A 60,948-nucleotide genomic window follows, 5' to 3' on the forward strand; every position below is an offset into this window, starting at 1 on the left:
CAAACTCACATTCACACATGCACAAAGAAACTCACACATAGTTACTCACACACATACATGAACACACAGACACGCACACATATTCTCACACACATATACACACATGCACATGTACACACATGATGTGGGAAGTCCTTTCTATGTGTTGCTTTCATTGGTTAATGAATAAAGAAGTGCTTTTGGCTAATGCCTTAATAGAACATTACCAGGCTGGAAGAGATACATATAGAGAGAGTAGGTGGAGTCAGAAAGACACCATGGAGCCGCCAGAGGGGAAAGACATGAGCTGCCAGCTGGAATCTTGCCAGTAGGCCACAAGCCTTGTGGTAAAATACAAAATAATGGAAATAGGTTAATTCTAGCTGTAAGAGCTAGCTAGCAATATGCTTCAGTGCCAAGCAGCAATTTAAAGAATACAGTTTCTAAATGATTACTTTGAGTCAGGGCAGTTGGGAAATGAATGAGTAGCCCCCTACAACACACACAAGTGCATATATGTACACACATATACATACACAGAGATATTCACACATTAAAACACTCATATACACATATACAGTCACATACCCACTCATATGCACACATATTCACATAGACACAGACACACACATACATAATCTTTGATGGAGATTCTGATGGATAGAGAATGAGGGGTTTAGAGAGACTAGTGAAGACATAATCACGAAAAGCATTCTAAATTGGACTAAATGCCCAAAACTCAAAATAGGCTATGTATAATATTACTGAAGCCCAAATTACAATTAAATGTCCAAAATCTGAATGGAGAATCTTAAAAGCAGCGAGAAAGAAAAAACTCATCGTCACACAAAGGAAGAGTCTCTCAGATTACCATCTATTTTTATGTGAGAAACAATGAAGACCACAGCTGAGGAAAAGCACTGAATGACAGAATGGAGTCCAGGAACGTGGCAATATGAATAGTGCTCCCATTTCAAAGTGCACTTGGAATTCTGGGAAACTTCTCTCTTCTTTTCTACTATCTATTCCCTTACTACAATGAAGGCACATTAAAGACCATAGATTTGATTCTTACACATGTATTTACAGTCAACTGCTTGATCATTCTCTCCAAAGGAATGCTGCAGATAACAGCAGCTTTTGAGTGGACTCAGTTCATCAGTGATGTTAGGTGTAAAGTTATTTTATATATTCTCAGACCTGGCAGGAGCATGTCCATCAGTACTACCTGTCTCTTGAGTGTCTCCCAGGCTATCACCATCAGTCCAAGGAACGCCTGTTAGAAGGATCTGATGGAGGAAGGTCATTGGTTAAGTAATAAAGAAACTGCTTGGCCTCATAGGTTAAAACATAGGTGGGAGGAGTAAAAAGAACAGAATGCTGGGAGGAAGAGGAAGTGAGCTCAGACTCGACAGCTCTGCTCTCTGGAGCATAGACGCCATGCTCTGCTCTCTGAGACACACACAATGAAGCTCCGACCCAGGATGGACGTGGGCTAGAATCTTTCCCGGTAAGACCGGAGCTACACAGTTTATTAGAGATGGGTTGATTGGGATATCAGAATTAGCCAGTAAGGACTAGAGCTAATGGGCCAAGCAGAATGGGCCAAGCAGTTTTTAAAAGAATACAATTTGTGTGTTGTTATTTCGGGGCATAAGCTAGCCAGGCAGCCGGGGTGCTGGGGACGCAGCCCCGCTGCTCCCATTACTACAAGGATCTCATGGTCTAAACTCTAAGGTTCATGGGCTTCTCTCATTGCTGGATACCACGCATGTTGATGAATATGATTTTCCCTGTGTATCTATCCACCAAGAAGTCCAGCAAAAATGTAACAAAAAAAGAAGTTTTGAATTCTGTTCCTCCTCTCCAGGACATGATACTATAGTAGAATCACTATATGGTATTTTTGATGTTGTCTGTGCTTCTGGTCAGTTCCAGCAGTTTCATGATTGTCGTATTGTATGGACACAAGTAGCGGGTTCAATATATCCACAGTTCTCATCTTTCCCCAGAACTTCCCCTGATTCCAGAGCCACCCAGAACAACCTAGTCCTGGCGATTTCTCAGGAAATTGGGAATCAACCTATCTCAGGATCCAGCAATTCCACACTTGGGAACATACCCAAGAGATGCCCAATCATACTACAAATGCATTTGTTCAACTATGTTCATAGCAGCGCTATTTGCAATAGATAGAACCTAGAAACAACCTAGATGCCCCTCAATGGAAGAATGGATAAAGAAAGTGTGGCACATCTACACATTAGAGTACTACTCAACAGGAAAAAAAATGACATCTTGAATTTTGCATGCAAATGGATGGAAACAGAAAACACTATCCTGAGATAACCCAGATCCAAAAATATGAATATGTACTCACTCATTAATGGATTCTAGCCATAAACAAAGGACATTGAGCCTATAGTTCTTTAAAGGTAATTTACTGAAGAATCTGAACCTTTGATTGACAGCACTCAGACTGCTTTGAGTCCCCTTGATTTGAGAAACTCGAGACCAAAAAGTCCTCTGGTATATAGAAGGGAAAGTCATCAAATCATCCTGGATCCTTTCAGCATTTCACAAGAACTTTACAAATCTTAATGTCCTACTTAAAAAGACACTGTCACAATAGCTGCTGGTGAAGCCACAGGCTTCCCTTTCAGGGAACTTTGTTGTAATCACTGCTAGTCTAAGGTGAAGACTAAAGATCTCAGTGACCCTGGTGCATATACACAAATAAACTATCTCTTGGCTGCATTAATCTCAGCATAACTGTCCCCTACATGTTGTGAGACGCAGAGTAGCATCTCAGTTTGTCATTCGTGCCAGAACTCTTGATGACAAAAAGACTGTACCCACTGAAGGTTTGAGATTGCTTTCTATGTGAAGTTTATGACCGAGTTACAAAGATTTGGGAACCATGCAAAACCCTGGCAATTACTAGTGTAAATACAATCTCTATATTGAAGGTAATATTTTTTGTGGAAATGCAAACATGTTCTTCACTTTGTTCTTTTATGAATATGAAAGGTTACCATTCTGTTTATTCATTCATCTTGTTTTGTAGCATTAGTCTCAATGAATTTTACCCACCAATGATGTCTTCTTACTCCTGCTTTTCCTTCTGGGAATGATAGGCTAAATATGTTGCCTGTGTAGGATGCAATAAGGTGGAGATTCCAACTACAAGGGTGGCCACACGTTTGAGAGAGTTATTAGAGTCACACAGCAAAGACGGGAAAAGACAGCAAAAACCAAAGTCAAAATCCCAGAACATTGTAAGAGCTCAATATAGCTTCCAAGTGTTAGGAGGTAAAGTTCTTAGTACACAGTCCTTCCTAGGAATAACCTGCTTCTCCCAGGTAGATCCTAGCTCCCAAAATTTCAAAAGGACTTCCTTAAATGGCACAATCAGTTTGGAACCATGGATTCAAACATGGATTGCATGGGAAAACTTTTATTCAAACCATATCAGTAAAAGTAACTGGGCTAAACTGAGTTAAGGGGAGAAACAATGAACACAGAAAAATAAAGGAATTTGTGGAGAACAGCACATATCAGCATGAGGATGAGGAAGTTACTTTTTGTTGCCATGGTAACATACCATGACCAAGCTGATATGTGGAAGATATTGTTTATTCAGGCTAATGATTCCAGGGGCAGCATGTTTAAAAGAGGGAGAAGATAAAAGGGGAGAGAAGCATGAGAACAGATAACCAAAACAGGAGGACAAGCAATCTGATTCATATCCACACAGGAAGCAAAGAGGGGAAATACAAGTGGGGTGTTGATATAAACTCTCACTCCTTCCATCAAGAATCCACCATCGATATATTTCATAAGTTCTCCATAAAAATTGATATATTTCACCAGTGAAAAACCAAGTATACACGTGCTGAAGTCTATGACAGGCATTTATCACACCTTTTCCTTTTCTTCATAGCCCTGTGGATAACTATGACACAAAATTCATTCTGTACAACTTTAGAAGTCTCAACATTGTTCAAAATTTTTTCCTGAGACTCAAGGCAATTTCTTAACTACAATCCTCTATGATAGCAAAACAAAACTAAAACAGCAACAACAACCAAAAAAAACCCTTCATATTAATGCTTCAAAAATAGATTGATAGAGAATATGAATTTCAATCCCAACAGTGAGGAACAGAGGAGAGGGTGGGCATGGTGAGGAAATGTTTCAAATCAAGAAAGAAGCTTATCTCCAAACTCTGTAGTTCCAAATTTAGTTTTTTGAATTTAGGATCTAGGGACTTAGAACACTACATGATTCCTATTTTGTTTCCCATAACATACAATGTTCTTTATGGTTGCTGATAAAAGTTCCTCATTTCTTCTCAAACTTCTTGAGCCAGCCTTTAAAGGCCACTTGCTCTCAGCCCTACATTTCTCCAGGTTCCAAGTCTTGCCTTCTGCTTACAGCACTAAACTGTTTTTCTCATCCAAATTTCCAAGCTCTTCCACAAATAACAGAGTCAGAGGTTTCACAGCGACATTCCACTGTATTGTAACAATTTCCATGTTAGTAACTTTCAGTTGCTATGGTGACACCATAACTAAAAACAATTTACAGAAGGAAGAGTCTACTGCCATTTGTATGCATGGGGACTGCTACTCACAGCAGGGAGACAGAGCAACAAGCAGCAGACAAGGCAGCAGGAGCAGGAAGCAGAGTAGTCACATCCTCAAAAGCAAAGGGAAAGCCGGGCGGTGGTGGCGCACACCTTTAATCCCAGCACTCGGGAGGCAGAGGCAGGCGGATCTCTATGAGTTCGAGGCCAGCCTGGTTTACAAGAGCTAGTTCCAGGACAGGAACCAAAAGCTACGGAGAAACCCTGTCTCAAAAAATCCAAAAAAAAAAAAAAAAAAGCAAAGGGAAAACGGAAGGTGCACAAGGCTTTTAATATTAAAGTCCTCTTTAAATGAAGCATTTTTATCCCCCAAAAGTTGCACCATCCAATCCTCCCAGAATGGTATAAACAGTAGAGCACCAAGTTCAAATTCTTTTATTTTATTTTATTTTACTTAGTTATTAAAAATTTCCACCTCCTCCCATCTCCCCATTTCCCTCCCACTCCCCCCCTCACTCTCCAGTCCTAAGAGAAGTCAGGGAGCCCACCCTGTGGGAAGTCCAAGCCCCCCTCATCCAGGTCTAGGAAGGTACGCATCCAAACAGACTAGACTCCCAAAAGGCCAGTACATGCAGTAGAATCAAAATCCGGTGTCTTTATCATTGGCTTCTCAGTCCACCCTCATTGTCAGCCACATTCAGAGTCCAGTTTGATCACAAGCTCATTCAGTCCCAGTCCAGCTGGCCTTGGTGAGCTCCCATTAGATCAGTCACACCGTCTCAGCGGGTGGGTGCACCCCTCGTGGTCCCGACTTCTTTGCTCATGTTCTCCCTCCTTCTGCTTTTCATCTGGGCCTTGGGAGCTCAGTCCAGTGCTCCAATGTGGGTCTCTGTCTCTATCTCCATCCATCACAGATGAAGGTTCCATGGTGATATGCAAGATATTCATCAGTGTGGCTATGGTAGCGTGTTCAAATTCTTGAGGCAGTCAGAGACATTTTTCACTCAAACTCAATAATTTTCCATCTAATAAACCTTGATTCTTAGCAGAACAGTTTTCTAGTTTTGTACTTTTTTGAAGTAAATTACTAAAACTCAGAGAGTTCTGGGAACTGAAGGCTTACATGTTGGTCAGAAGTAATGATGCTTTCTATGTACTATATAGAATCTATGTTTATGCTGCCTTAAAACCTTCAAAGAACACTTACTGGCCAGGCAGCAAATAATAAGTCTCTACTTTTTCTGTTTCTTCCTATTCTATATAATATTCCTATTGCAAGGTTAATGGTCCACATTTTTCTCAGCAAAGTAACGATGAGTTAATCCAGTTTCCACTCAATGCATTTTTATAATTAAACCTATTTTTAATAATTTTCTTCATTTATTTTACATGCCAAGCACAGTTCCTCTCTCTTCTTGCCTCCCATATTCTCCCCCACCCACTCCCCTTTCCAACTTCACTCCCTTCTACTCCCATCCCCACCCACTACTCTTCTGTCTTCATTCAGAAAGGGACCATGCCTCCTGTGAACCGTGATATTCTCTAAATCCTGTGTCACTGGCATTTTTCAGAGACCATAAGCATGTAAGGGCCTCTCCAAACACTGTCTCTTTGGAGACACTCACAGAAAACTGACAATTGAAATTGGTGATTAGTTATCAAAACAAGTTCCAGAAAAGTTCTTGACTCCCAATGCTAAAGTTGTCATTGCCTCTGCAGAAGACTTGAAAACTACAGTTCCAAAGGGAGATGAGGTCACAGCCCAGATCTTTATCTCAGAGTTGAGACACCTCCATCATAATAGTGCTGGATTTCAGGAGGTCACAAAGCATACACTGAACAGAAGGATCTGCATTGAGAAGGAGTCAGGTGAGCAATTTGTATTGGAAGAAGAACTAGGTAAGAAGGAAAGTCTAATTACATGCCCACATCTGGAAAATTTGAAAAATTATAAACTTCAAACTTGCAGTTTAATTTCTTTTCAAAATCTTAATCTATTACTAATCATTTGACTTAATCATGGGACTAGTTAATGAAAGCATTTAAGTATGAATTAGTATTATTAGTAGTATTATTAATAATTTAATTTCTTCTCTGTGTACATGTGAATGTGTATGTGTCCATACACATGCATTTAATATCAGGCTCGGTGTGGAGGGGGTGGTCAGAGGACAAACTTAGAACTTAGCTGTTCTTCTTCAGACACATTTTACACTTACAAATTTTTATTATACCATCTTTTTAGACAGTCTCTATCAGGACTCTAATTCTCTGATGATTCTAGGCTGGGTAGTCAGCAAGTTCAGTGGATCTTAGTTGATACCTCCACTGCAGTGCTTAGATGATCGATGTATGTAACTACACACAGCTTGTTTTTAATGTCTTGTGGAGACTCAGTTTAGAACCTCCATATACAAAGGAAGGACTTTACCAACTGAGCACTTTCCCTAACCTAGTAGTAACTTTTAGGCTCCATTAGTGTATTAAACATTATTTTTCCTGTATAATATCTAAGAATCAATGTAATATCTACGACTACATCTCAGAAATCTAGAGGCTAAAGCAGGAGGATTGCAGAAATTTCCAGTCCAGTTTACATTACAAAGTGAGGCCCTTTGTGAAATCCTTCACCAAATAAATAGAAATATGAAATTACCAATTAGCTGTTTACAATCTTATATCGTGTCCCTGATAATAGTGTCCTGCTAGGGTTTTAGTGAAGGGTGGGGTTATATGGATATGTGTATAGATGTATGTTAACCTATAAGTGACTAGAAAGCTATTGATCTGTGTTGTGCTTTGCCTAAGTGGAATCATATGTATGAATCTAATTTTTCATTTCATTTGTTTTGTGCGAATACCTTGGTCTTTTACTTACATTGCCGCAGAGCACAGCATCATGAAAACATCAGTTGAGTATGTAAACTCTTAAAGAACATGTGACTAAGTCTAATGTTAAAAGGTGTATCTTACATATATATGAATTGTGAACTTTGAAGGCAAAGGCACAAGTGTTGGATGACTGACACATGGTTTTGTGTATCTTTTGTTACACATATTCTCATATCCCAAAATGATTGTTCCATTGTGATCACAATGTCTGTGTGTGAGATGCTTGCTGTATCTACATCCATACAAAGAGCTGCTGTTTTCTACAGTGCTTACTTAGCACATCTGCTACTGCGCTATGACAATAGACAATGGATCCTAAGAAAATCATTTATCATTTGTTTGTTTCTTATTAAGAGTGCTCATTTTTCAGAGACTTCTGTTGAAATGATTCACATCCCATCATTTTGTTGTCTATTTAGCAAGAGTTTTCCCTACAGAATACTTTCTGAGTGAGTTTCTGTTCTCCGCAATTCCTTCCTCATGTGAACAAGCATGCATGACTATAGCCACGTCTTTCTATGAAATTTGATGAGACCTAGTTCTTTGGGTAAAGTCTCAAATATCACTTTATGATTAGTGACTATATGATTAGGGGTTTTTGCTGTATGATAATTATATAAGAATAGATAAATATTCACATTGTTGTGGGCACATATTTTCATTTTCTTAGGTTTAAATTTCAGATGAGAAATTCATGGGTTTCATACATGCTGAAAGATTTTTTATAACTATTTATTTAAAAACAATCTTTTCTCATTTTACATACCAATCTCAGTTCCTACTCTCCCCTCTCCTCCCATTCCTTCCACTTTTCTCCCACCCCACCCACAACTCAGTCTTCAGAGAGGGTAAGACTTCCCATGAGAAGTCAACAAAGTCTGGCACATCACTTTAAAGCAGGACCAAAGCCCTCCCCATTATATCTAGGCTGAGCAAGGTATCCCTCCAAAGAGAATGGGTTTCAATAAGCCAGTTCAAGCAGTGGGGATAAATCCTGGTCTCACTGCCAGTGACCCCCACAGATAGCCCCAGACATACAACTGTCACCCACATTCAGAGGGCCTAGTTTGGTCCTATGCTAGTTTCCTAACTGTCATTCACAGTCAGTTAGCTCCCCTTAGCTCACATAAGCTGTTTCAGTAGATATCCCCATCATGGGCTTGACCCCTTTGTTCGTATTGTTGCTCCTCCATCTGTTTGACTGGGGTTTGGGAGCTTAGCCCAGTGCTTCACTGTGGATCTCTGCATTTGCTTCCATTGGTTGCTGGATGAAGGTTCTATGATGACAATTAAGGTAGTCATCACTCTGATTATAGAAAAAGCCAGTTCAGGAACCCTCTCTACTATTGCTTAGAGTCCTAGCTGGGGTCATCCTTGTGGCTTCCTGGGAATTTCCCTTGTGCCAGGTTTCTTGCTAGTCCCACAATGGCTCCCTGGATCAATATATCTTTTTTCTTTCTCTCCCTCTCTGTTCTTCCCTAATCTCGACCATCACTTCTTTCCTCCTTTTTCCCTTCCACCCTCTCTTCTTCCCCCACCCCTACTCTCCCAATTTACTCAGGAGATCTTATCTATCTATTTCAATCCATGTATGTTTCTCTTAGGGTTCCTCCTTGTTACCTAGCTACTCTGGGATTGTAGATTACAGTCTGGTTATCCTTTACTTTATGTCTAATATCCATCTCTGAGTGAATCCATACCATGTTTGTCATTCTGGGTATAGAGTACCTCACTCAGGATGTTTTTTTTTTTCTAGTTCCATCCATTTGCATGCAAATTTCAAAATCTCTCTTCTTCTTCTTCTTCTTCTTCTTCTTCTTCTTCTTCTTCTTTGCTGTAGTACTGCACTGTATAAATGTAACACATTCTCTTTTTCTATTATTCAGTTGAGATGCATCTAGATTGTTTCCAGGTTCTGGCTATTACAAATAATGCTGCTATGAATATAGTTGAGCAAATATCCTTGTAGAATGGTTGAGCATCCTTTGGGTATATACCCAAGAGTGGTATTACTGGGTCTTGAGGTGGGTTGAGCCCAAATTTTCCGAGGAACTGCTATACTGATTTCCAAAGTGGCTGTATATGTTTTTACCCTCACCAACAATGGAGGAGAGTTCCCCTTCCTGTGCATTTTCTCCTATGCTGAGGAGTTGTATTAAAGTTTCTTTATGCCCTGATATGACTTGTAAATAGCAAGTCATTGTGGGATTTAGAAGTGAGCCTCCTTTCCTTTTCTATTCACTGCTCATTGGTTCTCAAAGGCAATTTGGTCTTACTCGATCATTATTATTATTATCTCATAGATTACATCATGATCGCAGTTTCTCCTCCCTCTCCTCCTCCAGGTCTCTCCAGCCCATCTCTTCTCTCCCCCAGATCCATGCCCCCACCATCTTCTTTCAGAAAAGAGCAGGCCTCCCAGGGACAACAACCAAACATGGCATAATATGTATGATACAAGAAGACTAGATACACACAATCATATCAAGTCTGGGTGAGGCAATCCAGTAGGTGAAAAACGGTACCACAAGTAGGCAGAAAAGTCATCAACCACCTCCATTGCCATTGCTAGGAATCACACAAGAACACCAAGCTATTCAACCATAACATATATGCTGAGGAACTAGGTCAAACCCTTACCCTGATATTCTTAATCCTGACATTTTGAATAAAAGTTTCTGAAAGACTTCAGTAGTAACAGTAACAAAGTATTTTTGAGGTGGGGTCTTGTTATGTTGTCCACAATAGCCTTGCAATCTTGAACATATGTAATTCTTTCACACCAGCAAAAAATTTTTTTTAAAAAAAAAGCTACAAAAGTTCAAGTCACCATTTTGATCAGAGAATGTATTGTTTGCCATAATGTAGGTGGGAAAGTACTAAATGACAGAATGGACCTCAAGGATTTGGCAATAGGAATAGTATTCTTACTTCAGAGCACAGTTGGAATTCTGGGAAATCTTTCTCTTCTTTCCTGCTACTTCATCCATTACCACATTGAACAGACATTAAAGACCACAGATGTGATTCTCACACACCTCTTCACAGCAAACTTCTTGATTATTCTTTCTAAAGGAATGCTAGAGACAATGAAAGCTTTGGGGATGAAAGGGTTCTTTAATGATTTCAGCTGCAAACTTCTTTTGTATATTCAAAGACTTGGCAGGAGCATGTCCATGGGCACCACCTGTCTCTTGAGTGTCTTCCAAGCCATCACCATCAGTTCGGGTGACTCCTGTTGGAACGGTCTTAAAGTCAAAGCTCCAAAGCATATTGGCCTCTTCACTTCTCTCTGCTGGATTCTCTACATATCAGTAAACACGATTTTCCCTGTGTATTTGTATACCAAGGGGAAGAGCAATAACCTGACACATAAGAATGATATGAAATACTGCTCCACTGTAGGTCATGATGAATTCACAGGCTCATTATATACAGCTTTCTTTGTTTTTCCTGAAATTTTGCTTTCTGTTCTCATTATCTGGTCCAGCAGTTCCATGGTTTTAATTCTGTACAGGCACAAGCAGCAGGTTCAATATATGCGCTGTATCCGTGTTTCCTCTAAAACATCCCCCGAGTCCAAAGCCACCCAGAGCATCCTGGTTCTGGTGTTCACCTTTCTAGGTTTTTATGCCCTCTCCTCCATCTTACAAGGTTGTGTTGCTCTCATATATAATCCTAGCTGGTGGCTGCTGAACATCACAGCCATAATTTCGCTGTGTTTTCCTACATTGGGCCCCTTTGTTATGAGCCATTATGCTACTGTGCCAAGACTGTGCTATTCATGAGTATGGAATTCAAAATTCCATAACTGTATCATAGGTATGAAGATTTTATGGTCTCTTATTCATAGTATCTAAAATTTTATGTTCGCGTGTCTTTCAAAACATCAACATACAACTAATTCCGTAGTCACTGGTCTTCCTACGGGACTCTATACTATGCATGTGGATTTTCATCTTGTTGAAATTAGTACCTGAGATAACATAGCAGAGGTAAATGCAGCAAGTCACTCTAATGCGAGTTAATAGTTGGTGGAAATCTTAAATACTTTTGCTTAAGGCAAATAAATGGGTTGAGCTTCAATTTTTTTAGCATCAATTTCCAGAGAGTAGGTGACCAAGAAGAATACATGTATTGGAAAACTTTTCCAGAAGCAAGCACAGCAAAGAATATTAGTGGATGTTGTTGGGAGATAACTTTTTAAATAAATCCATCACGTATGTTTATTATTTTTACAGATTCCCCTTCCTATTGTCTTCATTATAGCTACAAAAACAAGTTTGTTAGAAGACTATTCAATGCCATTTCTGAAGTGTAAAATAAAATTCTTCTGCTGTTCAATTAAATAGGGATGACATTTCTGTCTAAGAAAATAGTTGTGATAATTTGCTAGCACTTACCTTTGTAAAATTGTTTTTTATTAGTGACCTTCAGGTGAAGTTACACTCAATTGCATGTACCCACCAACATTGGAAATAGTGAGAAAACCAAGAGTCACCAGAAGAATGTTCGTGTTGCCTGGCATTCCCTGAGTAGTAAACACTTGTGTTTCTTTCAAACACTTATGCTTACAGCCAGTGTATAATGGTGATTTTCAAAATGATCTTAAACTTTCCATTGCATTTGTAAATAAACTGTTATGCAAAATTCCCAGATTTCTATAAAATTAGAGCTAACACTCCATAAAAATGGGAGTCCATGTAGGTATTTAGGCTAGGCTGTTTTCTTTTTTTATGCCCATTTTTTAAGATTTATTTATTGATTATGTATACAGTGTTCTGCCTAAATATATGCATGAACACCAGAAAAGGACAACAATCACATCAAAGACAGTTGTGAGCTACCCTGTGGTTGCTGGGAATTGAACTCAAGACTTCTGGACATGCAGCTAGTGCTCTTAATCTCTAAGCCATGTCTCTAGCCTACAGACTGTCTTCTTTATATATCTAATTAATCTATATTACAATCCAGAATGTTTCAATTATTTAGAGAATTGGGATGCAGACAGTTAAATGACTTGGTTATTAGCATCAAATTCTGTGAAACTGAACATGTAAAAGATGTGAAGTTGGTATAGTAAAAGAAATATTTTCATTTGTTGAATATTGACAAGCCTATGCTGTTTTACATAGAGTATAGGATTTTCTTTTGAGACTTCTTTTTTATTGATTTTTTTTGTAGATTTCACGTTACGTATTCTTGATTCCATCTGTCTCCCCATCCCTTCATAGCTGCCCTCTGTCCTTGCCATCACCACCACCCCCAAATATTAAATTTAACTTTAAAAAAACCAAATAAGCAAAAAGAAAAGAAAAGAAAAATGAACTAACATTAAACAAAAATAAATAAATCTTGGTGTGGAAGCTGTACTGTGACACAGTGAGTCATACAATATACCATTTATTCCTTACATATTTACTTGCAAGTGTTTATAGAAATGCAGTGCAGAAAAAAATGTCAACCATGTTTTAAATAAATGCTGATTGGCCAGGCAAGAAGTATAGACAGGTCAACCAGACAGAAAGTAGAGGTGGGGTGATGAGAACAGGAGAATGCTAGGAAAGAGGAAACCCATTCCTTCTACTCCTGCCCAGACCACCTGGAAGCAAGATGTAACCTGCCAGGCTGAGAAAGGTTCTGAGCCATATGGCTAGCATAGATAAGAACAATGGGTTAATATAAGCTACAAGAGCTAATAAGTAGCCTGAGCTAATGGGCCAATCAGTTTTATAACTTATGGAGATCTCTGTGTGATTTTCTTTCTTTGGGGCCTGTCGGCTGTGGGGTATTGGGTGGGACAGAAACCCCCAACAAACCAGCCTCTCATGTTACAGAATGGCAGCCAACATGGATAACTGCATCTACAAAAAGCCTGAAAAAGCTTGGAAAAGAATAGAGTAAAGCATGTTTTCTTGGTAGCAGCAATTTCTCTGCTCTGCTTGCTAGAGGCAAGCAAGTGTTCTCATCTAAGAGAGGCTTCCTAACTCAGCTTTAGCTTCGCAGCTCTTTTAAGAGGTCCTGCCACAAAACACTTAAATGGTGTTGATGAAAAGATGAACACATGCTTTTCAGTTTTCAGCCATAGCAGGAAAAAAGCTGTGCTGTTTTAAAATGCTGGCTTTCTGTGCCAACCTGCCAGGGCAAACTTTCACTCTTTCAAGCAAGCAGTCTAACTGAGTGTGGTCTGTGAGCAGAATGCTGCAGCTTGCTTGCTGGTAGGGACCTTGAAATGCCATAGAGTTGTGGCAATAAACGTGGCTACAGCCGGTACCTCAGCCATAAGGCTGAAATCTTAGAAAGCTAAGAAATGGGCTGGATCTAGCCATCAAAGCCACAGCTTTAATCCTCTCCACACTGCTTAGTAAATTAAAGACTCATGTGATCACAAAAAGAGAGATATACAGTAAAAGAAAGATTCAAACTCAAAGAAAATCTCTAAATGGTTTAAAATCTCTAAATGTTAAAAATATATGCATGCTGAAAGTTAAAGTTCTTAAAGTAAGAAAGAAAGAAAGAAAGAAAGAAAGAAAGTGGTTGGGTGTGGTAGTGCACACCTTTAATCCCAACACTTGGGAGGCAGAGGTAGATTGACCTCTGTGACTTCAAGGTGTGGTAGCACATGCCTTTATAAATGCGGCCGAACTAATCCAAGATAGGTATTTTGAAAATACCTTGAATTCAAAATTGAAGTCAAAAGGTATGTTACTTTGGAGAAGAGATTTTGCTTTTGTTTCCACAGGAAATGAGAAGCTGTGGATTCATTCTGAATTAAGAAAAATCAGGTTTGATCAAGGAAGACCACCTGATAAATCTCCAGTAGGAACAGATGGCCCGGATGTCTAAGTTCTACATCCAGAACAGATTCAAGACTGCTGCCTGAGATGATCAAAACACATAGGATACTTCAGTCAGGACTTGATCATAATTCTAAATATTCTTTAGGTCCCCATAAGATTATCAGCACCCCCAACCAGCTGGTAGTAGCCTTGAATACTATGCCCACATTCCCAAAAACTGGACTATGGATATTTTCCTTTGTTTAAAAAAAAGAGAGAGAGGGAAGTGGTGTGGGAGAATTGTCTGTATTTTGTCAATCGTGTTTTAAATAAATGCTGATTGGCCAGGCAGGAAGTATAGACAGGTCAACCAGATAGGAAGTAGAGGTGGGGTGATGAGAACAAGAGAATGCTAGGAAGGAGGAAGCCCATTCCTTCTACTCCTGCCCAGACCACCTGGAAGCAAGATGTAACCTACCCAGCTGAGAAAGGTTCTGAGCCATGTGGCTGGCATAGATAAGAACAATGGGTTAATATAAGCTACAAGAGTTAATAAGTAGCCTGAGCTAATGGGCCAATCAGTTTTATAACTTATGGAGATCTCTGTGTGATTTTCTTTGGGGCTTGCCAGCTGTGGGGTATTGGGTGGGACAGAAACCCCAACAAGCTGGCCCTTCATGTTACAGAAATGAATCATTTTTCTGGTCCAAGGCCTATGACTTCTGCTACACCATTGATAATGGACCTTTGCTGGGACTCTTTTTGGATATCCTGTTGTTGCCTTGCGTCACAAAGATCCTGTAACTTTGGATCTGCAGGTCCAAAACTTTAACACGCTCCAGAAGTTCATAGATGAGGTAGATATTGGGGTATGCCAATTCACAGTCCTTGTTTTGGGTGTATAGGTGATAGCTGGATAGGTCAACTTGCCAGTTGTCCCTCATCAACAACATGAAAGCAAGCTCTCCAGAATGTCCTGGCTAGGACACCCACTGCAGCAGGCAGTATGGAGTAGGACAAGTTCTCCTGCTCTCACACCCTAAGGACCAGCTCACCTGCACCCACACCACCAGGAGCAGCTTTATTGTTTTGCTCTGATGTGGGATTCCCCTGTGTATGCTGTGGATACAGAAATAAAGAAACTGCCTTGGTCTGTTGATAAGGCAGAATGTAGATAGGTGGGGGAAACTAAACTGAATGCTGGGAGGAAGGAGGGAAAGTCGAGGAGAAGCCATATAGCTCTGCTGGAGACAGATGCTGGAACTTTACCTGGTAAGCCACTGCCATGTGGCGATACACAGATTAATGGAGATGGGTTAAATTAATATGTAAGAGCAAGCCAATAAGACACTAGAGCTAATAGAACAAGCAATAATTTAAATAATATAGTTTCTGTGTGGTTATTTTGGGTCTGAACTGCCCGGTGGCCAGGAAACGAACAAGCAGCCTTCCTCACATTGCTCAGGCAAGGTTCAGGACTAGCTCTGGTGAATGAGTTCTGTAGTTAATGAGCTACAAGGCCAGCCTTGCTGCTCTTGTGTTCCCAAAGCAAGCTGTCCCACCTGCCTCAGGTGGCAAGGGATGGAATGAAGCAGGGAAGGTATCTTTCTTTCACCCATGTCACATGGCAGATGAGGGTGGGGTGGGGTCAGCTCTCTTGCTTTCATATCCTCAGGGCCAGCTGACCTTGTCTCCCCATTCCACCCACCTCCCTACCCCCTTACCCCTCCAACCCCACCAACAGTATCAGCTCTACTCTTACCATGTTGCATGCAGGAGGTACAGGCAGAGTGCTGCAGCTGGTGAGGGGCAAGACCGTCTCTTCTACTCTCGTGAAGTCATGGTCAGCCATCCTGCCTGCTGCAGAGTTGAGGGTTGGGGGATGAGAGATAGCATCCCTCTCTCACCCACTCCACCATATGGCAGATGAAGGCTGGGGCATGTCTCTCACTCACATTCCAGGGTTCAGATCCCATCAACAGGATCAGCTCTATTGTGCTGGCCAGGCAAAGTGCAAGTACCACTCTCTGGAGTGTTACAGTAAGTGAGGGGCAGGGTAAATTATTACACTCTTTTGCCCCTGGGATAGATCTCATGCCTTCAGGGCCAGGCCCCCTGCACCTCCACTAGCAGGGTTAGCTCTACTGTGCTGCCCAGGTGAGGAACAGGATTCCCTTTCCCAAGTGCTACAAGTGCTACAACTGGTGTGGTGGGGCTGGGGTCATTTCTCTTTAGAACTAGAATCAGTGAGGGGCAGGGACAACTCCGTACAACCCTATCCTCATTGTCTTTAATGGTAACAGGAACCATGGACATCAACACAGACCGAGGCTGTGGCAGTGCTATGGACCTATACATGGTCCTTGGCAGCACCAGATGACAGCATGGCCCCAGGTGGCAGGACAAGCCCCTCAGAACTCTATAGCCCCAGCAGTGGCAAGGACCTCAGACACTAACTGGCCCTAGGTGGCAGCCTAGAATTTAGAGGCAACATAGGCCCTGCATATCAACCTAGACCCTGACTGTGGTTGAACCATACACCCAGACATGGTCCCTGGCAGAAGCCTGGGCCTGAATGTCATCATGGCCCTAGCTGGCATTCAAGTTACCCACGTAAGCATGGTCCCAGTTACAGCATGACAGTCGAGCTCCAATAGGTTGCAGCCCAACTCCCAGTCATCTGGGGCTATGGACATCAACACAGACCCTGGCTGCAGTAGGACTATGGATCCGGACATGGCCCTCAGCTGCAGCTCAAGCCCAGACATCACCATGGTCCTGAGTGGCAGCCCAGGCCACCCAGATATATATGGCCTCAGAAGCAGCATGACCCTCAAATACCAACATGACCTCAGTTGTCAGCCCGGACTAAAGTCCTCTGCAGTGCCCTCAGTGGTAGCAGGAGCTGCTGATATTTGTTGTGCTTTCCTGTCGCTTTAAGGGACAAGCCACGCCCACTCCCATTTACCTCTGACCTGCCCACCGCCATCTTGGGCCCTTCCTTTTCTGCTTCCTTGCATGCTTTTTATTATAAGGAAGACCTGGGAATGTTATGGTTTTGGTCCCTTTAAGAGACAAGCCACACCCATTCCCCTCCCCATCCGCTGAGGCAGGCTGATCTTCAGCTTCCAGCCTGAGCTCGTTCTCTTTTCCATCTTTCTCTCAGAGAGGCAGCTTTGCTTCTGCCTCTCTCCCCACTTCTCTGCTTCCCCCCTTCTCTGTCTCTTTCTCCTCCTCCTCCTCCTCCTCCTCCTCCTCCTTCTTCTCTCTCTCTCTCTCTCTCTCTCCCTCTCTCTCTGTCCCCCCCTTTACCCTTCCTCCTCCATAACCCCCTGAATAAACATCCAACCTCACCCTGCATGTCATGTCTATCCATGTTTCTGTCTTCTGTCTGTCCGCCATGTGTCTCCCTGCCTGGAACCAGCCATTGCTCAGGGACCAGCAGCAGTCTCTGCCTGGGGCCCACTGCCTGCTGCCACATGGCCACCACTGCTCTGAGACCAGCAGCCATCTCTGCCTGGGACTGGCTGCTCCCAGGGCCTGCTGCCTGCCACCACATGGCCCGCCGCCACCATTTAGGACCTACAGCATTTCTGCTGCCTACTGCCACCGGGGATCTTGCAGCATTTTTTAAAAAAGAATAACAATATTAACACAGGAACCAGCTCAGCAGGGCCACAGACCCAGATATACCCTTCAACAGTAATCTGAACCTGGATGTCACCATGGTCCTGGGTGACAGCATAGGCCCCTCAGACATATCCCTTAGACACTGACATGGTCACAGATAGTGGATCAGCCTACAGACATCTGCAGGACCATTGGTAGTCACAGGAGCTACAGACATCAACATAGACCACAAAAGCTACATCAAGGCCATGAACCCAGACATGGGCCCTGTTAGCAGATCTGCTTCTCTCTCTCTCTCTCTCTCTCTCTCTCTCTCTCTCTCTCTCTCTCTCTCTCATTTTCCCACCATTTACTCATAATGGTGCCTGATCACCCAGCTCTGCCCACCCAGGGTAAGTGTCCTGGGGTGAAGTTGTAGCTGTCCTCCATGCACTGGGTCTCATGGAACCAGGTCTAGGACTTTAATAAAAAAAATTTTCTGAGTGATAATAAAATAAGTATGAAAACCAGAAGCATATAAATAAATAAAGCAATTAAGGTAGTCCCATAGGAATAGAATCTGTGCTGTGATACTGGACAGTGGGGAGGCATTCAGCAGACTGTCTTCATCCAGGGAATGTATGACTACATCATCCAGATACATGAAACCAAGAATGCAAAGAGACCCTGTATATAATATGTTTACACCCAAGTACACATAAGTACTTATGAGACAGCTTATAGGTCAGGCCTGTAATATTAACACACACAACTGGTGAGAGGATAGAAGGATTATAATGATACACCAAAACAAAAGTTATACAAGAACAAACTATGTTAAGAATTTCTCAGTTCAGCAGAAGATAACATGGGCAACCGTACAACGGGGCTGTCATCTGAATCCTGTGCACTGGCTTATTATACCTGGAGCGAGGTTGAGGACTTGGATAGAGACCAGTGAATTTCTCCAGTTAAGAAGCCAATGGAAACCACAGTTACAAGGAGGCTTGTACCTTATCACAATCCCACCCCAATTTACATGAACTGAGGTGTCCTTGAAAGCAATCACTGCAGAAAATAATCCCCCTGTGAGGCGTGAAGTGCTGAAGAATAATTTAGAAGATGCCCAAAGCCATCCCCTGATAATCTTATCCATCTGGTAACAGATAAAAACAAATCTCATTTTCTCTGTTCTGGCCAGGACTTGCTCTGCGTAAATACTTCAAGTTCACAGATTCTCCAAATCATTGATAATAGTTCTACAGTGGGGTGTTCAGAGTAATGACACAGATTTAAAAAAAAACTGCATTAATATAATGATACAAGGAAATAAACAGACCAGTTGAAGATTGCAGGCTACATTCTTAGTTAAACATTCTGTTGCTAGAACAAAACAAGTAATGCTTACACCCTAGACCAAAACATTCTGCTGGCAAACCACTCCCTAGGTGGATTCCATTGGTATCTCCCTAAGGCAGTAGGAACTTATTTAGATCCTTAGACTTTTGTTTGAGTTAGAAACTTCTACTTAGTTAGAAGAGTTATTCTACTTCTCCATACCTGAAATACAAGGTCTGGCTATTAGCCACACCTATTGACAATAACTTTGAGAGAGCAAAACTCTCTAATCTAAATATGAGTCTCTTTGGGGGGTTTTCCATTCTGAATCTTATCAGTAAACAAATTGTCAAAACACAGGTGGTGGTTGCACTCACCTTTAATCCCAGCACCTAGGAGGTAGAAGCTGACAGGTCTCTGTGAGTTCAAGGTCATCATGGTCTACAAGAGCTAGTTCCAGAATAGCTAGGGTTGTTACAAAGAGAAACTCTGTCTCAAGACATGGGTGACAGCAAGTTGGGTGAAACAAGCAAAGGAAAGTGAAATAATCTAGGAAAGGCAGTGAGCATCAGATGGTTTAAGGGACCAGTACAAAAGGGCAGTGATTATAGAGTCATGCGATGTGGCTCAGCTGTCCGAACTTAAGGGACCAGGTCATTCCTTATTTTCACAAGTTCTTGAAGTAAGTGAAAGTTAAGAATCAAGGTTTCAAGGCTGCTTGTTATAAAGGACACATGGGCCTACTATGAGTTGAGATGTTTGAATTAAAGGCAGATAGAGGGCAAGCAGGAGACAGGAACAACGTTTCCTGGACTTTGTGAGAGAGAATAAAGGTCAAGACTGAAGTCTTTGTGATAGATAAAATGAAGAAGTACCTCAGAGAGAGGATAGGACGGAGGGTGCAGCACGAAGTGAATGGCCAAGTGGAAGGCAAAACTAGTGGAAGTTGGGTTTCTGAAAGTCACATGATTAATGAAATGGAGGATGGTGTGGACTGAACCATTTGTTCAACAAGAGCCTGATTCCATTGAATGAGCACTTGCTAAGCTGCAGCTGTGCAGTTATCTAGTGACGCAGCTCCTGGGATTCCAACCTGCCCATCCCATCTCTGACACAGATGCACTAGGGCCTGGCAACAGCTGTACTGATTCATATATATCTCTTATTGGGTAGTGAAACAAGATTTTAATCTTCTTGATAGAAAAGGTCAGTTAAGATCAGTTCCTCACAATGGCATATTTATTTATTTATTTATTTATTTATTTATTAAAGATTTCTGTCTCTTTCCCGCCACTGCCTCCCTTTTCCCTCCCCCTCCCCCAATTAAGTCCCCCTCCCTCATCAGCCCAAAGAGCAATCAGGGTTCCTTGCCCTGTGGGACAATGGTATATTTTATTTCATAGCATACTACACTGCAATGAAAGAGTCAGCAACATCTAGCATTTTGTATTTGCAATATCTGTTTTCACAAATAGTGCAGGAATATGAAAATCAATAGAAAAAGTAAAATGAGAGAGCTGTGAATCATTCATTGTTACATGTTTCAGATTGTGACAAGCAAAGCTGCATGACCTCACTCTGGAACTGAGGAGTCTCAAATACTTTGGAATGAGTGAATATACCATTTCACTCTCACAGATTGCTTAAAGAAGCACATGCCCCCAGCTCTGTGTTGTCCCAGGCTACTTCTAAATTGCTACATGAAGTTCTGCTTATAATGTTCAACCAAATTACCAGTTTTCCAATCTCAACACAACCATAGCCAATTGCTTCACAATGACAACCCATTTTTGGTACTAATTCCCTTAATTACGTTTGACCAAAGGCAAATAATGTAGGTGATATTTTTGTGGCCAAATCCATAGAACGCATAGTCCATCATGACTGGGAAGCAAGGCAACAACAAGTGGCAGGCAAACAGCAGGAGCAGAAAGCTGAAAGACAACCTCTTGGACCACGTGTTCTAACAAGAGTCGAAAAATAAAATAAAATAAAATAAACAAAACTGGAAGTAGGGTGAGACTATGAACCCTCAAAATTTACCCTGAACAACAAACTTCCTTTAGCAAGGGTGCATTCCCAAGATTCTCCAAACAAAATGACTACATGAGTATCAAATGTTCAAACGCCCAAGCCTATGGGTGACATTTTTTATTCAAACAACACATATAGGTTATTCTGGTATACTTTAACACTGAGAAAGCCCCCTGGCTTGTGTGGTGTTTAAACAGAAGAGTCTAGTGAGATGAGAGATGCTCTTTTGTAAGACCAAAGTTGAATTCATGCACTCACATAAGACCCTAAACTGCCTGTAAACAACATTCCAGAAGATCCAACACCTTTTCTGGCCCCCTCAGCACCAGCACAGATGGGGTACACACTTAAGCAGACATGTGCATGTACATATAAATTGAAATCAAAATAAATGTAAAAAGCCAAACAAAAGAACAGGTACGTAAATTAATCAGAAATGGTTATGAACCTGCCTATTCTAGGAATAAGGCTCTGTACTGAATTCTGCCCATGACTGAGCTGATATTTGTAACTTTTCCAGGATTATTTGTATAGCACTATTTCTTAATTGTATTCAATTGTATACATGAGCACAGTCATGTCTAGTGTATATTACATCACGTTTTCCCTTTTACTCATACTTTAGTCGATGTCTGTTGAGACTTGTTCTGTATCTGTTTAAGTGATAAGCGTTGGGAAAAGTTCCATGAGGTACTCATAAGAATCTATATTCTTTTCTTTTGGATGAAATATTCTGTAAATTTCATTCTGTTAGGACCATTGTTGTATAATGTCAGTTAGTTCCAGGATTTCTCTGTTATTGTTTTGTCCAAATGAGCTGTATATTAGAGAGAGTGGGATACTGATGTCTTCCCATCTCAGTGATGGGGGGAAATGGGTGTGATAGAACGCATGGGAACTTTGGAGAATTACAGACCTTGAAAGAAAAAAAGAAAGAATGATAAAGGATAGAAGGATATGACATGTAACCAAGAGGCTAAAGTGAATTTACACATCCAGCATTAAAGTAAAGGATCAAATGGGAAAAGAAATTAACAAAGGTGAGTACTATATCTATGTAGGTTGTCATAGCAGGAAAGCACAGCCACAAAAACAATATTAATGACCCCACCACACATACACACATACATTCAAAGGAGAAAGTGTATAAAGGATCACTCAAAACAAGGGATAAATTCTGTGGTGTAGTATAAAGAGTTCCAGATGAAATAGATGCAGATCTTATGTTGCCGAGTCTCCCTATGGTGTTTAATCAGGCAACGAGTACTTGGATCACTTTTGGAAACCTAAATTTCCTTCAACTGATGAGTGGATAATAAAAATGAGATACACATACACTATGTAATACTGTACAGCTCTAAAGAGAAATGAAATTTACAGGTGCATCTCCAGCTGTCTCATCTGACACTCTCATTGCTGCTACAGACCAAACAGCAAATGCATTTTTGATGGGAATGGTGGTTACAGAATCATATACCCATATCTCAAAGTCCAGTAAAACTTTTTGACACACTGAATGCTGCCATGGTCCTGACATTCACTGTGAACACACCATGAAGGAAATCAGTGAGTATCATCAGAGTCCATCATAGGTTTGGGCAATTGCTTATACTGGAATTTTTTTTTTCTGGGTTTAAACTTGTTTCAGGACTCCATCTATACAATCAGTAGAAATGACCTGGAAAACAGAAGTAAGTTTTACACTCTACACTGACCCCTGATTTAAATCTAGCAATATATTTTAATATAAAATCCTTCCAATGTTTGTACTAACATTCCAGTTTTCATGTAAGCCCTTCACTTTAATGTTTTTCAAAAACTGTGCTTTCTTTAAGCCAATAATTTTATTTAATTAAGGAATTAATAAATATTGGCATCAGTAACTGAGACCTTGAGGTTAGCCACTGGGAACTAGGCAGTAGGAGTGATCTTGTCACCACAATTTGCACTCAGAATCGTGGGGAACCTCTGTCTCCTCCATCGTTACTTCTCCCACATTGCACTGGTGTGAGCTGAAGAATGCAGATCTGCCTGTGCATATCTGCTTGTAGCCAAGTCCACCATCATTTATTTCTAAAGGAACTGCTTGGATGGCAACTTGACTTCGAGGACTTTGTATGAAGATTCTCTTTATATTTTCCCAAGATGGGGAGAGGTGTGTCTGTCAGTAGCACCTACCTGCTGAGTGTCTGCCAGTCCATCATGATGAGCCCCAGAGACTCTAGGTGGAAACAGTTTAAAGCCATCGCTCCCAGAGACTTGGACATCACTGTTTGCACTAGATTCAGCACATGATATGTATTATCATTTCCCTATGTATGAATCTGGAAAAGTGAGCAAGAAAACATGACAAATATCAGAGATTTTGGATACTGCTCTGGTGTTGGTCATGACAAATCCATGGGCGTACCACATACAGTATTGCTGTAATTACCGCAGTGTGGGGATCACACTGTGGTCAGTGGATACATTGTTTAGTTGCCATACAGACAAAACAGAGCAGGCAACCATGCACAAGACCAAGGTGTCCTTCAAATTCTCCCAAAGTCAGACCTATGAAATTGATCCTTCTCCTAGTCAGCACGCACATTGTCTACTTTGACACACTTTTCTGTATCATTCAAGCTTTTATGTTCCCTTTTAAAATCACAGTTGGTTTATGGTGAAAGTATCTACAATAACCTTCCTGTCACTGTGATTGCTGTCAATCAGTAATTCTGTGAAATTGTTTCAAAATATTTAATTTTTTAAAAAAGACAAAAGTTCTACTTACATTGATGCTTTATCTGGCATTATTTTTTACTAAAGAAATGTGGAACTATTTTGATTAATCTAGTCGTAATTTTTGTCTTAACTATATCTATTTAAAAATCCAAATTAACACAAAAAATCATTATTTGACTATTTAAATTTTAATTATTAGAAAGCTAGAGATGGCTCAAGGATTAAGAGCACTGGTTGCTCTTCCAGAAGATTCAGGCTCATTCAGTTCATAGTGCCCCCTTGGCAGCTCACAACTGTCTTCAACTCCAGTTACAGGTAATCTGTTACCCTCTTTCTGTCCTCTTTAGACATTATACACACAAGCAGTACACAGATATACTCGTAGGTCAATTCCTCATATACATGAAATAAGAACAAATATTATGAAATGTTGTGATTGAACAGAGATGCATGTACTATCTTACTTTGTAGTTCTGGTACCTACTTTGTTTTCTCATCTATTTTGATTTATTTAAAACATTCTTGTTTATACATATTCTCCACATCCTGTGTGTTTAGAACTGCATTGGTCCCAACTTAGAAAGTGTCTTCCAAACTTAATCATGTATAAAGTTATAGAATGCCCTTGTTCTTCATACAGGCTGAAATGGATTAATTAAAAATGCTGCAGATTCCTGGTGGCTGCAGGCAGTGTGGCCCATGTGGCAGCAGGCAGTGGGCAGGGAATCTCAAGAACAGCCAGTCCCAGGCAGGCGTGGCTGCAGGTCCCCGAAGAGGTGGCTGCTCCTGGGCAGGGAGTCAAATCGCAAGAGACAGAGACATGGATAGGCATGCCATGAAGAGTGAGGTTGGATATTTGTTTAGTAGGTTATGAAAGGGGAAGGGAACAGGGGAGAAGAGCAGAGAAAAAGAGAGAGAGAAAGAATGAGAGGAAGAGACAGAAGGGGGAAGAGAAGAAGTGAAGAGAGGCAGAGGCTGCCTCTTCAAGAGGGAGACGGAAAAGGAAAGGACTCAGGCTGTAAGCAGGAAGGAAGATCTACCTGTAATTACCAGACAGGGAGGAGTGGGCATGGATGGTCTTTTAAAGAGACAGAACAGATCATTACACAGGCAACCTAAGGATCTCATCATTTATTTATCTTCTGCAACTTTTCAGTTTCTCTCTCTCTGTCTCTCTCTCTCTGTCTCTCTCTCTCTCTCTCTCTGTCTCTCTCTCTCTCTCTTTCTCTGTGTGTGTGAAAGTCATGAATGAATTGCTTGTGGAAATTTTATGACCTTGGCACACCTCTGCATTCAAATTGCATGTCAAAATCAGAAGACTGCCACCCACACAGCAGCCCTGCTGTCACTACCTCTGTGCCATGGCATAGCATTGGTGATCAGAAAGAAGCTGTGTATATATAACAAACTAATTCATTCTTTCCACCCTCAGATGCTATGTGAGTGGTTTCCAGCTAGGTACTATCCTTAGTAGGGCTACCCATGCCATAGTGATATTTGCGTAGTCTTCTGTTGGAAGTATATGTGTGCAGAGATGGAATCAGAGGATCATAACATTTCTATTAATCAGGTTCAGGAGATGGTGCCAAGTTTTCTGAAAAGGATTGCATAATGTTCACAGTCACAAGGATGCCTTAATCCTAAACCATTGTCATTTGCACTGTCATCCCATTTTAGAATTAATATTAATTTATCTGTAAAAATATTTTCCATGTAATAGGATGGAATTTATTTTCTTTTAAATACTATCTTATACCTTGCAAATGTACAGCAGCTGTCTATTTATTTGTCCACAGTGGGATGTGCTTTATTTTACTTTTAGAAGCTGGCACACATGGGTTTGCTTCTAAACTTGTTGGCACCTGTCATGTGTCACCCACATCAATATTACCTTAATCTCAGAGTTGTCTTTCCAGGTTTTGTGAATCCACATCTTGCCATTATCCTGTTCTTCTTTTAGCTCTATGGATTTTTTTCTATACTCCATGGCCATGGTGGAGGTGACCTGTTCTAACACATAAATGCTGGTCTCCAGAGGTAATTTTGTGGTTTTGGTGCTACAATAGACTCCGATGGGTTTTGTAAAGTCATATTTTGTTACATTTTATTAACTGTACATTAGTTCTTACTGATTTATTGGCGTGGATCACATAGAGACCATTGCGCTTGACAAAGTTCCAGCAGTTCAACAGTGCAGACCACACTTCACCAGTACCTTTTAAATTTGATTTTTTAATTTTTCTTACTATTAATGCCTTTCCTTTTGGGAATTTTTGTGCAAGGATAAAAAATGTATACAATGGTAGCCTCTCTCAAAAAATAAAATAATTTTTTTTAAAAAAAATTCTTGCCACCATGGAACCAGGAATCCCATTTTGCCCTCCTACTGCTCCAAGAACAGGAAAGTTATAGAATTACTAGACAACCCTGATCCCAAGCATGGAATGCCTATAATTCAGATCCAAAGACTGAGGCCATGAAAGGCAGGAGCTCAGTTAATAAATAAAGGGTAATCAGAATGGTACAGTATAATGGGAAAAGGATAAGACATTAGGACCTTTCCTTTCTGGAGCCTTATGAGGGTAACAGGCCTATAGAGTAAGACTAAGAAATTGTAGTATACTTACTGTCTGTTCCCCAGAAGAAATCCTTTTTTCCCAAAGTCTGGCATTTGGATAACCGGCTCCATTCCTTGGGGGTTTGAGAAAAGTTCTCTCTTGCTAAAGCAGTCATTCTTTTAATCTCTGACAAGAGGAATTTGTGGCCCTTTCATTAACATATGACTAGTACCTATTGTCAAGGTAAATGCTGGACTCCCCAACCCCTGATCTCCAGTCACATCCCTGCTCACACACTCTCTTTTCTCCCCTTTTCTCCTGTGTGCAACTATAGGTATAAAAGTGGCATTCTTTTTTTCAGTTAAACGATGTTGTCAGCCATACTGATTCACCCTTAAATCAAGTCCATTTCCTCTTCTTCCCCTGCAGACTCCCACTCCCTCCCTGCCCCCCAAACTCTACATTACTCCCCCAACCCTGCTGCCGACCAACTCCAGACATTCTCTTTGGCACATTAACCGCCAAACCACCCCCACCCCATGAGGAAGCTAGTCACCAGCAACTGTTCTCATCATAAATATACACAAAAATATACATCAAAAAATTCTACATCATAAATATACACAGTAAAATAATTATATAATATCTCCTCTATGTGTGGGGTCATGATGTTGACATATCCAAACATATAGTTTCAAATGTATAAAGAAAGTCAATCCTCCCTCCTTCCTATCTTTCCTTCATTGGGTAAAAGGAGCATGAGTCAGGAAGAATGACAAGTTAGAACTGTTAAGTTTTTCTGGACTGACAAACCTCTCCACTGACACAATAATCTAAATTAGACCAAATCAGACTGAATTTTAAAAGGCCCAGTTTTAATGGATGCCAGCATTTCCAAGTGGCCCCTGGGAAAACATGGAGGGGGGAAAGGAGAACTGGAGAGGAAAAAGAGGAGACCACATGTTCATTCTCTGGGGGGCAGTTTAAATAGCCTGTGGGGGTGGTTTTGACCTTCCCTGGAGAGGGGTTACCATTTGGTGGGCTTTCTTGGAGGTGGAGTTTGGATTGTGATTTCAATCACTCTGGAAGTGATTTCAAGTCACTTCCAGAGAGGTGACTTGAAATGGAATTTTCTGTCCAACATTCCAAAATGAATGCCATGGGGTTGGGGTAAAGCTCCCAACTAAACATTCCAGACCCTTTGTATAAAAGGGTGCCAGGGGGCTGAGGTGATGCTTCCAACCAAACAAGAACCACTGGAGAAGTATGAAAGAGTGTTGTAAGGGCTTACCATTCTATATTAGTAGGTTGCAGGGTTTCGTTTTACATTATTTTGTATGCACATGTTAACATGTACCTAATGTGTTTGGTGGTGAATGTGTGTGGAGGCCAGAGGTCTTCCTCATTCTCCAACTTATTTTTTGAGACAAGTCATTAACTAAACTTGGAGCCTGCCAATTCACCTGCCATGCTGGTCATTAAGCCCCAAGGATTCTCCAGTTTCCACCTTCCTGATTTGAGGTAACACCATATGCTCCCATACCTGGCTCAGTATATTCATGGGTTCTGGGCATTTAAAGTGAGTTTCCCATGCTTCTAGGGGGAGCATCTCACCAACCCAATATTTTAGCTTTCAAAAGATATTAAAAATTAGTACAATAGTACATACTGTAAGAAATGCAGTTAATATCACGATAATTCCCTTAAAATTCTGCGAAGTCTTTTGTAACTCAATAACCTATAATTTCATAATGGAATGGTGAATATAAAAATACAAAAAAATGCTGGAAAGTGGTGGTTCATGGCTTCAATCCCAGGACTCAGGAGGCAGAGGCAGGATCTTTGTGTGTTCAAGGCTAGTCTGACCTACAGAGTGAGTTCCAGGTCAGCCAGGGCTACACACAGAAACCTTATCTTGAAAAAAAAAAACTAAAAAACAAAACAAACAAAAACAAAACAAAAAACACAAAAAACTAAACAACAAAAAAGAAAAAAAGATTTGGGAACCAAATAAGCTAAATGTTTCTTTAAACAGTTACGTTACCTGCATCTAGTCACAGAAGAGATGCTTAGATGATGTCCATGTCCCAGTTCGGTTCTGCATCTTCTAAAGAAACACTGCATTGACTTTTGTATCTTCCCATGTGTTCCAAGCCTAAGCCCTCCTAAAATAGCATAGGTAGCTCCTAAGATGGTCCATGAGACTATCTTCAAAATTCTCCTATGGATAGTCTAGTGGTTCTCATATTCCCAAAAGGCCCACAGAAGACATCAAATACTGTGGGTACCACGATGCAACTATGAGATCCACTCTTCTACAGAACCAACGTGCCCATCTTCCTTTGAGCCCAAATGCTGTGGAAGTATAAGTCTTGGTTCTAATGACACAGTGGTATGAGTTTCCTCTGTCTAAATCCATTTCCTTAATTCCATCTCAGGGATGTTTCCCAGGTGAACCCCTGCATGCAAACTTCAGCCTTGGTCTGTGTTTCCCTGGGAAGATGAGCTGTGAGCTGTGGTACTCCTAACCAACCCATGCTATCCCACCTTATTTCTTTCAAGTGTTCTACATACATTTTCCACAGGGAACAGGACAGTTCAATGGTCCATACCTATTCCAGGAGGTTTATTATGTAAGAATTTTCCTGGGGAGATGCTATATACATACCTTTTCTGATGTGGAATTCCCCTCTGTATGCTGTGAATACTGTTGGCTAATAAAGAAACTGCTTTGAGCCTATAGCAGAGCAGGGCAGAACAGAGCTAGGTGGGGAAAACTAAAGTGAATGCTGGTAGAAAGAAAACAGAGTCAGTGTGAAGCTATGTATTCCGACCAGAGACAGATACTGGAACTTTACCTGGTAAGCCACACAGATGAATAGAAGTAGGTTAAATTAGGATATGAATTAGCCAAAAATACACTTAAGATATTGGCCAACAGTATTGCAAATAATATGGTTTCTGTGTGATTATTTTGGGGTTAAGCAGCTGAGAACAAACAAGTGGCCTCATACAACACTAACCACCCAAGACAGGGAAACCATGACAGACTAAAGTAATTATTCTACTAATGTCCAACTTAGTGAATCAGTGAGTTTTTATTGGAGTTACCTACAGGAGTATATGTGAGGGGTTACTTTCAACAGCAGGAATCAATCAGATGAAGCTGCATCACTTTAAAAAGCCCAACCCAAAATAGACGGCATCTCAAGAAAGCTGCAATGTTGGAGCTTCTGCATAGTTTATAGGCAGCTCCACAGGTCAGATTGTCTGACCTGAGTTGTTCTAGTCAGAGTCAAGTTTCTCCAGCAATTATTTAATGCTTCTCTAACCCTGAGGAGGGGCAGCAGTAACTCTTGTCAAGTTTGTTTACTTCCTGAATCTCAAGAGTTTCCCAAGTCCTTCACTGAGCAAATGTTTCAACTCAGAGGAAATTGCTACACAAGGTCTCTCAAATGCATAGTGACTTATTGTTCCTAAATTCCATTACACAGTATTCTCTGACACTTACATAGTATCTGTAACTGTGTAGGACAGGAAACATGGCACAAGAATGGCCTATGGCCTAGGGAATTAACACCATGTACCCATCAACAAATCCTCACAATCAACACAACTCTTCCTGCATCTCCTGCCATCTGCTGATTGCTGAGACACACAGCACACTGCTATCATTCCAAACTCTTGTGAGCTAATAACTACATAACTGGAGAACTGTCCCAGGTTCCGACTTAGTCTGAATACATTCTTCCAAGGTTTTTTTTAAAAATAATTTTTAATAAAATTTTAAACAATTATTATCAATTTTACATGAATATAAAAATATATACAGTAGACTTACTATAAATTCTCTGGCAATGAATGTCACCAGCCCTCTCAAAACAAAACAAAAATAAAAATAAAAAACATAGTTAAGACAAAAAATGCCAAATCAAGCTTTTGTATGGTTTGAACCTATGTAGGTCTTGTGTATACTGTCACAGTCTCTGTGGGTTCATATGTGCTTCAACCCTGTTGTGTCTGGAAGATACTGTTTCCTTAGAAACAGTTTCCTATGGCTCTTAGAACCTTTCTGCCTTTTCTGGTTCCTTTTCCACATAGGTCCCTGAGCCTTGATGAGAAGCATTTAGTAAAGGCATCCCACTTAGAACTGAGTGCTCCAAAGCCTCTCACTTTCTGTATACTGTCCAGTCATGGGTTTCTGTGTTAATTGCCATCTACTGCAGTAAGAAACATTGCTGATGAAGGTTGAATAGTATACTAATCTGAGTCCCAGCCAGGGACCACCCAGAGGCATTTTCAGGACAAATGTAGAAAATGACATCCTCTATTAAATAAAGTACAGGATAACCAATCTACAATCCACAGCCCCAGAGAGGCTAGATAACAAGGAGGGCCCAGAGAGAGATGCATGGATTTCCCTGGGAAGGGGAAACAGAAGAGATCTCCTGGGTAAACTGGGGTTAGAGGTGGAGGGTGGGGAGTGAAAATTTGAGGGAGTTGGGAGGCCTGGGTGAAGGAGGCAGATTGGGGGTGGGACTGAGGAGGAGAGTAAGGAGACATCTGGGGGAGTGCATTTGGGAGTTAGGAAGAAAACTGGTACCAGGGAAGCTCCCAAGAATCCACAAGGATGACCCCAGCTAAGACTCCTTGCAATAGTGGAGTGGGTGCCTGAACTGGCCATCTAATGTAATCAGATTGGTGAGAGAGTGGGTGCCTGAATTGGCCATCTATTGTAACCAGAAGGTGAGAGCTTTTACCCAGTAACTGATGGAAGAAGCTGCAGAGCTCCATAGCCAAGCACTGGGCCTAGCTTCAGGAGTTCTCTTGAAGAAAGGGAAAACCGATTGTATGAGCTGGGGGTGGGGTGTCAAGATCATGACAAGGGACCCACAGACATCTGACCTGAGCTCTTGGGAGCACATGGATTCTGGAACAACAGTTAGGGAGCCTGCATGGGATGGACCTAAGCCCTCTGCATGTGTGTAATAGTTGTGTTGATTGATCTGTTTGTAAGGCTCCTAGCAGTGAGATCAGAACCTATCTCTGGTGCTTAGCTGGCTTTGGGGAACCTGTTCCCCGTGCAGGATTTCCTTGCCCAGCCTTGATGCCGGGGGAAAAGTTTGGTTCTACCCCAACCCAAAGTGCCAAGCTTTGTTCAAGCCCATAGGAGGCCTGTGCCTTTCTGGAAGGAGATGGAGGAGGAGTGGATGGGGAGGGGTGGGGTAGAAGGAATAGAGGGAGAGAAGGGGGGGGGGGGGGGGTGAAACAGTGGTTGGTAAGTAAAAGAAATGGAAAAAATGTTAATAAAATAAATAAAATAAAGTATCTAGGAATAAAACTAAAAAAAGAAAAAAGGAAATAATATCCTCAGACACTGTGGATGTGGGGTGCCATGGAAGAAAAAAGTAGTAAGTTACCCCTGGAAAGTCCAAGCTGAACATTCAGGGTATTCTCTTTCTACCTCACCCCCACTTACAGGTTCTCATATAAGCCAGACTTCCTTTTGAGCATGCAGCCGAGGATAAGCTTTAACTTCAGATCCCATGTCTCTCTGGGATTAAAAGTGTACAACACCACATTCAATTTTATACGGTGCTGAGGTCTCATAGTTAGTTTTTGTGAACTTGACAAAAACTTAGATTTATCTGGCAAGTGAGACTTGATTGATTTGTGAGGACCCAGTCCACTGTGAACAGAGCCATCACGTGCAGTTGGTCATGAGCTGAATAAGAAAGGTATCAAGCAAGCAGAAATAAGCCAATAAGCAGCACTCCTCCATGGTTCCTGATTCAAGCTCCTGCCTTGGCTTCCCTCAGTAGTGGACTATAACCGGTAAGGCAAATAATAAGCCCTTTCCTTCCCATATTAGTTTTGGCTGGAGTGGTTTATCAGCAACAGAAAGCTAACTAGGGTCTCATATATGTTAGGCAAGCACACTAGCAACTGAGCTACATTCCTAAGCTATGGTCTTTACCTTCCAATGATGTTCTTTTGTAATCAGTTTCACTGATGGGTGAAAACAATTAAAGGTGTCCTCTCCCTAAGCAATCACAGATTATTATTATTCATGGGTATTACTGTTACATGGATATTTTTATTCAGGGATATTATTACTCATAGATACACTGGGTTTCTCCCATCACACTAATGAAGGTTTGTGTTTTTTCTCTATTTTTCATTTGCAGTGTGTGTATGTGTGTGGGGAGGTTATAGTGGTTAATGCTCTTTTCCTGGAGAAAACTCGAAGACTGACTTATTTTGATATTCAAGCTTGACTGGCTTTTATCCATTGCTCCTTTCCTGTGACAAAGATGAAAAAAAAAAAAGGAAGAGAAAAAAGGAAGGGAGGGAGGAAAGTAGGAAGGAAGCTGAAAGCCAGGCTCTGACCTTTTCTTTTTTATATTTTTCATGTGGCGCTTTGAACCCTGGAACTTGAGCATTCTAGGAGTCACCTACAATGTACATAGAAACTGGAAGTTTTGAAGAAAAGAATGTTCCTCACTCCCTCCCCTCCCCTTTCCTTCCCACGCTTACTTATTCTGTAGAAGGATGATAGGGTGATGCTTGACATTTCTGTGAAAGTCTGTATCTAGAATGTTTTATACTGATGTGATGAAGCAAGTTGCAGAATTGGAATATCATCTATACTGTCATGGAGTCCTGTTCTCTTACTTTTATCTCTGATTTTCTGAACTTTTGGTTAAAAAAGCAAAATTCTCCTCCAGACAGCAAAAACAGAGATTCTCCATCCCACCCAGGTAAAAACAGAGAACAATGCACTGAAGGGCTGAGGGCATTAGAGTGCTTGCCTTGTACATATGAGTCTCTGAGTTCCATTCCCAGTGCCATATAAATTGGGTATGGTGATGCACACATGTAATCTCAGTGCCCTAGATGTAGAGGTAGGGAGATCAGGAGTTCAAGTCCAGCCTTGACTCCGTAGTAAGTTTGAGCCAGGCTGGGATACATGAAACCTGTCTCAGAGAGAAACTGGCACAAAAACAAGCAGAAGAAACAGATCATAGTATCCACACATCCATAGTATGAGCTCAGTCCTTAGCATTTAGTATCCTTGGAACAAAACATCAGTTCTCTCATATTTGAGGAACCCTCCTGGCTAAACTGCTATAGGGAACAGCCAGATGAGGCAGCATTCCAGAGAGTCCCAGGTTTGAATCACAATGACAAAACAGTACAGATTCCTCTTGGTGGGACAGGATAAAAGAGGAGAGCCATACTCCACATTCTACTGTCTGCAAGTCCCATTATATACCCCAAGGCAACTCAATTCTTCTTCTCTACACCTCCCTCCTCCAATTTTCCCAGCCATTCTCTCATCACATCAAATACACATACCTGAAACTATTTCATACGGAAGTATTCTGCCCTGTCTGAAGAATGATCTGTGATTGCTGTTTTTAAATGTATGAGTTTGCTCTGTGTGTAGTAAGCAAAGTAAAAGAAGAAATAGTGAAGCTGGAGCAATTGCTCAGCAGTTAAGTGCATGTGATGCTTTTAACTGAAATTAACAGCAAATCAAGCCACTCACAGCTACCTATAACTACAGCTTCAGGGGTCTCCATGAACACCTGCACACATGCAACATATGCATACACATAAATAGAGATAAACATTTGCCTACCCATACAAAGTGAAACATTCTTTTTTTCTTTCTCCTTTACTCTTTTCTTCTTGTACTGAGGTTGAAACTAGGGCATTGTGCATTCTAGGTAAGCATTCTGCCACTGAGCTACAGGCCCATCCTTTAAGTGGGACTTTTTCTAAGGACAGAAGAACAACCATAATCACATAGCTGGGTGTGAAGGTACGTGGCTTTGGTTCTAGCACCTGAGAGGCATATTTCTGTGAGTTCAAATCCAATGTTATCTACATAGTGAGTTCTAGGTCAACAAGAGCTATACTCTGAAACACTGTCTCAAAAACAAAACATAAACAAATTAAGCTACAACTTGTAAGTTGACTAATAATTCTATTAACAACTTGAAACTACTAATCATACACTTTTTACCTAATCCTAATATACAGAACCCACAAGTATATAACACACATTTCTATTACACATTATATATAATTGTGTCAAATACACAGAACCTACAAGTATATAACACACATTTCTATTATATATTGTATATAATTCTGTAGGGTCCAGATGTTCTGTAGTTCCTTTCTCAAGTATGAACCCTAACCAAGATGTGATCTCCTGACTAAGAAACTTCAGGCACAAGATAAAGCCTAGGAGGAATGTCCACTGGGGCAAAAGAAGCCAAGGGCAAGGAAATGCAAAAGAAAGAATTCAGATAATACAGCCAAAGAGACTGTTTCTCAAACCCTGCTTGCAATCTCCAAGTGCTAGCTATACAACATTTCAAGAGCAATGGGAAAAATAAGAATCATTCTCAAAGTGAACCCTGAGTTTTGTTTCTCAATCTCCATTACCCTTCTTTCCAGGTTCCTATGACCCCAGGTGTGTTGGTCATGGCATAACTGTTTAACATGTAATGTTTCTAAATGCATTAATATCCTAATATATAATCATCAATCATATATAATTATTTATGACATATATGTCCCCAAACCCAGATATTTCATAATATCACACTAAAAATTAAGGATTTCAGCATAAGGAGTACAAATATAAAATTAAAATATTGCTAAGTGAAAAACCTTAGTTTTTATTTGAATTCTCATAATATACATAAATTGATTAGAAATACCAATAAGAACTCATAACTTCTAAAAATGCATCTTCACATTAACTCTTGAAAAACCCAGTATCAATTATAACCTTGTAGATCATAATTATAACAAACACAACTCACCCCCATCTTGTGATTGCTAAGGAATCAAGTATTTCCTAATATGTCTAACCCAGGACAGTTCAAGATCAGACTGGAAAACACTGTCATGAGTCAAAGTAGATGAAAGAGGAAAGGGGGGAGATTTCTCTAGAGATCATTCAAATGAGGTGGAATGGCACTTCAAGAAGGCACTGGTAGGAGCAACTCTACACAGCCTTCCCTGGGCTCCCCAGTTCTGTGCCTGCACCGAGGACCAGAGATGCAATTCAGATTCAAATGAACATCATTGATTATAAATGCCCACTCTCTGTGAGGGTGTTTTCTTCCTTAATTGTCTCTCTGGTCTGAGAGAGAAGAGAAAAACAAATTGCAAGTACAAAAATAGTCAGGCGTAGCTTAGAAAAGACATTCTTTCCTTAATAAGCCTTCATCCACCCTGCTATCTCCACCTTCCTCCCTTTCATGCGTTCACTTTTCAATCTTAAGGAGGAATGATTATGATACTTTACACTAGTCTGTAAGGGGGTCACAGGGTCTTCGTGAGACAGAGGTACAACCTAAAATACCTTCCACCTCGCTGATTTCTAACTAGCTACCTAGAAGCTCCTCGGCCGGATAAGGGCTCGCCCTGTCCACTCTAGTTCTCCAGGACTGATCCAGAGTAGGAGGGCAGGCAGGTGGGCCTATGTCACCCGCCCCAGGCCAGTGTCGAAGAAGCGACCAAAGCAAGTCTCCTTTCTTAGGATTTCCTTCTTCACAGGACGCCACAGAGATACAACCCGACCGGCTTGTCCTTCTTTACGTCACCCACCGCTCCCGACACACGGTTTAAGCCTTCTCTGCGCCGCCTCACGGAGCCACTTTGCCACCTCCTCTCCTCGATCCTTATTGGCTCAAAGCCCTGCTCGTTTCTGTGGTTGCTAGCGGTGATGTAGGCGGGAACAACCTTGGTCGCTAAGATACCCCACTTCCGCTTCCGATACTACAGCGGAAAGCCAATCTGGTTCGCCCAACCAATAGTGAATGGGAAGTAGGCGGGCCTTGGTAGGTTCGGACCAAACAGACGCGACCTTGTGCGGCCAATGGCGGCGGGACAGCCCCTGTAGCGTGGCTCGGGAGCCCCCACGCCCTCTTTGCGTCCTTTCCCGGCGCATTGCCCCGCCCGATCCCGGATTCCGCCCGGCGCTGGCCGCAGCCTGACAGAGACGCCAGGGAGGCAAGATGGCAGCTGCCGACGGGGACGATTCACTCTACCCCATTGCGGTGCTCATAGATGAACTCCGCAATGAAGACGTTCAGGTGTGGGGGACCTTCCGTTAAAGTGTGTTGGGAAGATCGGGGAAGGGGATGATCGCGGAATGCGGGAGAGATGGCTCGGGGTTCTCCGGGAGTGGCGGAAGGCATCGGTGACCAATCAGAATCCAGGTCTTATCTTTCCTAGTGGCAAGATTCGATGAGATGGCGCTCCTGATTGGGTCTTGTCCCCAGCGGAGGGCAAGCCTCGAGGGTCCCTTCTGAGTGCGCGCGGCCGCCCGGGATCTGTGCCTGGGCGGCCCGAGATGGGCTGGGGAGACTACGGCCGCCTGCCAGTCTGATGATTGGCGGTGGACTCAGAATGGCCCCCTGGGGGAGATAGAAGGGGGCGCGTGACCAGTGGAGTAGGGGAAGCCTTCATGGCTGCTGAGGACCGGGATACAGTTCCCATTGCTTTTAGTGTTTTTATATAGCTGGGTCGAGTAAGGACTGATACCAGGACATCCGTCCATTCCTCTCGGGCCTTCGCCTGGTATTTGGGGTAGCTCTCCTGAAGGAGGAGGAAGGAGGATGTGAAAGTATCCTCCCCTGAGATTTAACTAGCCTAATTCAGGGGTGGGTCACGTGTACAGACCCACCTCTCCCCGACCTCTTCCCGGTCTCTTCCCAGGCCTGACTGCCAAGCGATTTGATAGTTCTGGTTCAGAGAGAAGAGTGACCTAGGGCCTTTGAGTCGGTTTGCTGTGGTTTTGAAAGAGGTCAGACCTCAAGGCCGCATCGTCTCACCTGAGGATAACCTTGTGTGCACTTTATTTCATGGCCCCTGGCTTCTGTTTTCTACAAAATACCGGCTAATAATAGTCCTGGCTTATCCCAGTGGCTGAGGAAATGTAGTAAAATAGAACTGGCTGCTTGTAAAGGCCTCATAAATGTTAGCTGTTATTTTGGGGGAGTGGCTATTGTGGTACCATGCTCTGTGGACCCTCTGTTTGTCCTTTTGTATGGAATTGTTTGTGGTGCACTAGATAACCTGAGGCTAGGCCAGCTTCTAAGTCTTATGTGTATGATTCTGGTTCTGATGCCAGACAGACTGGAATTGTATTCCTGGTCCTTGCGCTTCTTGCTGATTGACTCAAGCAATCAGTGTTTCTCCTCTGTTAAATGGAAATAATTACCTAGTTATAGGGATACTCTGTGAATTTATGTGTTCAGTAAACACGTGCAGTTATCAGGAATGTTGTTGGGAACAGAAAAGAGACCAAAGCCAGGTATGGTGGTGCCTGCCTGTGATCTCCGCACTCAGGAGGCAGAGGCAGGTTCAAGGCTAGCCTAGACTACATAGTGACACTCTGTATCAACAAAGAAACTGGCTGGTTGCTGTACCGGAAGCTAGGTGTGAAACAGTCAAACAGAACTAAATATACTGCCACCTGTAAGAAGTGATTGAGACCTGTCAATGTTGAGATAATGAATCAGCAACTGTTTGTTGGGCCTGTGTTCTCAGCAGTGCTCTAGATGCTTGTGTACAGTGGGAAAAAGAAGAAAAAAACTGGCTTTGGAAGAATTTACCTTGTAATGAAGGGTGACAGATAAATACATACTGTGTTGACTGTGAAGAACAGCAAAGATAAGGAAGGTAGCGTACATTATTAGTGTGGGGAAGCCTTGTCAAAAAGTTGGAAGTTTGAGCCAATACCTGCTTGTCAAGAAAGATCTGTGAGGGCAGAGTACATAACAACTAAATAGTTGGGTGAGGAGTTGGGCCAGTGGAGAGACTCCTTCCAGGATACAGTATGAGAAGTTGGGGAAGAGGCTTACAGAAAGCTGGAGTATATCCATGTAATAACTGTAGTTCCTAGCTTGAAACAATTTTTGCCACCAGGGATGTTTAGCAATGTCTAGAGATGTTTTGGTTGTCATAACTGGGAGATTGTTGCTGGGTAGAAGTCAGGAATGCTTTTATACATGGTTGCAGTGTATAGACCATCCCTCATGGGAGGGAAGAGACCCATTTAAAACGACATTAGTGCTAAGGTTGAGGGAAGCTGTTGAATGAAGTGTACACACAGAGACAATAAGGAAGTTGGTTAGCTTAGGTCAGTGTGTCAGTTTTGAAATGCTTCTGTAACAGATTACCATAAATTAAGCAGTATAAAACAGCATAAAGTTTTATTTATGGTTCTGGAGGTCAGAAGTCTGTCAGACATCTCTCTGGGTGAAGATGACCTAAGATCTTGCAGCTGATTGCTAGCAGCATAGCTTTGAATTCAGGCCTCACGGCTACACAGCCTTCTGCCTCTTTTCTCCAGCATTCACAGTGCCATCTTCCCGAAGAAAACAATGGACATAGTTAACAAAATCAAAATTAGAGTGAAAGAACGGCTGCCCATATTCAGACTCCCAACTCGTAGGCATATTTTCTCAATGACAGTATGGACAGAAGAGTGTTTAGGTTCTGGTTGGGGATTCATTGCTTTCCAAAAAGTGCCTGTTTTTCTGCATCAGCTTCCTTGCCTTTTAAAATGGTGTTTCTAGAACAAGACTTCAGAGCACAGTGCTAAGTATGTTAATACACTGGCTAAGCAAACAGGGAGCTAATTTATAGATGTTATGTGCTATTAACACTGGCGTTAAGATTATGATCGTGATTGTGGTTGTTCCCTGATACTCTCTGTTATTCTTAGGGCTGCTGCTCACCAGTTGTGGCTCTGACCCATGCGTTTTCCATAGTCTTTTGGGAGAGGAGCACAAACATCTACCATAAACACAAAGGGAAAAGGAGGCAGGCTGCTAAGACAACCATCCTAGTAGAATTTCATCTTTAAAAGTTGAGGCAAGAGGGGCTGGAGAGATGGCTCAGTGGTTAAGAGCTGTTCTTCCAGGGGTCCTGAATTCAATTCCCAGCAACCACATGGTGGCTCACAACCATCTCTGATGAGATCTGGTGTCCTCTTCTGGCATCTAAGCATACATGTAGACAGAACACGGATAAATAAAGATTTATTTTAAAAAATCGAGGCAAGAGCGTTGAAGAACTAGTACAGGGCTCAGGAAAAATACAGGCTGTGAAGCATATCCAGCCACTGGCAGCTTTTGCAAGTAAAGTTTTGCTGGAATACAAGCTGAGCCAGTTTGTTTGCAGAATGTCTCCTTCCTGTGGCTGCTGTCGTGCTGAGTACAAGTTGAGTGGTTCAGAGACACTGGCCTGTGAGACTGGAAACATTTACTGGTAGTTTAAAGAACAGTTTTGCTGGGTACTGAACAAGCACCTGTGGGCTTACTGCTGGCATCTAGGGATTGTTAGTGTTTGCAATATTTGGCTTTTTAACCTTTCCATGGATCTGCATATTTTATAGTTTGGCTGAAAATAAGTTTTGGGGTTTATAGTAGATGACATTTTACCACCAAAATGAGATTTGGGGCCTCCTTTGTTCTTTTATTGCTCCCAAAGCTACTGTGGTGACACTGAATGGAAAATTTGGTGTGCACATATTTTTTTTTATTTTTTATTTTTTTTTTTTTTGCTGTGGTTTGTTTTCTTGTGTTTTTGAGGTAAGATGCTGCATTGTAGTTTAGGCTGATCTGGAACACATGGTGTTCCTACCATAGCCTCCCAAGTGCTGGAGATACACTTGTACTGCTATGCTCAGACAGTTTTCATCATAGCATTTTTCAGATCTTCAGCATAGTCTGTGATCCCAGAGACCTCCTTTAAGTCCCCTGAGGTGAGAACCATACTTGTTCAGGATCACAGTAATTTGAAGACCTATTTCCAGTTGTGTGGAGCCTGAAAAGAGAGCAGATTCCCCTGTTCTCCCTCAGCTTCCTCTGTTCTCTTTTTCCTTCCAGGAAGAGTGTTCCCCAGGGGTAATGAAGGGTTTGTAATCCCTCAAGCATTGCCTTCTTCAAATGTTATCTTCTCTGTTTTGGGACAGCTCTGGACCTGGGTAGACAAAAGCACCCTGTGGAGGAAGAAACAGACAGGGACGCTGCTATGAGCTCATCTCTCAGGGCTGGTCTAGGCCAGCGTTTCCTTCTCTGAGCCTCACTTTGTGTGGAGCAGAGAGGCATGGTCACACATGTTCTTCCCTAGGGTGTCAGCCAGAGACACTCATTTGTTAAGGCTGATGTAATAACATGGATTAAAACCATGAATGTATCTTCTAAAAGTCGTGCAGGCCAAAAATCTTAAATCAAGTCAGTGGTCCCTCTGAGGTTCCAAGGGAAGTCTGTTTCATCTCTCTTAACTTCAGGGAGCTGTTGGCAATTCTTGGTGGTCTTGACCTTGTGAATATGCCACCCCAGCATCTTCCTACATCTTTTTTTTTATTTTTATTTTTATTTTTTTATTTTTATTTTTGAGACAGGGTTTTCTCCGTAGCTTTTTGGTTCCTGTCCTGGAACTAGCTCTTGTAGACCAGGCTGGCCTCGAAGTCACAGAGATCCGCCTGCCTCTGCCTCCCGAGTGCTGGGATTAAAGGCATGCGCCACCACCGCCCGGCTTCTTCCTACATCTTTATATGACCCTGCCTTCTGCAAATATGTCTTCTCCATTTCTGTTGCTATAATTATCAGGATACTCATAGAGTCTAGGATCAACTCTGAATTGAGAATGGTTTCGCCTTAAGATGAAACATAATACTAGCAGAGATGCTCCTTCACATTCACAAGTACAAGGGATTAGGGCTGATTTGTGTCTCCCACATGGTGTGTGTTGGAAGAACAGAACTGCTTGCTTTTTCTGTGCTTTCACATCACAGTCAAGAGAGTTCCATGGTCCTAAATGGTGCATGATTTCCCTGCTAGCAAACAAGCGTTCAGTTCTTAGGCCAGTGTTTCTGTAACCTAGTTCAGTTGATATGCTGTCTACTTGGAGAGTGTCATATTCCACAGTTGAGGTCTCCCAAACTTCAGATGCCAGTTGTAAGTCCCAGGTCTTTTTACCTGCGCTTTTTTATCAGCTGCCTGTAAATCAGGTTTCCCACATACCTTATTTGATAATTGACTGGATGAGGAAAACCTAGAAAGTTTTCATCATTCTTCCTGGCCTCTGCAATACTCTTTCTTGGGTATGGGACAGGACCCATTCTGAAATGGTATTTGTAGTTGACAATCAGGATAAATCCTTTATTGCTACTGTAGTACAGGAATACAGGAAGATGAGGCTTTCTGTGACTGGCCTTGGGTAAGAGACATTCTGACTGTTATGACCTATGTGAGGGTGAAGCTGCAAGCCAAAAACAATAAGGAAAAAACACATGCTTACATGGAGACAGCAAATACACCTTCATGTTGTGGGTCATCCCCACTGAACTAGAGGTATTAGCACTGTTAATGCTTGTCTTGCTTTTTGTTTTTAGATTTTTTTAGCATATATTTATGTACCTAATAATGGTTTCATTATGACAATCTTCTGCATCTACATGGTGCACTTTGATCATGCTGCTCTCTGTACCTTGACGTTCCCTCTGAGCCCCTTCTTCCCATAGTCCTCCTTCATCTTAATTAGGGTAGCTTATGGGAGCATCAGTAAGGTGTTATTTTTGATGTGGTCTTGCTATATATAGTTCAAGCTGGTCTCAAACTCAAGATCTTCCTGCCATAATTTCTGCATATTGGGGTGAAGTAATAAGAGCGGCGGCGGGGCTGCGTCCCCAACACCCCAGCCGCCTGCTCAGCTAGCTTATGCCCCGAAATAATTACACGGACACTGTATTCATTTAATCACTGCTTGGCCCTTCTGCCCTAGCCCTTACTGGCTAATTCTGATATCCCGATCAACCCATCTCTAATAATCGGTGAGCACCGGTCTTACCGGGAAGATTCTAGCCTAGTCCATCCTGGGTCGAGCTTCATGGCGTGTGTCTGCCTGGCAGCTGGGAGTATGGCATCTCCCTGAGGCGTCTGCTCCCGAGAGCAGAGCAGTGGAGTCTCTGACCTCACTTCCTCTTCCTCCCAGCATTTTGTTCTGTTTACTCCACCCACAGGGCCAAGCAGTTTCTTTATTGGCCAATGACCTTCCTCCATCATTGGGGTCACAGGGGTGTACCACTGTGCCCAACTACTTTATTCTTAAGGTACTGTTATATTGTTAATTCTTGCAGTCCTGGGCTATTTGTTGTGATGGGTTCACTTGCAGCTAAGGCTGGCTTGGAACTTGGTAGGTAGTCAAGAATGACCTTGAACTGATCCTCCTGCTTCCTTCTGCTACCACCCCCCAAGTGTTCTTTGTAGAGGTAATGTGAGGAGCAGGGGTAGGAATGGAGTTCAGCTTTAGACTAAACTTGGAAAGACCCGGGAGAGGTTCTGGCTTCCATTGCTACCATTGCTGTTGGTAAATATTTTTTTCAGAAACACAGAATTGCTTGATTGTATTTTGCTGTTACTATTGATCTTTGAGAATCTTCATGAATAGCAGTGGATCAGTCTGGGGATTGACCTAATTGTTTCAGAGTTTTGGGACTCCTGTGGGTCCAAAATTTCTAATGTTCTCTCTTCCTTTGCTTGTCCTTTTAATAGCTTCGCCTCAATAGTATCAAGAAACTCTCCACCATCGCCTTGGCCCTTGGGGTTGAACGGACCAGAAGTGAGCTCCTGCCCTTCCTTACAGGTAAGAATTTCTGGGGCCCAGATGTGGTGAGGACAGTTGAATGGTTCTTACTAATGAGTGAAAAGTAGATTAATAAATTAAAAGTCTTCCCTATGCCACAGTGGCATGGGACAGTATTCCAGAGGAGCCTAAGTTTGATCCTCTGAGAAAATGATATGGAACGATGGAGCAGCAGAACCTAGTTTAAATCACAGCTTCAACTGTTAGCATTGACTTTAGACAAGTTTCTTAGATTTTTTTTTTTTTCGTCTCTAAAGTGAAGATAATCTTCGTACTGTATTGTTGATGTGGGCATTAAAGAGCATTAATCATTAATACTTATTACATAGTTGTTGCATGCCAGCTGACCACTGGACTCTTGTGATTTTGAGTTAACTCTTAGCTCACAGAGTGCTTCTGAGAGTGCATATGTTCTTAAATTTACATCTCCATTGTCATTCATCTCAGTCTCATAGCAACACCTTGAAGCAAGGATTGCTACTGTTGCTGATTTGAACATGAAGAAAGAGGCACAAAAAGATGAAGTGACTCATTTCCCTGGAATTTTTCTGTCTGGAGATGAGCAAAGGGATTTTATATTTAGGCTCTGTAGTGAGCAGTATTAACTAATTGTGAAGAGTTGGGATCTGATGTCACATCTGCCTGGTCAGAGGGTTTGTGGATAAATAGGCATGATACTGTAACCTAAATGAAGACTACAGCTCCTGTGAAGAGCCAGTGACTGGGCCAGGGATGTATTAAGTGGGGTTCTCTTAGCTTTTGCCATGTCTACTGTCTGCAGGTGTACATCAAGTTCTCTGTACAATGGCTGGCACAGTGTGGGCCACCATACTAAATCCCTACTGTCGCTATTCTCATTTTTCCCCTACTGTAGTGCCCTCTAGTCAGAATTGGAACTAAAGGTTTTCCGTGCTCTCTTACTGACAGAGTGATTTGTGTTGGATCATTTCCTGTGGATGACCTAGGAGAAGTAGAAGGCCCAGCCTTTTGGCCCTCCCCTGTTTGACACATGGGTAGCTGTGGCCTATTGGGGCTCGGTGCCCTGCCACAGTGGCATGGCTAATGATGAAGTGTGAAGGTGTGACTGTAAACACAGCCTGAAGAGTAGTTTTCTGCATCTAGTATGAGAAGATGGTCCCAAGCCAGGGAGATACCCTAAGGTTTAGGATGCTGAGACAGAGGCTGCTGTTGGCAGCAAAATGACATGAAGAACAGTTACATGAATAATGGTGCAGGCGAGAAGCCAAAGATCCCTGGGTTTTAAAACAAGTTGCTGTGGCATAACTCTGCCTAGATCCTGGGAATGCCCTCCACCTCTTGGGCTCTGCTCTTTAGTTGAAAGCTGTTCTATAAGAAGTTTAGTTGTATGTAGGTGATTGTGTGAAGAAGGAACTGGGAAATTAAAGAAAATAACCAATGTGTGTGACTAGTAAATAGAGGTGAGGTGGCAAGACTATCAGGATTAGGGGCACCGGGAGAACCACCTAGGTTATAATGGGCTGCCTTAGCCGGCTTTCTGTACTATATGGAGCCTCTGAGGTTTAATCCTGTTGATGGGCAAGGTGCCATTGTGGTTAGCTGCTAGAGTACAAAGGGAGTGAGATTTGGGACCACTATGTGGATATATAGAGGGTGTGTGAGGGGATGCACAGAGGTCGCAGCCTGCTAGCAAGGTAATATCTGAGAACAGAGGCCCTGTAGTCAGATGGTCAGGGTCCAGTCCTGCCTTGCTGTTTTCCTTCCTCTGCAGAGTCAGGAATCACATAATGGGATCATGACAATTCACTCAGCTAGTAGGAAAATGCTACTCAGATGTATTATTTGAAAATTGGCTGTGGCAGTTTAATAATCCAGATGGAAGAACTGTGGAAGCCTGAGTGTGCTGAAGACTGAAAAGGAACTGTGATTCAGACAGACTTATTTTTGAGCTGTTGGAAATCTAAGTAATGTCAGATTTCTTCTGCTCTGGGCTCAGAAAGTGTTCAGAACAGGAAGCAGCAGACACAGGTACAAGACACTGGTAGTGCTTCAGCAAGTACAAGCTAAAGGCCTGTAAGCTCATATCTAAAGAACATTCAGCTTTTCTTTTTGTGAGGGAAAATTACTAGGACAAAGGCCTCAGACTGGGCATTTGGAACAGCTGTGTTTTTGCAGTTCTAGAATCTGGAACTGTGAGGTCAAGGTTTCAATAGCATTGGCCTAGGTTTCTCCTGAGGCTCCTCTGCTTGGCTTCCTCATGGCAAATCCAAGGTGAAAGAATGTTAAAGCACTGGTGAACAGCCAGTGACTGCACATTGTGGGAGCAGCCAGCATTTCCCTCAGGAGAAGCAGAACTTGAGACAAGCACAGGTAGTTTCCCTGTCGCTTGGCTGCTTATTCTTTTAACAGACCGATTTCCAAACATGCTACTGTGACTCTGGCAGGAACTGGAGCACACCAAAGCTAGTCTTGGCTGCAAGTGATCATGGCTTCTGATCTCATGCTTGGTAAAAGTAGAAGCGGAGAGAATGAGTTCAGGCGGCAAAGGATCGGACTTAGTCTAGCCCCTTCTTGGAAATTCTACAAGCAATCAACAGTGGCTAAACCAAGCCCAAAAAGGAAGAAAAGAATTTCCTGGCTGAAGACTTAGGAGTTCCTGAAAGCGGTGGTGCTACGTGTTTAAACTAGACCCAACCAGAAATTCCATTGACTGTCCTGGCTGTAGACACATGATTGTGTTTGTCCCCATTGAGAGGGCGCCAAAACTGAGGCTCAGTAGTGGTGCCACTCTGCTACCACCCCCCGCCTAGCACAGAAAAGGCAGTTGTAGGACCTGCGCTCGTTCTGCTTGTCAGGAGCGGATGAGGAGGAGTGGCAGGCAGGGAGATAGGGATGCTGACATTGAGGAGGCACAGGGCTGTTTGCTTGTTTGAAGCTTGGGTCACTGGTTCAGCTTGAGTCTTTGATGGACTTGGTCCTTGTCCCACAGACACTATCTATGATGAAGATGAAGTCCTCTTGGCCTTGGCTGAACAACTGGGAACCTTCACCACTTTGGTGGGAGGACCTGAGTATGTGCACTGCCTGCTGGTGAGTGAAAGCTGGGAGGTCCCCTAATCCTTTTCTCTACCTTGGGGTCAAAACTGTGGTTCTGCCTATGGGTCATGGGGACCAAGAAGGAGAGGGATTAGGGAGGCTGGAGATCATTCTAGAATGGATGGCCTTTCGGTGTCACTTATGTCGAGTGACATTTAATCTCCAGTTACCATTCATTCTGTATCCTTACCCACACTAGGACCAGTGGGCAACCCACTTGTAGGGTTGTGGGTTTGGGGTCAGGCAGGTTTCTGCCACATACTGATAGGCCTTTTAAGAGCACTAACCTTTCTAACTGCCCTGGCCAATTGGAGGTCCCCGAAGCCCACCCTGATAAATGACTTAGATTCCCTCACATAGCACTTGGCGTGTAGTAAGTACTCACAGTTAGACGCTGTGGTTTTCATGGTTGGGTAGGAAGGAATACCTTATACATGAATCAATATAGAGTACCAGGATGTTGAGCCATCCTGTCAGAGACTCCTAGCTAGTAAGTGGCAGAGCTGGATTTTCAAGATTGTTTGCTTGAGTGCACCAGGCCTTACCTTACCATACCATCTGTCTGTGTATCTCTTTTGGATGACAGCTGAAAACACAGAGGATTTGATACTGCTGGGACCTGTTGTGTAGGGAAGGAGAGCCAAAAGGTCTTTTAGATCTTGGCTTGTAGCTGATAGTAGCTTAGGCAAATTACATAGCCTGTGTGCTTCAGATTCCTGCTCTTTGATTAATGAGGACAGTATCAAAGACTGTTTCACAAGACTCATAGAAAGGAGTGACAGATATGTCAGCGATACAATGGCATGGTCTAAAACCTAGTACATGGGTGCTGGAGCCAGCATCAGCAATGATTATTATACATGGAGAGCTACACACACATGGCCTCCTTGACAGTTGGTTCATGGACCCAGTGAAGTTCCTTTAGGAGTCCTCATGGGATGCTTTTAATGAAGGATGGGGTGGAGAGATCAGAGGAGTCTCATTAGATCAGGCTATGAGGTAGGGTTCCGTAGCTGTGACAATAGAGAAAATACTGTTTTCTAACCTTGTGTTCTCATCACAGCCACCCCTTGAGTCACTGGCCACAGTGGAGGAGACAGTAGTACGAGACAAGGCGGTAGAATCCTTACGGGCCATCTCACACGAGCATTCACCTTCCGACCTAGAGGCTCATTTTGTGCCTCTGGTGAAGCGGCTGGCGGGTGGAGACTGGTTCACCTCCCGCACCTCGGCCTGCGGCCTCTTCTCGGTCTGCTACCCCCGAGTATCCAGTGCTGTGAAGGCAGAACTTCGACAGTGAGTCCTTACTCTCCATCACCTTCCTTAGCGTTTCTCAATGTCTCAGCCCCTCTAGGTCTTCCCAGAACCTAATGTTGCTGAGCTCTCCCTGTTCCCTCCTCAGTTCTCTTCAGGGATGTTGTTCTTGACAGTGGCCTCTGGACACCACAGGGATGAATTTGCCTGACCTGCCTTCTTGGAAATTCATTCCTGCTGGTGGTTGGTTACACATGGCCTGCTTGGAAGAGAATCTAGAATGCCACACAACAAATGGTGTCTGGTGTTACTTTCGGTCTAGACCCCTGAGTAGACATTCCTGGCAGTTGCTGAGTGTTTTGTTGCTCAGATCTGTGAAACCCAGGTCCTGATCTGTCACTCCAGAGTACTGGCCTACAGCCATGTGCACATACTGGGATGTCTCCATTACACCCTGTGTGTCTCTGACTGAGGCTTTTGACAAAGAAGATCTGTCAGTGGCATTTTAAAGAGTTTTATGGCCATGGCCACATAAAGAGTACTGTGTTGTAGTCTTTCACTGAGACCTCAAGTTAGCTGTGTGGGGATGTGCCATTGCCTTTGGTCCTCTTGGTAGGACTGGGAAGACAGAGTTCATGAGTTGTACAAAGTCACCATTGTTAGCAGCAGAGTCTACAGCCTAGCTAGCAGTGCTCTGTGTTAATGCTGGGCTGCCAGCTGCTAGTGCTTCCCAAGATCTTAAGCCCAGGCCTCGACCCATCCCAGGTACTTCCGGAACCTGTGCTCAGACGACACCCCCATGGTGCGGCGGGCCGCAGCCTCCAAGCTGGGGGAGTTTGCCAAGGTCCTGGAACTAGACAATGTCAAGAGTGAGATCATTCCCATGTTCTCTAACCTGGCCTCTGACGAGCAGGTGAGTCAGTCCCCAACTCTCACCATGCCCTTACTTGCTGGGGCAAGGGACCCTCAGCTCAGTAGGCCTTTGCTACCCTAAGCTACCCCATTCTCCCTAGGACTCGGTGCGGCTGCTGGCAGTGGAGGCATGTGTGAACATTGCCCAGCTTCTACCCCAGGAGGACCTGGAGGCCTTAGTGATGCCCACCTTGCGCCAGGCTGCTGAAGATAAGTCCTGGCGTGTCCGCTACATGGTGGCTGACAAGTTCACAGAGGTAGGTTGGTATGGTTCCACAGGAGGGTACACTGAGATTCTCTGAGGGGAGGAGTGAGCCATATGTGGGAGCTGGCACCACAGTCCTCAATTTTAATAAACATTCCATTGATCTCACAGAACCAACCCTGGATGCATGAATGGCAACTGAGAGTGCAAAGATAAAAATGATTCTGAAGCCAAGTTCTTACTCTGTGAAAGCATATTCCCTGACCTCAAAACTTTCTTAAGATACAGTCCAAGAGTTAGTTGTCAGAGTAATGCCACAAACTAGACAGAACAGGGACAAGATCAAAATTTCCTTACCTGACAGCATGCCTCCACCCCTCAGTGCTGAGAGTTGATCCTAGAGCTTGGCCCATTTGACCCATGCTAGGCAAGTGCTCTACTGCTATGCTCTAATTCCAGGCCCATAGTTATTAGCAGTGCCTTTGGTGGAGGTCCTGCAGTCAGTGAATTACACACATACATTGCCTTCAAGGAGCAAGCTAAAGGTCAGCCTCAATAGAAAGTGCTGATGGAATGTGCTGTTCTCTGTGCCTCTTGGCATTGAGAGGAGGAGGTCGTGCTCCAGCTGGTTGTGAGGATAAGGAAGTGGCATCTAGATAGGAGCTATATTCCAACAAGACAGCCTGTGCAGAGGTGAGAGACAGAATGAGCAAGGATCCTAGGATTCAGCGTGAGAAGGGACAGAGTGATGGACAAGAGCTCCCCCTCGTGATGATTACTGGGGTCTGCCAGTAGGCTCAGCCCTAAGGACTGTTTTTGTGGGCATAGTGAAGTTGTTTGATGCTTGGCCGTGCAAGAAGTCTGTGTGCCTGAAGGGCTTAGTACCATAGTAAAAGCAAGAGAGTCAGTCTCCTGCTCCTTCCTCTTAGAGGGAAGCAGGCTTACGCTAGGCCTTGGAAGATGGGACCCTTGGGCTATGGAAATGACAGGTCTGCCCATGGCCAACCGCAAACATGTTCTTAAATAAAAGGTAGTGTGGGCCCAAGATAATATGAGATCGTGTGGGATTTTTACTTACTTATTCTCTTGGTAGTAGTGAATCATCCTGCTTCTAACTGATCTTCGATGCAGGTTGAAGCAGACCCACATACATGCTTTTTTCTGGATCCTTGAGACTGGTAGGGTTCCTGTATCTGGACTCATTCATTTCTTTTTCTTCTTCTTTTTCTTTTTATTATTTTGGTTTATCACAACAGGGTTTCTTGTAGCTTTGGAGCCTGTCCTGGAACTAGCTCTTGAACTTGGAGATCCACCTGCCTCTGCCTCCCCAGTGCTGGGATGAAAGGCGTGCACCACCACCTCCCGGCCCTCTTATTTATTTCAATTACAAAAGTGATACTCACTTCTTGTAGCCAATTAGATAGAATACAAATATGCTTATATTGTCAGATGAAAGTGAGAGCCACCTACTGTAGGTAATGGATAATCCAACACAAGTAACCTGAAGTAAATGGAAAACATACAGTGTTGATGTCCTAGAACTTTCCTTCTGTTTCTGAGGAAGCCAGAGTTCAGGAGGTGATGACTTCACCCATGATCGTGTTGTGGTGCTAGTATTAGGTCCCCAGTGCTATGTCTTAGCTTCGTCCTGGTGCCTTCACCTCAATTTTTGCCTTGTTAGCTCTGAGCAGCTGCCAGACTCTCAGTATTGCCCTCCTCTTTATGTACAGCTCCAGAAAGCAGTGGGGCCTGAGATCACCAAAACAGATCTAGTACCTGCCTTCCAGAACCTGATGAAGGACTGTGAGGCCGAGGTGAGGGCCGCAGCCTCCCACAAGGTCAAAGGTTGGTGCTGGCAATCAGAACCTAGCTGGGGGATGTCTGAGAGGCAGAAATGGGACTGGGCCATCAAGGCTAACCAGCACCTTTCTGTCTCTGCCCACAGAGTTCTGTGAGAATCTCTCAGCTGACTGTCGGGAGAATGTGATTATGACCCAGATCTTGCCCTGCATCAAGGTAATGGAATGCTTGGTTGTAGGATTTGAGACTTCCAGAGAGGGGTGCAGATTTGGTTTTGAGTATATTCAGAGCCAAACTAGGTTTGCATCCTTTCAGGACACACAGTAACTGAGTTTAACAGTCCTGGGATTGGCTGTAGTCAAAATCTGAGGGTCACAACTGACCCTAAGATCTAAGGGATGTGTTTGCCTTCAAAGGCCACTGAGTTCCCTCATCCACAGATCTTGTGGAATGGGGCAGTGACTGCTGGAAGCAGGGCTCACATAACAAGCAAGGGAGGACTTGTGAATACATGCAGTGCGTGCCTGAGCTGCCCTGATTGTGTTAAAAGTAGGAGAGTGGTCTCCTCAGGCCATCAGGACTGAGGTATGTGTAGCCACTTGCCACTAAAGGGGTTTTTCTGACCCCGGGTTTCCTCCTTCCTTCTCCTCTCTAGGAGCTCGTTTCAGATGCCAACCAACACGTCAAATCAGCACTGGCTTCAGTTATCATGGGCCTCTCTCCCATTCTCGGCAAAGACAACACCATCGAACACCTCTTGCCACTCTTCTTGGCTCAGCTCAAGGATGAGGTGAGAGCACCAGTCACCCAGTTTCCCAAGAATGTTTCCAGTCTTGGCACCAGACACCACACTTCACACTCGTGTTAGATGACAGGCAAAAGTGTCTGCTTCTTCGCTCACTCTTGTTAGATAGTTCTTCATGCTCCCTTAACTTCATTCTTTCCCCAAGTATTGAGAAGATGAGCAAAGACCAAGACAGTGGTGATCCTCAGGGACGCACAGAGTATGCCAGTGGAGAGGAACAGATGTGTAACCCATCCCATAGTTCCATTTAGACACTGTGGGTACCGGGAGAGGTACGCCATGATTTTTAGGTTTATGTACCATAGAGACCCTAATACAGTGCCATAGAAAGTTATGATTCCTCTCACATCATTCCAGCTGGTCCTGTGGTGAGGGATTAACTTTGCTGGCCTGTCTTTCTCAGTCTGAAGTCACAGCTGTAATCTTACCTCTTGGCCCACTGAAGGGTTTGGCTCTAGCTTGTGTCTTCTGTGTGTTCCATTGACCATAGCCAGTCAGGTCACTATACCTGGCTGTGCAGGTGACCTAGACCACAGAAGACCAAAGAGGTCACTGTGGTGACAGCTCAGGGAATTGGATTTGAACCTGTAGGCAAGTGCTGTAGCTGCAAGAGATCTTTTTGTTAAGAAAGTGTAGTAGCCAATGTTAGGGAGAGATGAGAGAGAGCCAGGCCAGAGTGCTGCTGTCCATTTAAATTCTTTTTTGGAGGCAAGGTTTTTCTGTGTAGCTCTGGCTGTCCTGGAACTAGCTTTGTAGACCAGGCTGGCCTCAAACTCATGGAGATCCACCTGTCTCTGCCTCCTGAGTGCTGGGGATTAAAGGCGTGAGCCACCACTTCCTGGCCCATTCAAATTCTTTAATGGAACACTTTTGTGGAGTGCCTAGTAACTCATTCTATAATAATGACCCATTCTCAGGATGGGAAAAAGATTTCTCATAGGCTGTTTCCTACTTCAGAAGTCTTTCTTTAGAGAAGGTTTATGAAGTCAGTTGAAAGGTCTAACATTCACAACTCTGGTTCTGTAGATACAAAAAAGCAAACACCAGACTAAAACAAACAATAAAATCTCTTCTTGGATCTGGGTTTTGGGTTTTCCAGAGAACTTGCTTTTTGTGGCCTCTGTGAGACCAATCCATGTTTTTTTTCCTATGGGTGTCTCTGCTCTATGGAGTGAGTGTGGATGGATACAGACTATAAATCAGAGTTTGCAATGCTAGGAATCAGGCAGGTCAGAGGCTCGTCACATGTGCTCCCTGGTCTGGCATTAGCAAGGTGAAATGATGAGAATGATAATAGGTCCTACACATGTACTCCTTGGTGTCCCAGACACTAGGTGCTTCAGCCCGTTGAGCAGAGAACCTCAGCTACCCTTGAGACTAGATGGATATTTGGATATTCCAAGTTACAGGACGATACTTAGAAAGGAGCCCTTGCCTGCTCCTATCACTTTTTCTTTTTTTAAATTTATTAAAAATGTCCATCTCCTCCCATCCTCCCATTTCCCTCCCACTCCCCCGCCCTCTCCCTTTCCAGTCCTAAGAGCAGTCAGGGTGCCCTGCGCTTTGGGAAGTCCAGTGCCCTCCCCACTCCATCCAGGTATAGGAAGGTGAACATCCAAACAGATTAGGCTCCCAAAAAGCCAGTACATGCAGTAGAATCAAAACCCGGTGTCATTATCATTGGCTTCTCAGTCCTCCCTCATTGTCAGCCACAGAGTCCGGTTTGATCCCATGCTTGTTCAGTCCCAGTCCAGCTGGCCTTGGTGAGCTCGCATTAGATCAGCCCACCGTCTCCGGGGGGATGTCCTATCACTTTTCTAAGGCAGCTATACGAAGTGCTCTTTTAATCCTCCTATCATCTTTTCAAGTGTCCCGAGGTGCGGCTGAACATCATCTCCAACCTGGACTGCGTGAATGAGGTGATTGGTATCCGGCAACTCTCTCAGTCCCTGCTCCCTGCCATTGTGGAGCTGGCTGAGGATGCCAAGTGGCGAGTGCGGCTGGCCATCATTGAGTACATGCCTCTGCTGGCTGGACAGCTGGTGAGTGAGGAGCCAGGTTTTGTTGGCCATGAAGTGATAGATTTCAGGGTCTGGTCTGGGCATAACTCTAGGGCCAGGGCTGTGGTGCTGTAACTAGGGGCTTAAAGCCTCCGTGTAGGCAGTGACAGCTGGCCGTGGAGGGATGTCTGAACTCAGGAACTGATGCAAGGAGTTCAGTCAGAGGAAGAAGACTGGCAGATCTGGTGGGGATCAGAATTGCCTGATTCTCTGGGACCCCTCTCTTTCTTCCTTCCCCTTTCCCCCTCAGGCCCTTACCAATCTTTTCCCCTCTGCAGGGTGTGGAATTTTTTGATGAGAAACTCAACTCTTTGTGTATGGCCTGGCTGGTGGATCATGGTAAGTACCCCCAGCAATACAGCAGGACAGGTTAGTAGGACAAATGAGGGACAAATGCAAGGACAAATGAGCTGGCACATTTCCTTGTCAGTGCTCACCTGTTGTTGTTTAAAAACTTTTAGAGAAGTGTAGGTTAGGGGTAGGGTGTAGTGGGTGTCTGTGGAGCCCTACACTCAAACTCGAACATAAAGACTTCTCACTGTGGTCTCTCGGGCCCTTGTGAGACTTGTTCCTTGGTTTTATTAAGTGGTTAAAAAAAAATAAAGTTTTTGTTTTTCTCAGTCAAGCAGTTTTAAGTAGTATGCTTACATAGCTTGAGATGTAATTCGCACAAGCAGAGCCTCAGTTAGTACTTCTGGATAATGAGGCAAGTGGCATCTGTCTCTTTGGGTGGCCAGAAAGTGCTGTAAGAAAAGAAACTGGGCAAAATGTAGCAAGCGTGTTTCTTATTTTGGCTGAATTGACTGAACCTGTGTGGTCTGGCCACTGGGGCCTCACCTTAGGCAGAAACAGGTGTGGTCATGGTCAGTCCTTCACCCTGAATCACCTCCCTTGTCCTTTCCTTTTCCCTACTATAGTCTACGCCATCCGTGAGGCTGCCACCAGCAACCTCAAGAAGCTAGTGGAGAAGTTTGGGAAGGAGTGGGCCCATGCCACTATCATCCCCAAGGTCTTAGCCATGTCTGGAGACCCTAACTACCTGCACCGCATGACCACACTCTTCTGCATCAATGTAAGCACCCCGACTGCCTGTCGACCCCAGAGAATGGGAGTGCCCCTAAGATGAAGGTGGTGGTGGTGTTTTGCTTGTAAATAAAAACATGATTTGGGCCAGGGATGAGTCTCTGAAGACTGCAGGCAAAAGCTTGAGTCTGCAGTGTCAGATCAGGCTTTTGGGGGCTAAGGATTGCATGGAGAGAGATCCAAGATTGAGAGGGAAGTAGAGCACATGTGTTCACATGGAAGCACTTTCTGCTTGCCGAGCAGGAGAGCAAGCGTGTGGCTCTGGAGTTGACCCAGTTCGGTTTCAGCTGTGTCACACATCAAAGCACCTAACAGTCAATGCTTTGGTTTGCTCACCTTTGTGGATTTATGATGGTGCTTACCAGGCTGTGAAGGGTAATGTAATAGCCACAGAAGACATAGAACAGCTCTGATTTTGTGTCAGAGTATAGATACTGATTTTCATTAGTGTCTTACTTATTCTTACTGTTTTACTGACACTGGAAGCTAAAGCATGGCTTGGAAATGACTCATTTCCTCCATACTACAATTTGGAGACTCCTGTATTAAGGAGGAATTTCAGGAGTTAGGAATCAAAACCACTCAAACCTTGAGGATGAAGGAAATCCAGACAAAGCACAGTCAATCCTCAAAGAAGACTGTTTAGGGATTTCGGAGCTACAAGAGGGTAACCGCTCCCCGGGGTTGATGCCTCTGGACCCAGATCCTCCCGTGTTCCTCTGGGAACCTGACGATGACCCAGGTGGCCTGGTCAGGTGGGGAGACATGAGGACCTAGCAGTGAAACTTGCATAATCATGCTTCTGCCATTCACTGGTTTCAGGTGCTGTCTGAGGTCTGTGGGCAGGATATCACCACCAAGCACATGTTGCCCACAGTGCTTCGTATGGCTGGGGACCCAGTTGCCAATGTCCGCTTCAATGTGGCCAAATCACTACAGAAGATAGGACCCATTCTTGACAACAGGTGAGGTCTGGGGCTTGTTCTAAACATCTTAGATATTTTGAAGATGAGGGGCAGGGTTTGAAGCCATCTTGCTTATGACCCTAGCTGCTGCTTCTTTACTTTCTACAAAGTCTGTTTTTTCTGTTTTAGAATGAGAATTTATTCCCACAAAATAGAATGAAAGAAAAGAGAGGGTGGTAGTTGTAGCCTTGTGCTACAATGAATTGCTCCAAAATGAAATTAGCCAATATTTATTTATGTAGATATTTTATCTGTGTAGATTAAGTTACGCTTGTATCTAAAATTTACACTTGTACCACAGACATCAAATAACCAAAATGTAAGTAATGAAGTACACTTAACATTTCTAGTGAGTCTAACAGTGCCCTGGGAAGCTTTGGGAAACATGTATATACATAATTAAGAAACAGTGAAGTGGACATTCATGTCTCACTGAACCATTTTCCAGAGCACACAAAGCACTCAGGTGTGTGGAACAGCGGGTACCATTGCAGTTTGATGGAAAAATGTTCATTTTTTTCTAAAAATGGCTAGATCACTTGGATGTCCACATAAAATAAGTGGAATTCCTGCCTCTGCATAAACAAATTCATCTGAAGTAAGTTTTCGAACCAGAATCAGGATTGTGAAGAAAACGTGTAGAAAATGCAGAAGAATGTCTTCATGACATGGGCAGCACACAGACCAGCTGAGTTGTGTAAGGAAGAGTTTGACAAGATGGCCTCATGGAAATGGAAAGCTGTGCATCTGCTGACAGGGCGGAGATGTTTCTATGTGGAAAGAATTTGTCTAGTATCTTATAGGTGGGAAGTCAAGGAAACTCCCAGTTACAGTTGGGAAGAAGACAAAGTGAAGGAGGGTTGTGGCATTCAAGTGGGAGTACTGGAAGCAGGAAGGTGCAAGTCGGGAGGAGATGGAGGAGCCAAGTTGTCCATCAAAGCAGTATGTGTGACAGTATCTTGAGAAATCCTGTTCATTTGTGCTAATTTGAAAATAGGATCTTCATGTGCTCAGTGAGCACCTGAGAAGGTGCGACCAACCAGGTGCTGAGCATCGTAGGCTGTTGGGACAGCATGGTTTACAGCAGAGGTACTCTGACACCAGGTTGGTGGGAGCTGTGGTACAGCTGGGATGCCCACCTGCGATGGCTTTAAAGGCTGAGCATATTAAGTGGACGGATGCAGTTAGGTCGGTGTAGACCCTGAGCTAGGCCTTGCTTTTAGAGAAATGAGTACTCCTCCTCCCACCACCCACCACAAATGTAGTGGCTATGGGTGTCCTCTGTCCCCCTTAGCCTGTTGGCCACTAGGTCAAGAGGGGAAGGAGGCAGGTGGGGCATGGTGACCCATGAGTACAGAGACAGCCTTCTGACAGATTTCGGTAAATATATTCTAGAATATAAGGAAAATATAGGATTGTGAGCCTGGGGCTTAATTTGCATTAATTTTATGTAAAACCTTAATTTGCATTAAGTAGCATGCTCCTATCACAAGGCTCAGTATATGGCAGTAGGGTCCTGTAGCAGCTCCTACCACGAGTCTTCTCAGCAGGGAACTATGGAAGGGTCATGCTAAAGATGAATCTGCAGCTGGTTTAGTGACAGCTTTTAGATAAAGTCAGTCTTTCAGGCTCAGGAACATTCTCCAGACAAGGACAGTAGAGAGCAGGAACCTTTGCTGGAGGGAGGGAGCTCCATTTTACCAAGCTTATTGAGATAAACTGCTAGGCCACTGGGAGGCCATGACCTCTGACCAGCCATCATTGTCTTCCAACACGTGGCCTTATGTATAGTAGCCATAAGACAGAAACAGCTAAATACTTTCACACAGTGAAAGCGTGACTTATTCACAGGACAGAAAACTTAGTAATGAGAAAAAAGATGCCTGTTTCTAAGTAGCAACATGCATAATTATGGATGATTTATTGGCATCATATTGAGGGAGATGCTAGACCCAGGAAAATAAGCCATTTATATTGAGTTTAAAATAGATGGGTGCCGGAGAGATAATGGCTCAATGGTCAAGAGCATTAGCTGCTCTTGCAGAGGACCTTGGTTCATTTCCCAGCACCTAGACAAAAGCTCACAAGTGCTTATAACTCTAGTTCTAGGGTATCCAATACTGACACATACACCAATTACCAAGAACTCACAAAAGTGCGTGCACAAACACACACACGTAAATAATTTTCTGTGGATAAAAGTCTAATAGCCAGGCATGGTGGTACACAGCGTCCCAGCACTCTACAGGTTGAGGCAAGAAAGTCATGAGCTGTAGACCAGCCTGGGCTATATAGTTTGAGGTCATGTGTAGTTATATAGTAAGATCTGCCTCCCCAAAACAAAGCAAGCAAGCAAACAATAGAAGCAAAGCAACCTTAAGTGTTAGGAATGAGGGAGGGTTGCATAGAGGGAAGAGGAGCTGCCTGCTAACTAAAGGAGACATCTGATGCCTGTATGTCTCTTCTCTGCTTCATAGCCTTAAACCTTTGTCTCTGAGATGTGCCTGTATGTTTCACAATTTACAAGTCAGGCAGATCTCCCTGTGTAGATGTAACTTCAGGGCCCCTTGAAATCAGGAAGCCTTTGATCTTTCTGCCATGCCCATTAATTGCTCTTGTCTTCTGGTCTGGGCTCATCTGGGTAAGAATCTAGAGTGATATACCTCTGTATTCATACCAGACACACAGTGCCTTAGTGAATATACATTTAGTCAGTGAAGGAATCTGCTGAGCTCCAAGACCTGTGTGCTCACCTGGGCGCCCCAGAGTATCCTTGTTTAGCTGATTCCAAGCCTACTTGTGTGTGCCCTCATCCTATATGTTGCTTTATGATATGGTATGACTCTTGATGCTTACCTGCACAGGAGCCATCTTCCTGCCTGTGATCCCCCTGTCTCAGCCTAGCCTTGTTCACCACTTTCTTTTCTCCTCCCTTTCCAGCACACTGCAGAGTGAAGTCAAGCCCATCTTGGAAAAGCTGACGCAGGACCAGGATGTAGATGTCAAGTACTTTGCCCAGGAGGCGCTGACTGGTAAGGACCTGAGAGTATAGAGCCCTGAAAGAAGGGTAAGGGCGCCTGGGGAGGAGGCAGAATTTGGTAGTGTAGGTAGGCAGTGTAGTCCAGTTCTGAGGCCTGATTGTTCCTTGTTTCCCCAGTTCTGTCTCTTGCCTGATGCTGGAAGAAGAACCATTGCCGGCCTCTGGTGTCCGCCCTCCAACCCCCACCAAGTACCTCCCTTAGGGAGGTAGGTGGAGGCCAATGACTGTCACTCCCCGTGCATGGTCTGACCCCAGGCCCCTCCCCCAGCACGGTTCCTCCTCTCTGTAGCCTGGGAAGACTTCTGTCCACCTCCCAAGGGGCTGGGACAGTGCAAGTTGGGGCAGGGCAGCAGCCTGAAAGGAAAAGCTGGCTGTTCCTGCCCATAGTGGGAGAGATGGAGCATCCTAGGTCACTGGCTCCTGCTGCTGTAATAGGGACCCCTCACCCATCTACTCACCACCTCCCCTTCTCCAACCCCTGAACCATGTTTTTTTGTGTGTGTCAACTGTGCCATTTTTATTTTATTCCTTTCCCCCACTCTGCTCACAGAGAAATAAATGTGTAGAAATAGTTGGTCTCTAGTCTTAGTCATCAGAATGGAGGAAAGAGCGCTGCCTGGGGGTTGGTTCTCTGCTCTGTTCCTGAGGAGACTGTCCTGCAACTATCCCTCCTGCTGTCATGAGAGGAAGAAGGACTTGAGCTGGCAAGAGTACAGCAACAGCCACAGGGCAGGGGGCCCAGAGGCTGCTCGGCAGGGTCCCGGGATGAAGCTCAGGTTTTCAAGCACTGGCATAATTCTCAGGTTTGTGTAGTGTTGACTGGGTTAGCACCTGCGATGGAGTCCTGGCCTGTGTGAGCCCTCACTGGGACAGCACTTACAAGCTCTGTGGGCCACTTGCTGTGCTGTCAGGTTGGCTGGTATATCCATGTAAGTATGCAAGTAAAACCTTCATACCAGGAGACTGGTTAGGGCTCTTTGTGGAGTCTTAGGACATGGCGTCATAGTGCTTTGTAGGCACTTTGTATGAAGACAAAACCATTCGTTCTCAGTATCTGCCCTGCCCTTATTATTTTTGAAGATTGATTTTTTTTTGCTTTTATTATAATTATTATCATCATCATCATTATATTTGTGTTTGTAGCCATGTGTATGCAGGTACCCCCACAGACAAGAAGAGGGTTAGGAATACAGGCAGTTGTGAGCCTTTTGACGTGGATGTTGGGAACTAAACTCGACTCCTCTGAAAGAACAACAAACACTCTTAACCATTAAGTCGTCTCTCCAGCTTCTGCTCTCCCCTTAGTATGGAAGTGCTTTTAGCTGTTGGAGCGTCCAGTGGTGTGACTAAATTCTGGCTAAAATGACATGGAAAGAAATAGTACAGCGTATCACAGGGAAGGCATGATCCTCCTTTCTAGTCTCTGGAATGCAGGCCAGATGTCTGGAGTAGGGTCAGTCATTTTAGGTCAGGGAAGTCATAATGTAGGCCAGGCAGGCCAAAGGAGTAAGACAGAGCCTGAATCCCTCACACTGTTCAGCCAGCCGTTATTGGTGACTGTGGAACTGTTAAATGACTGGAGTCTTGAAGGTCACCCCAATTCTCACCAAAGGAGGCCAAAGCCCCTGAAAAAGGAACAAGGAACTTAGATACATTGTATACCAAGAAGAGTCTCAGAGGAAGTAACATTGGTAACTTGTGACTCACATGGATGGGAAGTAACTGTAGCATTGAGTGCCTGGTTTTATCAGTTCTTCCCTCATGTTCCTGAGAACATTAGGAACATCAGCAGGATTCTCAGGCAGCGCTGCATGACCCAGAATGGAAATTTTCCTGGGTGAACACCAGGCACACAGTCTGACATTAATGCAGTCCTTATCTCTTCTCAAACTGATGCACAGAGCTTGGAATCTTGATACTTAGCACTGTCTGAAAGCAAGGCCCTGGTGGGCATCTCCCTGTTTTAATAGCGTCTCCGGGGATCTACCTCTTCAGTAACATTTGTGCAGCATTGCCTTAAACACTATCATCCAGTTTGCCTTTCTTGATAGTGACTTTAAAGGCAAGGGACATACCACTCAGAGACGAAGTATACACTTGGGTCAACTTGGGCTGGCTGAGGGGGCACTCAACCTGGCCATGAGATGGAGACACTGGAATCCTAGCAGGGAATGCTTGGTGTTTGGTTTCATTGTCTAGAAGCAGCCCAAGACTGCTGCAAATCCCAGCACTTAGAGCATTGTTAAATGGGGCAGGAGCAGCAGCTTTCATGTCCCTAAGAGATGCCTATAGTTAAGGCAGTATTACGTGAGTGTGAAGCTTTGCATATTCAGTAAGCTGGTTCCTTGGGTCCTTGACCCTGGGGTACAGACACCATGTGGACCTAAGATGAACTTAAACACCCACTTTCTCCTGTGAGGCTGTCTCTAGACCTTCACAGTTGTCTTCTGGTCCTTTTCATAGAACCATCCAAGGACACATGAAGAGCTTCTGTCTTCTTTCTTAGACATACTTTGCTAGCATCTATTTTACTCAGCCCATTTGCTTTGACCCAAGAAACCC

The 60,948-nt window shown here is 43.4% G+C and overlaps 2 protein-coding genes across 2 annotated transcripts; both read left to right on the forward strand.

The window, feature by feature from the left end:
- The first annotated feature begins 10,350 nt into the window (after positions 1-10,350).
- On the forward strand, positions 10,351-11,247 carry LOC121449202 (vomeronasal type-1 receptor 4-like). The gene has a single exon (XM_041653487.1). It carries the CDS (start codon positions 10,351-10,353, stop codon positions 11,245-11,247), a length of 897 nt encoding a protein of 298 aa, XP_041509421.1.
- Positions 11,248-36,464: 25,217 nt separating this feature from the next.
- On the forward strand, positions 36,465-58,960 carry Ppp2r1a (protein phosphatase 2 scaffold subunit Aalpha). The gene is made up of 15 exons (XM_041653482.1): positions 36,465-36,622; positions 43,097-43,187; positions 46,156-46,256; positions 47,326-47,558; positions 48,282-48,429; positions 48,530-48,685; positions 50,364-50,478; positions 50,579-50,649; positions 51,089-51,223; positions 53,107-53,280; positions 53,577-53,637; positions 54,216-54,370; positions 55,204-55,346; positions 58,287-58,378; positions 58,504-58,960. The coding sequence occupies exons 1-15, from the start codon at positions 36,545-36,547 to the stop codon at positions 58,518-58,520; spliced, it is 1,770 nt and encodes a 589-aa protein (XP_041509416.1). The 5' UTR covers positions 36,465-36,544; the 3' UTR covers positions 58,521-58,960.
- Positions 58,961-60,948: the final 1,988 nt, after the last annotated feature.

Source organism: Microtus oregoni, unplaced genomic scaffold (genome assembly GCF_018167655.1).
Source record: "Microtus oregoni isolate MIOR12 unplaced genomic scaffold, Mior012 000006F_ref0000085, whole genome shotgun sequence".
Taxonomy (NCBI): Eukaryota; Metazoa; Chordata; class Mammalia; order Rodentia; family Cricetidae; genus Microtus; species Microtus oregoni.

What these genes read in the sequence shown, in the direction of transcription:
- LOC121449202 (XM_041653487.1), top strand. Translation starts at nt 10,351, where the DNA reads ATGGACCTCAAGGATTTGGCAATAGGAATAGTATTCTTACTTCAGAGC.
- Ppp2r1a (XM_041653482.1), top strand. Translation starts at nt 36,545, where the DNA reads ATGGCAGCTGCCGACGGGGACGATTCACTCTACCCCATTGCGGTGCTC. An exon ending in TCCGCAATGAAGACGTTCAG is followed by an intron (nt 36,623 to 43,096) that starts GTGTGGGGGACC and finishes TCCTTTTAATAG; the next exon opens with CTTCGCCTCAATAGTATCAA. An exon ending in TGGCTCAGCTCAAGGATGAG is followed by an intron (nt 51,224 to 53,106) that starts GTGAGAGCACCA and finishes CATCTTTTCAAG; the next exon opens with TGTCCCGAGGTGCGGCTGAA.